We start from the raw sequence: 72,089 nt of genomic DNA on the forward strand, positions 1-72,089 counted from the left end.
GTCTTACTGCGTCCGGTGCCTGGGCTCACTCCTTGTGGGTGAGTGGAATAAAGGGGGAAACTTGGGATCTCTCAAGAGTGTTGAGGGCTCCACTGGTGACAAGACTAAATCAGTCTTTCATTAAGAAGGCTGACAGTGATCTAAAGAATGAATTGCAGAGTTTGACTGTGGAGGCTGGGAGACCAGTTGGGGGTGCTAGTCCAATGGCTTGGGTTTGATGTTGATGAGGGACCACACCAGAACAGTGGTACAGGGGCTTGGAAAGGAGTTCTCAAGCCTTAGGGAGCATCAGAATCACGAGCAGGGCTTGCTAAAACACAGATACGTGGGCCCCACTCCCAGAGTTTCTGATTCAGTAGGTCTGGGTTAGGAATTGAGATAATCCATTTCTAACATGCTCCCAAGTAATGTGGATGCTACTGGTACAGGGTCCAAGCTTTGAGAACTACCAGAAGAGCACTTTCCATGCACTAAGTAAAAAATGAAGTGTTTTCTTTTGTCCCCACTTAGAAAAGTGACATGTCCTTTGTGCTAGGGGCATTAAGATAAAACATAGAATATTAATAGTCCCTCACCAGTCAGCAAGGTTCCTAGGCACAAAAAGCTATTGTCACATTGTTATATACTGAACCTGGGTGCAAATAGTCACCCAAATCTACCAGTCCCCACGCCAAATTCTGAGACTACATTCAAAGCAACTTGAAAACAAAAGCCATCTTAAGGAAGGTTTCCAAATTTCACTGTAGGTAGTATCAGAGTCAGTGCCAGGCATAAAGCCATTAAATTTGGCTTCTTGGTGGTCAAAATTCTTATTACGACTTAGCAATTTTCACAAGTTCTTAGTAAGACTAGATAAGTAGCACTAACATACATCACTTTTCACAAGATAACTCAGCTTAAGGAATTTCTGGGTTCATTGCATGTTAAAATGGTTAATTCCAGTGACTCTCAGCATTAGGCCACGCTGTGCTCTATCCACTAAGCCAGACTCAACACAAGCAGAGGCAGCAGATGGAGTAGGTTGAAAGTATCAAATACCAAAGTATCAGCTTTACTAGGCCACCTCCCTTCATAATTTAGACCCTTCTGTTGGAGATTTGAAAATATATTCTAGACAGATGACATGTTAACAGAATCATTTCATGGTTCAGCGTCCTCTCAGCATGATTTATCTATATCTGTAGGCACTGGAGGCCCCCTATTCAAGAGATTTATGAGCTACCTATATAATTCTATTTTGTTGAAAGGAAATGTGTGCATTATTGAAAAACAAAATGATAATATTTTAAGATTATGCCATTTTCCAATTAGAAGCTTTAAAGCTAAAACATGTTCACCACTTTTATGCCCCATCCATTTCTTTACGCCATTAGCAAATACTAAAATAATACCTTGAGGAGTAAAGGAGGAAGACCTCCTCATTTCTAAACACCTGGAAAGGACTTGATGTCACGAGACTGGGTATAAATTTCAAATCTCCTACTTAGTAGCAATCTTTATGGGCTTCAGTTTCCATATCTGGAAAATAAATATAATACTTCCTTCCAGAGTCTGAGAATTAACTGAGATAAGGAGATAAATACATGTGGGGACACCTGGGTGGCTCAGTTGGTTGAGTGTCTGCCTTCGGCTCAGGTCATGATCCCAGGGTCCTGGGATCAAGACCCGTGTCGGGCTCCCTTAGTGGGGAGTCTGCTTCTCCCTCTCCCTCTGCCCCTCCCCCTGCTTATGCTGGCTTCTCTTCCTCTCTCTCAAATAAATAAAAATCTTTTAAAAATTAAAAAAAGCTTTAACAAACAAATAAATACATGTGGCTACAGCTTATAAATGCCAAAGTATTACACAACTCCACGACTGTAGAACTAGTAGTAGAAGCAGTAATGTTAGTTGGAGTAAAACACCTTTTTTTTTTCCTTTTCTCTCACATTTACTATACAAGCTCAGCTAAAGAAAGGTTGATGAAATAAAACAATTAAAGTTACCAAGTGTCTAAGTTCATGCAACAGTCATGAGTTATAGCTCCCTAGGTGAGTACCTCCTTGCCCTGACCCCCTTACCCCCACCGAGTTCTGTCCTCAGCTGACGTTGCAACAACCTTGCCACAACTGGAGGCAACACAACATGGCGGCTCTAGCAGTGGCTGTCAGGCTACGGCGGACTTCCACGCAGGGCAGGACCACAAGGACAGAGGCCTACCTTGTACAAGTGGTTGGATACTCCAGGTTAAAACAGCACTGGGCTTAAGAACAAGGAACAGAAAAGTCAAATCCCAAAATCTGAGAAAATAGGCGCAGGGAGAAATAAACAAGTACCTCGGATCTAAGCAGCCGTGAGCTCAGAGTGGATAAAAGCTGAGCAACATTTAGAGTGAAAACGTGATTTTACGGCTCCATCACCCTATCACTGTCAATCGTTCTCATCCCAACTCTAGTCCTGTTTCTCTTACAACTATTGAACAGACTTACGAGTTCTCTTTTTGTTTCTTTTCATAATTTTCTTTTTAACACAAGTAATACATAAATATACCTTCCGTGTAAAAAACTGAAATAATACAAAAGTATAGAATCAAAGTAAAAGTGCTGCCTCTCCTCAGGGGAAACCATTGCTAGCAGTTTGACGTATACCCTTTGAGCCTTTTTCCATTTCATGTCCATTCAAATATGCAGAGATTCATAGTAACTGGGACCATACTGTACATAATCTGCAACTCGATTTTTTCCATTTAGTACCGAGTTTTTGGAACATTTGTTTTCAAAGTGTGGACCCCAGACCAGCTACAACATTATCACATGAAACTTTAGAAATACAAATTCTTCTGCCCTGCCCCCAACACCAGACCTCCTGAATCAGAAACTCAGGGAATAAGCCCTGATAGCTGTCTTTAAACAAGTACTGCAGCTGATTCTAATGCACACTAAAGTTTTTTGTTTTTTTGTTTTTTTTGTTTTTTTAAGATTTTATTTATTTGAGAGAGAGAGAAAGAATGAGAGAGAGCACGAGAGAGAAGAGGATCAGAGGGAGAAGCAGACTCCCTGCTGAGCAGGGAGCCCGATGCGGGACTCGATCCCGGGACTCCAGGATCCTGACCTGAGTCGAAGGCAGTCACTAAAGTTTGAGAACCTCTATTTTTGAAATCTTTCCAGGTTGGGACATACAGATCTACACATTCTTTATAATGGATGCATATTACTCCATAGACTGTATATATCAAAGCTGTTTAGCCTTTGTCCTCCTGACAGATAGTTTCTCGTAAGACAAAAACTGTAGCAATGAACATTCGTATCATGAACTTTTGTGCTTTGTCTATAGATGGATTGCTAGGAGTGGAACTGCTGTGCCAAAGTGGTTTTTGTTTGTTTTTGTTTTTTCCAGATTTTGATACTATCAAGTTGCCCTCCAAAAGTATTTACCAGTATTCCCATCAAGGGTGGTAGTAATCGTTTCCCCACATTCTTAGCAACACTTGTTATTAGCAGTTTTTCTGTTTTACCAGTCTGATGAGTGAAACAAAAATGGCATAGTAAAATCACACGTTACCCGGGGGTTTAGGGTAAGTGCAGGTTCTAAGGCGGTAAAGTGAAAACCACGTATAGTCAAAATTACTCTGAAGATCTCTGAAGAATAGCTACTTTGGAGACCTACACACTCACTCCAAATATGGACAACTCAGCAGACTTTTTCCCAGGCTGTTTCTGGAAATCAAGATGAAATGTCTGGGGGCACTGTCATAAGAAAAGTACACATCTTTAAACACCAGACTCACACTCCATGAGGTAGAGTCTCTCACATCAAGAAGCAGCCTGTGAGATATGCAACCATGTGAGCAAATAGCAACTCCCCAGCTCACACCTTACCTGCACCCAGGCAAAACTGCCCCACCTTGAGCCCTCAATTAAGCTGGATTCAAGTAACTTATGTGCCCTTTGAAGGAGCTTGAGGGTGTTCCATTGTTTAATTTTATATTTTCTTTATTTTTATGTATAGCGATTAGAACATTATAAGCAGATTTTCAGGTTTTCAATGGCCATTTGTATTTCTTCCATAGAATGCCAAGTTCTTTTGCCTTTTTCAATTGGACCACTTTTTTTCTTACTTATTTAAAGGGTTCTTTATATATTTTGGAAATTAATTTTCTTATGTTATGTATATTGCAAGTATGTTCTTCCCATTTAAGTACTGCTCATTTGGTACTCCTTTATATACTTGCATTATTTACCTGTTTCCTATGTCTTTCCAACTAGATGACTGTAAAACTAAAGAGCAGTGAGTGTGCCTTACATTTTAAAATATTATCTCCTCATCCCCTCCAGCCCCCAAGTTTGTAGTAGAGTTACAAATAGGTCAATGTTCAATATAGGAAAGCAACGTCTTAAGCACATAACCACATATTACTCAAGATTTAATACTCTGAGAAGTTTCCATTAGGATTCCTTCTTTCAAACACTCTATCCATTGTCCACTATTTTACATTATTACCATCAGAAAAAACCTATTAGGAACCATATAAGACTGTTTAAAGCTTTATAGACCTTCCTTTAATTTCTGCATCCATGGATGAGAATCTGTCATAAACTAGGAGGAATGAACTCATTAAAGATCCCTAGTTGTTATGATGCTTCCCTAAAACTTGGGCCTGCCTTCCCTCACTTGTATCAGTCCTTCTACTCCCTTCATGACAGAAAAAAAGGACGGTAAAGCATACTTCTATACACAGAGCACTGACATTTTTAAACACAAAAACTGTTAAGAAATAGGTGAGCCATAGAAAGAATTACTTAAAAGGGACACCTGCGTGGCTCAGTCAGTTAAGTGTCCGGCTCTTGGTTTCGGCTCAGGTCATGATCTCAAGGGTCATAATCTCGTGTGTTGTGAAACCGAGTCCCGCATCAGGCCCCACATTCAGTGCGGACTCTGCTTGAGATTCTCTGTCTCTGTCTCTGCCCCACCCCCCTTACTCAGGCATGTGTGTGTGCACAGGCTCTCTCTCTCTCAAACAAAATCTTAAAAAAAATTTTTTTAAAGAATTATTTAAAAGTATTCTAAAAGCAGTGATAACTTCCTGTAGATATACTACAAAAATATAGTTAGTTTATAACTGGCAATAAACCAAACTGATCAGTTACCTAGAAATCCATTTGTTTAACTCAGGGAGTGTACCACGAAAGGGATTAAATACACTAAAGTTAGTTTAAAAATTAAAACTAAATGCTTTATTGACTTTCAATGTATTTTTATAGCCAAGGTGGGCATTCAATCTATACTCCATAAAATCCAAAAATTAATCTTGCATTAGGCCAACCCACCAGAAAGCTATATATGTGAGCTGTACTGTTTTATTAATTTTGACTGAATTTTTCCTTATAGTCATGATGTCAATCTATACTGAAAAACTGTTTTGGATTTAACATAAAGATGATAGTGAAAACACTACTATGTTACCCATCCTGAGCACAAAGCTTGTTTTTAATCTTCTGAACACTGCAAACTGTGCAACTGAATGTATTTTGCTTTTTGGCTTGGCAGCTAGGAAGCTCAGAAGCAAATGGGTAGTCCACGAATGAGTAAGAAATTAAGGTGCACATTTTGTTTATCAACCTTGCCTTGGCTTACTCTTTTCCCTATCTTTGTTTTCTATTTGTACAAGATTCCTTTCCTTACATATTTCATCTGGTTGCATAGTTTGTGTTTTTGTAAATGGTTTTAAATACTTTTGGGAATGAGCCAAATGATGGAGAGATGGATACCTAACTGAAGAGAAGAACAAAATCAAGCTGTTAGAGTGGAAGCTAAAAGTAAACCTTCAATAGAATCACAGGTTTTGTTCAAGCTACTAAGCCTAGCATTACCTGGGCCATAATCCAACCAGGGGGCTAAAGTCCTTTAACTCCCTGCCTAACTCCATCTACCTTGAAGCTCCTGGTTTTGACATTTCTCTGACTTGTCAGCTCCTTCACTTTGTCTCCTGGCCCCTACCTCACCTAATCTTGACTTCCCTCTGCTTATGAGTGCCTACATCTTGGCATGGAGACCTGGGTCCCTGTCTAATTTGCTGATTTTGGCCCCAGCCATGCTATAATTACTCCCAAATGCACATATGGTGTAGGTTTTTTTTTTTTTTTATCACATTTACCTTCCAAGCTATACAGAAAAGTGCTTTCTTTTAATATCTTTTTGGAATGCATGAATCTTTTCAGAGTGTTGGAGTCTCCAGTGGTATGATTTACAGGCAAAGAATTCATAGTTCTCTGAAATTGAGGCCAAGACTTAAAAATCTAGAGGAGCTACATATTCTTTAAGTGTCTATCTCCAACCAGAGGACGACTTTGGGAGATGAGGACAAAAGAGCCCTCTACCAGGAGGCAAAAGAGTTAAATAAAGAGATTGAGTCCTGATATGACAGTAAAACCCAATGACTTTCTGGTTTCTAATCACAGCATTCCAAATATGAATCTGTAAAATCTTAAGAAGTCTTTTAAAAACCCTGCCCTCATCAACGATCTCTTCTCACATATGTTCATTTTCTACTCCCCACTTGCCCTTCTGCCTAACCTGATTTTCCCACTTGACAGGCCCTTTCACTGCCAAGCTGTGCTCACTGCCCTCAGATCCACTTACAGCTTAACTTTTGCCCCTGGCTTTTCGTTCTCATCCTGGCACTACTCTCCTGCAAAATCAGGCTGTCACCACAGGTCTCCTAAATGTCAAATAAACAGACATCCTCTTCCCAGTTTTCATTGTATTTATCCTTGTAAGTGTATGTGACAGTAGTAATAATAATAGCTACTATTTATTGAGCACCAACTGCATGCTAGGGCTCTTTGCCACATCATGTCTTTCCCTCATAGCCCCCAATAACGTTGATACTATCTCGGCTAAGAGAATTCACATAACTTATGCCAAATCACACAACCAGCAAGTGGCAGATTAGGGATTTAAATCTGGGAATGTTGGAATGGTGGTTTCAAGGTGGCAGCAAATTCTCTGCCACCACTCTACCAGTCAATTCTCAATCTCTGTCTTACTTGACTCAGGAGCATTTGATACAGTTGATCATTCTCTTTCAACTCCTTCTTTGGCTTCTGGAATACCACCCTTTTCCAGTTGTTCTCTTGCCTCAATGGCTACTGCTTCTCAAATTCCTTTCCCGGTTTCTCTTCATCTTTTCCATTTCTAAATGTGGGACGGACCAGCCTTCAGGACCTCTTACCTTCTTCATCTACATCCACTGCCAGGGTAAAGACCACTAGACCCATAAGAATAAATATCATTACATACACTCTGATGGCTCCTACATTTATACCTCCAGTCCAGATGTCTCCATGGAACTCCAGACTCCTCTGTGTCACTGCTTACTCATTATCTCTATTTGGATGACAAATTTTCATCTCAAACTTAAGGTCTGAAACAAAAATCTTGATTCCTGCCCTATCCCCGACCACGTCATCTCCTCCTACAATCATCCTTACCTCAGAAAATGGCAACTCTTACTATCTAGTTTCTCCAGCCAACAACCCTGAAATTTTTACTATGTCCTCTTTTTCACTCATGTGCTATATCCAACTCATCAGCAATCCTATCAACTCTGCCTTCAAATTATATCCATAATCCAACTAGTTCTCAGGGCACCTGGGTGGCTCTGTCATTAAGCGTCTGCCTTCGGCCCAGGTCATGATCCCGGGGCCCTGGAATCAAGCCCCACATCGGGCTCCCTGCTTCTCCTTCTCCCACTTCCCCTGCTTGTGTTCCCTCTCTTGCCGTCTGTCTGTGTCAAATAAATAAATAAAATCTTAAAAAAAAAAATCCAACTAGTTCTCACCATCTTCACCTTGATCCAAGCTGCCATTCTGTCTTACCTGGATTATTACAGGTAAGAACCTCTTAACCTCGTGTCTCTGCCTCTACTCCTACCACCCCCCCTCCTATTCACTAGCATTCCATTCTCCATGTAGTATCCAGAAGATCTTTAAACAGAAGTCACTTCATGGCACTTCACTACTCCAAACTCATAATGGCTTTCTATCTCATTCACAGAAAAATCCAAAATCATATGGAGGACTTAAGGCCTTACACACTCTGTCCCCAGCTCTCTCTCTCTTCCATCATCTCCTACCTCTCTCCCTTTCTCTGTGTTCCAGCTGCCTTGGCCTCCTTACCATCCCTAAAATGAGCTCTCCTCCTTCCTACTTCGGGGCCTTTGCTCTTACTCCTTCCCTAGGCATGGCTTGCTCCCTCACTCCTTTTAGACTCTTCCCTTTACCTTATCAGACAGATCTTCCCTCAGCACCTTATATGATAGTAAATCCCACCCCAGGTGTCACTCTCTGTTCCTTTGATCCCACTTGACTTTCTTTAGTTCAGGCACCTATCACCACCTAGCATAGTATATACTTTATTATTTCTCTCCCCCCCTTTAAAATATAAACTCCATGAGGACAGGGAATTTGTTTTGTTCACTGCTGTGTCTGATACAGTACCTGATCACAGTATACACTTAATAAATACTTACCAAATGACTGAATAAGTTAATTCCAAGCATCAGCTCAAACCCCATTTTTAAGTAGGTCACTATTTACACAAATGCTCCTAAAGACCTGAAATAGTTTTAATTAGGAAGCTCTTACATTTTGCCAAATTCATTTGGCAAACTTTGTTACCCTAGGGTCATTCTTTCCTTACTTGTAATTTTGTGCCAGATACGTTAATTTTTTTTTCAACCACTTTACAGTTGGAGAGTATACTCTTACCAAGCCACTGAACTCTTTCCTGGTTGATATACATATGTAGTTATAGTAGGGTTTGTTTTTTTCCTTTTTAATAGACACAGAAGTGCCAACATGTGAACTTTGGGAAGGAAGTGAAAAAATGCTCAACATCATCTGGCATCAGGGAAATACAAATCAAAACCACAATGAGATACCACCTCACACCAGTCAGAAAGGTTAAAATTAACAAGCCAGGAAACAACAAATGTTGGTGAGGATGTGGAGAAAGGGGAACCCTCTTACACTGCTAGTGGGAATGTAAGCTGGTGCAGCCACTCTGGAAAACGGTATGGAGGTTCCTCAAAAAGTTAAAAATAGAGCTACCTTCCAACCCAGCAATTATACTACTAGGTATTTACCCAAGGATACAAACAGTGATCCGAAGACGCACCTGCACCACAATGTTTATAGCAGCAATGTCCACAATAGCCAAACTATAGAAAGAGCCCAGATGTCCATTGACAGATGAATGGATAAAGAAGATGTGGTATATATATATACACAATGGAAGATTACTCAGCCATCAAAAAAAAAAATCTTACCATTTACAACAATGTGGATGGAACTAGAGGGTCTTATGCTAAGCAAAATAAGTCCATCAGAGAAAGACAATTATATGATTTCACTCATATGTGGAATTTAAGAAACAAAACAGAGGATTACAGGGGAGGAGAGGGAAAAATAAAATAAGACAAAATCAGAGACGGAGACAAATCATGAGACTCTTAACTATAGAAAACAAACTGAGGGTTGCTGGAGGGGAGGTGGGTGGGGGGATGGGGGAACTGCGTGATGGGCTTTAAGGAGAGCATGTGATGTAATGAGCACTGGGTGTTATATAAGACTGATGAATCACTGACCTCTACCTCTGTAACTAATAATACATTATATGTTAATTAATTGAGTTTAAATTTTAAAAAATTCTGCAGGTAAGACTGTAGAGGTTTGATGGTGTCATACTAATAATTTCCTGCATGATATACACTAAGGAAGAAGTTCATCATTAACATAAATCCATAGTTCAGGTAGTCTTCAGGGTAATTTTGAATTTTGAACCTGAATATTACCAGGTAATATTTCCTGGTAAGTATGATTACCTTGTCATTGTTTTTAGCCTGATGTGGTTGATGGAGAGCTTGTCCTAGGAGGACAAGCTTTATCATCTCAGCCATGTTTTCTGTTGCTCCCTTGTGCTTGCATTAGAATTAGATCAATCTGAGGTTTCTTTAAAGAAATCTTTTAAAGCCACTGGTCTGCTTTGTGAAGATCTAGTTAGCTGAAACTTGAAGGCATTTGCCATATAATCACTCAACAAGGCACTTTTTACTTCAGTGCTTTCTAGGACTCTAAAACAGAACCCACAAGTGGGACCTCCTCAGCCCCTTGATGGAACTCCCTCATGATTCATCTGCAGACCAACCAGACAAAACCATCCAATGCTTAGATTGAGTGAACACACTAGTGTTGAACTTCATACATAGTAAGAGGAAAGCATAATTTGTTTCTTGTTTTTTAGATAAGAAATAAATAGAAGTCCTAGTATTTTCTCTCTGCACCCTGGTGGATTGCTTTGTATCCTCCCATGTTGGAGACCACTGGAACAATCAATATCTCTCCTTTATTCCTCTTCTCCCTCAAGTGTTTGTTGACATGAATGAGTATATAAGGAACCAATGAGGCCAAAAGGGTGAGGTCTGGGGCAGGGGAAGTGTGGAAGAAAGTGGAGGAAGTGGTATGGGTTTGTTTCCTCTCTGGCTCCTTGGACAGACTAAAGGAATGAGGACAAAAATAGAAGGAACTGCTTTTCCGGAGGGATTTGATGCTCCTCTGATAAGAGAGGAGGGTCAGAAGCCGACCAAAATGGGGAGGCTCTGGGCACAAGTAGAGTTGCTCAGGGACCCAACCGACAGAGTGTGGCTCAGAGCTGAGGAAAGGGCTTACTTTCCTTCTTCTGAGTAGAAAACAGTGCTTTGGCATCCTGAAACTGGAAGGCTATGAGTGATCAGAACCAGCAGCCCCACAAGCAGGGGTGTTCTGATGGTGACTAAGTGGACAACATACAAGGGCAAAGAAGAGCCAGATGGGAAACAAAGAAGAGGGCAGAGGTCACATAATGATGGTAACTCAAAATGGCTGTGGGCACAAATGGAGCACATCCTTGAGGATTTCTAACAATTTCTGGGCAATACTTTGGGGGTTACTGGAGGCAGAATAATGGACCCCAAAGATGTCCATGTCCTAATCCCCTGAATCTGTAAATATGTTAGGTTATATGGCAAGGGAGAGTTAAGGTTACAGATGGAATTACAGTTGCTAATCACCTGACCTTGAGGTAGAAAGATTACTGGGGATTACCTGGTTGGGACCAGCACAATCACCAGTATCCTTAAATCAGGAATAGGGAGGCAGAAGAATGAGTGAGTGTCAGATTGATGAAATGTGAGAAAGACTTGACCAGCCACTGCTGAGTTTCATGATGGAGGAAGGAGACATGAGCCAAGGAATGTGAGCAGCCTCTAGAAGCTGGACTAGGCAAGAAAATGGATTTTCCCCTAGACCCTCCAGAATGGAAGTCAGCTCTGATGACTCCTGGATTGCAGCCCAGTGAGATCCAGATCAGACCCCTGACTTTCCAAACTATAAGATAATAAATTTGTGTTGTTTTAAGACATCAAGTTTGTGATAGTTTGTTATAGTAGCAATAGGAAGTTAGCACAGGGGATGTGCAGCTCAGATCTTGCTATTTTGGAGTTGAGCCTAAGGACATTAGAAACACATAAATATAAAGCAATATTATCATGCAGATGCTGAATGGGTTCCAGAAATTTCCAAATTAGCCAGGATCCCTGTGAATTGGTGGCAAACACCTACCTCCTCAGCCCTTTAGGTATCATCCCCTCACTCTTCTGGAAGGAAGAAGGAAAGAAAATGATACTTTCATCAGAGCTAGGCATGGACTGCAGGGTAAGGTCAGCCAGAAAAGGCTATACCTATCAAGACTGATGAGTTAATGTAGCATGCATGCAGGAGCTTCCAGCCCAAGGGAAAGAGGGGGAGGAGGGATCAGCAGTCTGACTCCTGATTTCAGCTCAGGTCATGATCTCAGGGTCATGACATCAAGTCCCACAGCGGGCTCCATGCTGGGCATGGAGTCTGCTTAAGATTCTCTCCCCCATCCCATGCTGGCGCGTTCTCTCTATTGAAAGAAAGAAAGAAAGAGAGAGAGAAAGAAGAAAGAAAGAAAGAAAGAAAGAAAGAAAGAAAGAAAGAAAGAAAGAAAGAAAGAAAGAAAGAAAGAAAGAAAGAAAAAAAAATGAAAAAAGAATACAAAACCAAAGTAAGTGGGAGCTGAGGGTTCAGATACAGAAGAAGCAATAAGGTGGCAGGGCCCAAGAGGAACCCCCCTACCCCACCCCATGTGCCTCACTATTCCCTGAACTGGCCATATGTTTCTGTAAAGCTAAAGAACAAACCCTGGGTGAGGCCTGGTGGAGATCAATGCCCATCTCTCGTGCCAGTATGAAGCATAATCCTGAGATGCTCACCTGCCCTCTGTGCAAGCATGAAGGACCGTCAAGACATGAAAAGCAGATGGTACTGCTCCTTGGATCATACTCCACAGTGCCTGGCCTTGCCCAGGTGAACACCTGGATTTTCTGGGAAACCTCCCTCAACCTCACAGCACCTGTCTCAGATAGGCCACCACAGCTACTTCTGAATGCCCAAGTATTACTTGTACAACACAGTCCCCTTTGTTCTGAGATGGCAGACTGACAGTTAAGAACCATCTCATTTAATTCCACACTCCATTCCAGAAGTCCTGAGTCTGGGGGAGAACTCAGAGAAAAAAATGCAGAGCTCTCTTTCCACGCTGAACACTGTGGAAGGAAGGGAGTCTTCCCTGCCCAGGCAGGTCTAGATGAGGAAAGGAGTTCTTGGCTCAGTGGTCTAGAACAAGGGAGAAGAGGAACCTCTCATGTACCCACTTCCTATCTAGAAGCATGCAGATGCTGAATGGGTCCTGCTAGGCCCCTTATGTAAGTATGTCTTGATTCCTACAGAAATGCCACCTGGGGTTGATGGGGTGGCAGGCTGGCCAATCTAACCCTCCCCTACCCCCAGGACTCTCCCTACCCCCAGGAGCACCTTCCTTCCACCTCCAACTCCCCATCTTTAATCATGCCCTTGGCAGCGCTCCAGGAGCAAAAGACTCAAAACTACGCAAAGTCACTGTATTTGTTTCCTAGGGCTATCAGTACAAAATACCACAAACTAGAGGGCTTAAAACAACAGAAATTCATTCCCTCAGAATTCCAGAGGCTGAAAGTCCAAAATCAAAGTGTTAGTGTAGCCATACTCCCTCTGAAGCCTCTAGGAGAGGCTCTTTCCTTGTCCCTCCAGCTTCTGGTGGCCTAGGCATTCCTCAGCTTGTGGCAGCGCCACTGTCTTCCTGCGTGTCTCTGTCCTCATCCGTCTCTGTGTATGTGTCCATGTCTAAATGTCCCTCTTCGTTTAAGGATGCCAGTCCTGTTGGACGGGCCCAGTATGACCTCATTCTAACTTAATTAATTGTATCTGCAGTAACTCTATTTTCCAAGTTAGGTCATATTCTGAGGTACTGGAGGGTCAGGACTTCAAGGTACCTTTTTGTGGGGGACACACCACAATTCAGTCCAAAGCAGTCATGGTTGACTATTCTGCAAGAATTCTCTTTTCTACTTTTACATTCTTCATAATGTGCAATACAGTCTCATCCGTATCATCTGTCATTTCTCAATTCTCAACCACAGAGTGGGGATGGAAAAGGCAGGAACCAGAATTCCCAGCAGAGATTATAGCTTTGAAATATAAATAAACAAACAACAGTCTAATGGTTATTTCTGGGCAGGGTTTTTCTCAACCCTGGTTGCACCTTAGAATCATCTGGGGAGGGGCACCTGGCTGGTTCAGTTGGTGGAGCATGCGACTCTTGATCTGTGTTGTGAGTTCAAGCCCCACATTAGGTGCAGAGATTACTTAAAAATAAAATGTTAAAAAAAATTAATCTGAGAATCATCTGGGGAAACTCTGAAATATAAAACAATATGCATGTTATTACAAATATGTATCTGTTAATTATATATTTATGTAAATGCTGCTCTTAAACCCAGATCAATTACACTGGAATCTCTGGGGGGTGGTATCCAGGAGCTGGTATTGTTTAAAGCTCCCAGGGGATTCTTAACCTATAGCTAAAACTGAGGAACCCTGTCCTGGGTGAGACTCTGCTGTAGGGAACTGCTATAGAGACCACCCCTACAGTTGGGTGACTACTCACATTCCTCTGTATTGAGCCCCTTCAGAATGTAGGGAGGAAACTGAAGAAAATATATAGGCCCAGTTATCTGAGTGTAAAACATTCTGCTTAAGGGTGGTGCCATTTCTGCCCCTCTGAAGGGTGAAATGACAGACTGGTGACAGAGCAGGACCAGAAACAGCACCCAAGTGTCCATCCCAGCTTGAAATGCCAGCTTCAGGCCCATTAGACTCTGCCTGGGTAGGACTCTCTTGTAACAGTTTGAGTGTGGTACCCAGAATGAAGCCATCATTTCAAAGGGGCTTCTGACTGGGACATAGCCAATGTGGGGGTAGGGGTGGTATTTGTTTTGACTATCAAACCTTATGTTAACCATGCAGTTAACTGATTTGTCTCCTACTGGACTTACAGTCACAATTAAATTCATTTTTCCCCTGTGGGTTATGAAGCCATGGCTGTCAGCCGGTAAAGCTTACCAGAGTTTCTGAGTTGTTTGTTAGAAATCCCCATTGTTCTTGACAACTGAGATCTTTTGGGGTTCCAAGTCTGTCATCCAACATACCAGCTACCCTTCCATGAATGTGACCAATAGGCTACCAATGTCCTCCAACTCATTACAAATTTTAAAACATTCAACAGGCAGGGTGGTCAGCAGAACCCTGCCCAAGGCCTCTAGGACTTCCTTTGCCAGGTTGACACTGACACCATTATCAAGCATTCCTTAATACAATCTTTCTTGGGTATGATCCATCACTACCACCATTCTCTAGCCTATGTTTCTCCATCATGGCCACAAAGATATCACAACAGATTTTACCTAAAGGCAAAATTACAAATATGTCTAAAACACTCTCCATTTTGTACCAGTCTTGCCAAACAAGGACATTAATCTGACATGTCTTACTTTTAGTGAACCCATGCTAATTCCTAGTGATCACAACTTTTTCTCCTAAGAATTCACAAACTATTCAAGGAAAAGAAAAAAAAAATCTTAGTAATTAGTCTATAATGAAAGTCAAGCTCACCAGGTAGTAATTTGCAGAGTCTGCCTTCTGTTTTTTGAAGAATTGTAGCACATCCTCCCCTTTCCACTCCTTGAACACTGTTCCTGTTCTGCAGAATTCTTCCAAGATCACTGACAGCGGGTCAGCAGTCTTACCTGTATATTCTCTCAGTACCTGGGCTATCATTCCTCCCAGCCAAGAAACCTGAACTCATCTAAAACAACTAAGTGCTCTCCTTACAATTCCCTTGACTGGCTTGGGTTTCTATCTCCAGTTGCCAATGTTTTTAGCCATTCCAGGCTGGGCTAAAAAAAAGTCATTCTCTTTGGTGGAAAAAAATGGGAGCAAAATGGAGCCCAACCTAGACTCAGTGCTGCCTACAACTCCTACTCCTGTCCTTTTACCTGGGGACAACAGATTTCCAGAACCTGGGCAAAGTTTGTACCTATCAAGGGAGCTAAAGGGGCCCTATTGGGGGAGGCAGCCAAACCCCCATCACACAACTCATCCACCAAGCACAAAGCCACCACAAAGATGGAACTGATAGGAAAGGAAAAGCACTGTGGCCTCAGCATCTCCATTCATTGTAGACACACTGGGAGTGGAGACAAGGCCAGCTCTGCTTCCCAATGCGCAGTTCCTGTCACTACATTCACGGGTGTGTATGGGGGCAGGGGGAGAGTCCATATCTCTTAGGAGTGTGTCTATTAACAAAGGAGTTGTGACAATGGATATTCATGGCAGAGTCCTTCAGACAGGTGCAGTAGAAGTAGTAGGATTTACTGAAAATCAGTCTTCATTCTCTCTCAATTCCCCATACAATCATCAATCAATCACTTAGTTAAACTTTCAAATGACTGATCTCAGGGTGGCTCTTTTGAATAGAAGTTTTCAATTCTGGAGCTACAAGGGAAAGCAAATTCCTTACATACAACTATACCCTTGGGAATTTTTCTCTGGGAGCACCCAGCAAAAATCAAATGATTACTATGAACTGTTCTGAGCATTTTACATTAACTGCTCCTAACAATTCTATGAAGCTGATAGTATTCACATCTCCATTTTACCAAGGAGGAAGCTGAAGAACAGAGACATTAAGTAACTTGGTCAAGTTCATACGGCTTGAAGGTGGTAAAGGTGGTATTTGAACGCACATAGACTAACTGTAGAACACTTATCTATGGTAAACTGATTGCAAAAATGGGCCAATTTTCTACCCCTTCCTGCTTGGAACCCTGTCACCAATGTGAGAACAGCCCTGGCTAGCTTACTAGAGGATTAGGAACCGCATGAAGCAGAGCCTAGTCGTCCTAGCCAAGGCCATCCTGGACCAGCCAGCCCCCAGCCAAATCCCCAGTTAACCACAGATGCATGAGTAAGCCCAGCCAAGATCCACAGAACCACCCAGAGGCCTGACAGACTCATGAGAAATAATAAATGATTACTGCTTTAAGCAACTAAGTTTGGGGGTGGTTTGTTACATACCAGTAAATAACTGATACACCAATGCTTGACCAATACTCTACATTTTCTTTCTGATGACACTGGCTTCATCAGACTCTAAGATTCTCCTGGAAAGGGCAGCTTCTGCCATGAAAAGCCTTCCTCCAGACTACTCCCTTATCTCTCTTCACCCTTGTGTTGCCCCTGTCCTACCACTATGACAACCTATCAAGGCAGTTTATAAATATTCCTCACCTTTAGTCCCTAGCTTTTTCTGGAATCAAGAGGAAACTAGGGTACTTCAAAAGTTTTGGTACTATTTTGAGCTCTGTTTCCTTGTCTACCCTCTTTGCCCATCTCGCCATCATTTAGGAGCTAAGCTGGAATTAGCCATAGTCATGCCAAAATAATGAAATCAGAGTACGAGGGAGAAAGAATGGGTAGTGCTGTAAATCAATACCTCTCATTCTCGGGCCTTTCCCTTCTCTCAGGATAGGCTTCTTACTCAACATGGATAGGGACCAGCAGTCCCTGAAGGCACGCTTCTGCTTTGCCACCTGATCCCCAAAGGAAACCTTGTAGAGCTGAACTCTCCCTACCTGCCAGGATTCAGGGGGGGCAGCAAGGTGCACCTCCACAGGAACTAACAGCCCCAGCTGTTCAACTCAAATTTAAAAAGAGTTTGGAAACATGTTCCACAGAGTGGAAGCCTTCTGGGGCATTTCTTCCAGCTGCCTCCAGCTACTGTGTTCCTAAGGAAATGGACAGGAGACTCCCGGGGAGAAGGGGCACCCCTAAGGCATCCTGAGGGATAGGGACCACAATCCACTGAAAATGGGACTAGAAATCTCCCAAAGAAAGAAAAAGACTCAAAAAGACTACTGTTTTTCCACTGGATTATTTCAAAACTTTTTTTTCTGTTAGGCACTCAATAAATACTTAATGATGCTAATTCTTCTAGCTTTTCTTGCTTTATGAGTGAAGCTGAGATTGTGAGGGTTCGTTGCTCAAAAGGCCAATAGCTAAGTGAGCTGGGTTGGTGAAGAGAAACCAAAATTTCCCAGGGCAAATCTAGCCTTACTGTGCCATTAAACACCCACCCCCCTCACTCATTACACTTCAACAACAATAGTTTAGTTTTAATTTCTTTTCCTTATATTTCACAGCCCTAAGGGAAAATGTCCTGTGACAATTCTGTAATAGTAAGACAATTACTGGTGACTCAGGGCTCCCTGCTGCCTCTGCATCCTCTTGCAGCTGAGGAGCAGGCTTCCCACGTAGGAACAATTTGGCTTGTGAATTAGTAAAGTCAGAATAAAAAGAATCTTTACCTTTAAAAATGATAGAAATTCAGAGGAAATTTGATGAAAATTCAGCTCAAGGACTCTGTTTCAGAACAAGAGTCAATTGTAGGCACTGGGTCCCTGAGAAAACCTTTCAATTAAACTCACAAATATTTGAACTGGGAATTTACCTTTTCTGAGCCCACCACCCACATCATCCAGGAACCCGAAGAGTATCCTTTTTGATTTCTCCTCCTTAGTCTTCTTTTTTTGCTATCCAACTTCTGCCCTTTTCACCTTTGACAATGAATAGGAGAGAATAAGTAAAACTGTTCTTCTTGAGAGAAAAACAAACAAATAAGCCCTGCATTATAACTCAAGCACTCAACCAGAGCCTAATTCAGGGTGAACAGTTAGAGATGTCCTAGGTTAGAGGACACAGGCATCCCCAAATTCCCAGCAGATTGTGTTCCAAAACACTTTTGTGAATGGGTAGTTTAGAGCTTAGACAGATTTTTTCCCATAAGCATAAAGTTCTAGGGATAGGTTAAGTCCTCAGACTCAACCATAAAACTCTACTTGGCCACAAGAGTCTAACAATGCACCCAAAGTGAGAACTTTAGGTGTTACATTGCCTCCTCCTAAACAATCATTTAAAATAGTTTCCATGAGAGAATGCATGAGAGGCGATGCCAGAAACAGATTTCCACTTACCCCAGAACCAAAATGAGCTTTTCCTACTTAAAAAAAGTAAGAGGAAGGTGAAGGGGGAGGAGATTCTGGCTATACCAGAAGTAGCCCTGATGCGGCAGGTGCAGGTTTTCCAAGGAGGGTAGGATGGGACAGGAACTTCTGGGTCCCAATAATGATAACCTGAAATGCCTCTCTGCTTTTACATAACTTATGTTCTGCAATTCTTTAGTTCAAACACTTGTCTTAAGTGTTTCAAATTAGGAACTAGAAGGTAGTTACTTAAAAGGGAGTTTGGAGAAGGAAGGGATTTTTGGTTTGGGGGTCATAAATCAATGAGCCAAGGAAGACCTATGTTCACCTGTGATGACACTCTTGATTTCTGTTCTTCAATTTCATGGCTGACACAATCATTGATGCTAATAAAATTCTAACTCTCAGGTTTATAGTAGCAGTTTAAATTGGGAGCAGGAAGAATGATGCTGGATTATAAGCTTCTTAAAGACTAGGATGTCCCATTTATTTCTGTATACTCCAGTCCCCTTGTGCTTAACTCATAATTCATTGATAAATAAATATAACTTAAGAGAGGCTTTAACTTTTCAATGTACAGTTGATCCTTGAACAACATGGGCTTGAACTGAGTGGGTCTATTTACAGGTAGATTTTTTTTTCAGTAAACACAACAGACTGCTATAAATGTACTTTCTCTTCCTCAAGATTTTCCTAATAAAATTTTCTCTTGCTTACTTTATCATAAGACTCCAGTATATAATACATATAACATACAAAATATGTGTTAACTGACTGTTTATGTTATCTGTCAGGCTTCTGGTCAACAATGGGCTATTAGTAGTTCTGTTTTGGGAGACTCAAAAGTTAAATACAGATTTTCAACCACAGAGGGTTGGCACCACTGCTTGTCCAAGGATCGACTGTAGTTGCAAACATGTGGGCTTTGGAGTTAAAGTTCTCAGACTGAAACCATTTTCCTCCATGGGTGCACGACCAGGGACTTTCTCCCTAGGCTTCCAGTTTTCTCCTCTGGAAAAAAAAGGGTGATGATGGTATCTACCTCAACAGGGTCACTGTAGGGATTGATGCATGTATATTTGTGAAACACATAGCACTGTGCCTGCCACATAGTTAGCACTCAACAAATCTATGCTATTATTATTTTTCCATCATCATTTAGCTAGCTACCCTAGATTCTGCCCCAAATTAGTTTCTCAGGGAATTTAGAAAACGTGAAAGTTGATGGTATAGTAGGTTGAACTGTGGCCCCCAAAAGACTGTCCATTTGGGACCTGAGAATGTGACCTCATTTGAGATGAGGGCCTTTTGCAGATGTAATTAAGACAAGGGTCTTGAGATGAGATCATTCTGGATTAGGATGGGTATTTATAAACCAATAACAAGTGTCTTTCTGGGACATGACAGAAAAGAAAACAAGGAGAGACAGAGAAGAAAGCCACATGAAAATGGAGACAGAGATTGGGATCATGCTGCCACAAATCAAGGAATACCAGAAGTAACCAGAACTTGGAAGGGGCAAGGAAGGATTCTCCTCTAGAGCCTTGAGAAGGAGCATGGCTCTGCGAACATTTTGATTTTGGACCTCTGGTCTCTAGAACTGTAAGAGAATATGTTTGTGTTGTTTTAAGCCACCAAATTTGTGGTAATTTGTTGTGGCAGCCTTAGGAAAATAATGTACAGTTTGGGTACAGTTTGGAACAACCTAAATTTGGTGATGAAAACAAGCCTAAACATGAACTGGTAATTATCATGAGTTCTCCTTTCTTCAGCATACTGCAGGGAACCTTCTCTTTAGGAAGGGAAAATCACCAGCTTCAGGGACTGGAATGTTCAGGCCATTGTGTCCCATCCACTCCCAGCCAAAGATATTTCGGCTAGGAATCTTAAAAACATTCTGCATTTTCCACAAGGAAGGAAGTGGAAGTACTCGATATGTGGTAAGAGAGTGGACAGAGTCAGCCTCTATCTGGCCCTGAATAAATGGGCAGGCAACACAGCTCTTAGTCCTTGTCCAATAAACACACTCACACTGGTCCCCACTGCCTTTGTGACTCCCATCTAAGGAGGTCAAAGAGGTCATTAGCCAAAGGTTCCAAGCTAAGGAAAGATACCTGGTTGCCAAGAGAGCAACATAATTGTATTTTTTTCCCTAACTCTATGGGTTGTTGCAATTACATATTATGAAACAGATCTCCTTTTAAATGAAAAAAATATCCAGGTCTTCTGCGAGATCCTTCTAAGCCTGAGAAAGTCATCAGAGAGATGTCAAATCCACTGATACCCAGAGAAATGGTTTTCATTCCTTGCCTCTCTTCTAACTGCTAGAGAAAAATAGCAGCAGACAGAGCAGCAACCGTCAGGGAGGCGTGACTTTTTTTGGAGCAAAGGCGGTAGACAAGATGACACATGCTGACAGGTTCAGCAAATAGTGGATGCTGTCACAATCAGCAGATAACTTCTGTGCGTTTGCGATGTAGGAAAGACTGCAAGTCACGCAGTATTTCAAAGACAGGTCACGATTACTCCATGTGTCATCTTCTAACGTGAAGGTCAAAATCTAATGTGAAGGTCAAAAGAAAGGGGAAGGTGCTCCAAAAGAGATAGAGGAAGAGCAAGGAGACCTGTGTGCGAGCAAATCAACCACCTCCAGGCAGGTCTCACTTCATATTTCCCAACAGTGTCCAGGGAAGCTATGTAATTATCTGCTTTGTTGACATCTGAGGCTCTCACCTCACATGTAACCAGCACTTCATTAATTCCTAAGTCCTTTGCAGCTTGTGAAAGTCACGTCTTCCCTGACTCAGGAAAGGGTTTCTTTTCTTCCCTTATTTTGGTAATTTACTCAATTTATTTCCAGTAAAGAAGTCTGTAAAGGGAAGAGGCCAAGTGAGGAAAGGCAAAGGAGGAAGCCACATACGGTGTTCTGGAGCCCAGAATATTCTGAAATGGACCTCACTGCTTAACTGAAGGGAATTCCAGAACACCTAAAACACTCATAACCAAATCGGGGGGAGGGAATCAGAAGCCAAATGTCTTCAAAGGATTTTTGTCATTACTTGTCATTTTCTTTTCTCCATCAGGGAAGAAAATGCTGAGAGAATGAGAGAGAGAAAGAACCCCATGAAACACACAGGTACATAATCTGAGTGCCTATTTAAAATAGTAAATGCTTAATTTTTCCACTCTCCATCAAAGAGCTTTTCTGAGGAAATGTACATTTTTAGCACTCAAAATTAAAATAGTACACACACATACGTGCTTGGTCAATCCACAGTACTTCATAAGAGAACTGCATGATTCTAATTGTCAGGGTAATTTTTAAGTAAATTACTTGATGAGTATAAAAAGCTATGCAGTATATGCAATTATGCTCCATTTTAATTTTTAAACCTCTCTCCTTCCTGCCCAGGAATGTCAAGTTGGCTGTTAGGATTGGGACAACGGCAAGTGTTCAGCACATATAATCACACCAAGGATCTGCTGACTGATTATTGTTGACATTACCTAGTTCAATCTGATTCATCGCTTGGGCAAGAACCAAGAGATGGTAAAAGGGCAGGAGGTTAGATCGGAGGAGAAAAAGTTTCAACCTATGTTAGGATAAGAATTTTCTAACAATTGTCCTGTTCCTGGGGTTCACCCTGTCTGGAAGCAGCCGGTGTGGGGCTTGGTTATTTGTGTTTCAGATCTGGAAGCTTCTCCCAAGATGGAAGAAGTGAGGTGCAGAGATTACTAGAGACCAGAGACTTGGCTGGGCACAAAAGCAAGCTCAGAGGAGTCACTGAAGATGAAGTCTCTTTAAACACATGCACGCGTGCGCGCGCGCACACACACACACACACCCCTTCTAAGCTGTCTCACATTTACACCCTATGAAATTTTTGAATGGGTGGTCTGTACACAAACATATACTTAAAAAACAGAAAGAAAAAAATATGCCCAAGTAGATGATTTCTTATCAAAAGTACATATATCTTGCTAATCAGAAGCCACACCTTAATTCTGATCTTTGGGCAATTATGTGGTCCCAGTAAATAAACGATGAAAAGTAAATGATTTGTAAAAAATCAAAGCACACACACAAATCATACCAGACACCATTTCTCATTTTCTGACATATTACTGAATACAATACTGTTTTTGGTCCTGCATTCTTACATCGTTTTGAATGATCACCAGACTATTATTAATTTTAAAAGTCAGTCACTTTGTCTGTTCTTCTAATTGCCTGGACTTGTTTTTGTACCTTGGAAAAAGCAAAAAGACCAACCCTGACTTGGGTGGGAATCATTTTTGGAATAATGGTGGGTGGTTGTTCACATCTGGATTAGGTATAAAACGATAACATTATGATGATGAACACCACAGAGCCTCATCTGCATATAAATAGAGCTAATCAGAAATGCAAATTGCAATCAGGAGAAATTTTTAAAGGCTGTGTGATTGTGCAGATAAGGAAAGGTTAACACTTGCATTGTTAAAGTAGTTAAACGGCTGCAGCTCAGCTCCGGCTTGGAGCGGCCCAGTCTTCCTTTGAATGAGAAATGTCGAGGGTAAAAACCTCTTAATTTGCAACCTGGCCAGGACCGAGCTCCCTGATTGCTTCGTTTTCGGTAATTAGAGCCTTAAGCAGCCAAACAGCAGCCCGATTCCGATGAAAGACAAACAACCAAACCTCTTGTACAAACGCCTAATGAAGACATACAATAGAAAATATACTGGCATTTAAATGCCCTCCAAACAGACCTCTTTCAGCACAATGTCCCATTGAGATGGAAATCAGGGGACGGAGAGAAGGTCTTATAACTGATTCACTTTTCTGATATTTTTTCAGTGCTGCTCTGAGTGGATATGAAAGCATAATATGCAGTTTTTCATCCCCAAATTTTCCTGAATACTCGAGAAAGAGTCAAACAAACAAAATGACCAGATGTGATTATATAATTAAAAAGAAAACACCAGTATTTAGACAGATTACTTAATCCAAAATTGCATTTTTAGTCCTCTTGTGCAAAGCACAATAAACATGTATCTCAGAAAAATCAGAGTACTGAAAATATATGCAATGGTTACAACACGGTCCTATTTTTCCTTGGGACATGCTGTCTTTCGGGAACACCCATCCTCTTTCCTCCTCGACTTCCCCTATTTTCCCCCAAAACAAATACATTTTACAATCAGGCTTTCTCAGGTTTGGCCAGAAATTGTTTACACGAACTATTTATTATCCCTCTTAACCAACCTCTTTCACAAAGAACTAATGAGCCAAGAGCGCCATCTTGTGTCCTACCTTGGAATCTTAAAAAGCGTTTTCACAGGATGCATGTCAAAGAGGGGAGGGTCTCCATCCCCCAGTTCAATAGCTGTGATCCCCAAGGACCAGACGTCACACCGAGCGTCATAGGAAGAGTCATACTGCTGCTCACAAGCAATGACCTATCAGACAAAAGCAAAACACATCAACCCCACTGCCACCTCAGATGTCCTAAAAGACCCTTGGACCATCTTAGCCCCCTCTTAGTTCCCTTGGTTACAATGATAATTGAATTCCAGTGATAGTAAGGTATGTGTTATCTAGACCTTATTTGTGTGTGACTGATTTATCATCTGGGTGTTCATTAACTTTTTAAAATATGTCCTTTCAGTACAATAAACATACACTGAACCCTCTAGGTACCAAGCACAGTGCAAGGGGAGACACAAGGGTGCATACCTCACTGAGCTTGCTCTGACATCCCTTAAGGAAAGGCTTCATCTGCATCCTTCACCTCATTACCAGCTGCTGAATTCAACAGCAAGGAACAGTTGTTTGCAAAGATGTTTGTTTCCTGCACAAAATCCCCAGGAGTGTGGCCAATTAAGCAGAAAGATGTTTGAAGACTGGAACATTGATGTGGTTAACATAAAATAGGAACCACTCCCTTCCATCCCTTTTTTCTAAGAACATCTGCCCCCTCCGCCAACCCCAACAACTGGTTTGTATTTCAGTAGCAGCTGCTTCTTCTAGTACTGGCTTGACTGGGTACAAGGGCAGCAGAACCGGGTTTGGGGAACATGGAACCCTGTGGGGAAATCTCTTTCCATCAACTTTTTTTTTTTTTTAAAGATTTTATTTATTTATTTGAGAGAGAGAGAGAGAGAGAGAGAAACAGCATGAGAGGGGAGAGGGTCAGAGGGAGAAGCAGGCTCCCCACTGGGCCGGGAGCCCGATGCGGCACTCGATCCCAGGACTCCGGGATCATGACCCGAGCCGAAGGCAGTCGCTCAACCAACTGAGCCACCCAGGCGCCCCTCTTTCCATCAACTTTTTGAGTCAGACAGGAAAAGACCTTCCACTCAGACTTGTGGCTATCACAGTGGGGTTGGAAGAAGGTTGGGGTAGACCAGAGAATGTGGAAGAACCAGGTGTCCCTATTTGACCTGAAATCGGCCTCCTCGACCAAGGATGACCCATGGCTACAGGCAGGTAGGAAGCTTTGCACTGCTCCAAACAGCTATGAGGTAGACAAGCGACATCCCTGCAGAGCACTGGGGGGGGGCCAGTGACAGGCCTGCCTGCCCTGATACGCCACCAGAAGGTATTTGGCTTTGATTCTGAGTAAGATGAATCAACTGGCCATGAAGAGCAGAGTGACAGATTTGGCTTACCTGTTAGCAGGATCACTCTGGCTGGTGTGCTGAGGATACATTAAAATGGGACATGAGTAGAAGCAGCAAAACCAGTTTAAAATGCTACTACAAGAATCCAAACTGCAGTGAGAAATAATCAGACTGATTATGTAATTTTGAAGGCAGAGCCAACTAGATTTGCTGACTAGAGCTTATGAGAAAGAGGAGTTGAAGACGAGTCCACAGTTTTTGACTGAGCAATTCCAGAATGGAACTGGTATTTGATGAGATGGGGAAAACAGGAGGAGAAACAGCTTTGGGCTGAAAGGCAGGAGCTCCATTTAGGTAGGACATGTTAAGTCTGAGATGCTGGTGAGAATTCCAGATGGAGTTCATTTTAGCCAGGTGAGTCTTGTACCTGACTAAATGACCTGGAGAATAAATGTGTGTTGTTTTAAGCCTCACATGTGCAATACTATAATTTGCAGTGACAGAAAACTATTATATCTCCTCTTGGCCAGATCTACTTAATTGGACTTGCAATGACAAATATGCCTACCATCTTGCCTGAGACCTGGTGCTTTTGCTCTTATAATTGCCCTCTACCCTTATCTTCTGGTTTCCGAACTGAAGTATATCTTTTCATATTCCTACGCCCCTGGCCTGATCCTAGCCCTCTTTTCTGAATAGACTAACCTGCCATAGAATATCCTGCCATTTTACACGTGATTTTCAAACGTGGATTCATACTAAAGTTCAAATAATTCCAACTTCAGGAGCAGAAGCCATTTCATAGCCCCCCCAAGACCTCCCTTTCATACCCCAATCAGGTGAGAAACACTGCTATTTTTAAAGATCTCCAGAGAAGGCTATTCAGCACCTTCCCTTTCAGAAATGACATTTCTAAACATGTGGAACAAACATAATTTTAGACCTATCAATCAGCAAATAGTTCACCATTCTTACATGTTCCTATGAGGGAAAGAAAAATAAGACCGTCCTTCTCCAACAAAAGCTATGGCCAATTAAAATTTGAAGTGAACCTATAATAAGTAAATGACAAACCATGTCCACTCTAAATGTCCTAAGACAATGTGTACTAGCATGTCCAATAAAGGATATGGGCTCCAAATGCTTGGGATATTAGAGGGAGACCATGCCAGGGGAAGCAAGACAACAAAAAGTCTCTAGTGCCCAAAGTCCACACCTTCTGGGAAGAAATTCAAATCAACTTCTAGCCATCTTGGATGGGACACAGAAGGCAATTCCAAGAACCCATCCAAACGTGGGAATGGAGATATCCTAATGTTTCGCAAGTGCAGTCATGAAATATTCAAAACATTTATCTGGTTTCAACTTCTCTTTACAGACTTTATCTTCAGTTCTGTCTGACTAATAGAAAATTATCTTTTGGCCAAATTCTCCTCCCAAAACTTAGTTTGTAATTCGACAAAGAACTTCTTTAAGATCAGCTTTCCAAAAAAGTTTACAGAAAATTTTGCTACTAAAATAATTCACAAATAATTACTGAGTACCCATGAGTCAGGCATGGTACCAGGTCCTAGGGAGAGAAAGCTAAATTCACTCTGAATTTAATCTTCATAATCTTCTATGAGGTAGGTGCTATCATCACTTTGCATAGGGGTGGGAACTAAAGCATAGCGCAGTTAAATGGTCTTACCCATGGCCCACAGCTAGTCATTGTAAGGGTCAGAATTTGAACCCAGGCAGAGAAGAGACAAGTAAACAAATCATTATAATATGGCAAGTGTTCTACACAATAAAGGTTATGCTCAAGGAATGGCTGAATTATCAGCTTCTGCCCTCATATTTTGAATAAATTTAGCCAGGTTTCTTGAGATTTTTGTCATTTAAACTCCCATCCCCTCAGAAGGAGTCTCTTTCAGGAGCGATCTTTCACAGAAGTAAAAGACCCTTTATGTGGGCTATATGTGTGATGGGATTCATGGATGCACCCTAAGAGGATGCATCACAACTGAGGTCAACACATCCTGGATTCTTTATCTATCCAACACCAAAATCTACAACTATGTCTTTTTTTTTTTATTAACATAATGTATTATTTGTTTCAGGGGTACAGGTCTGTGATTCATCAGTCTTACACAATTAACAGTACTCACCATAGCACATACCCTCCCCAGTGTCCATCACCCAGCCACCCCATCCCTCCCACCCTCTACCACTCCAGCAACCCTCAGTTTGTTTCCTGAGATTAAGAGTCTCTTAATGGTTTCTCTTCCTCTCTGGTTTCGTCTTGTTTCATTTTTCCTTCCCTTCCCCTATGATCCTCTGTCTTGATTCTCAAATTCCTCATGTCACTGAGATCATATGATACTTGTCTTTCTCTGATTGACTTATTTCACTTAGTATAATACCCTCCAGTTCCATCCACGTTGTTGCAAATGGCAAGGTTTCAATTTTTTGATGGCTGCATAATATTCCATTGAATATATATATCACATCTTCTTTATCCACTCATCTGTTGATGGACATCATGGCTCTTTCCATAGTTTGGCTATTGTGGATATTGCTGCTATAAACATTGGGGTGCAGGTGCCCCTTCAGATCACTACATTTGTATCTTTGGGGTAAATACTCAGTAGTGCAATTGCTGGGTCATAGGGTAGCTCTATTTTCAACTTTTTGAGGAACCTCCATACTGTTTTCCAGAGTGGCTGCACCAGCTTGCATTCCCACCAACAGTATAAGAGGGTACCCCTTTCTCCACATCCTTGCCAACATCTGTCATTTCCTGACTTGTTAATTTTAGCCATTCTGACTGGTGTGAGGTGGTATCTCATTGTGGTTTTGATTTGTATTTCCCTGATGCTGAGTGATATTGAACACTTTTTCATGTGTCTATTGGCCACTTGGATGTCTTCTTTGCAGAAATGTCTGTTCATGTCTTCTGCCCATTTCTTGATTGGATTATTTGTTCTTTGGGTGTTGAATTTGTAAGTTCTTTACAGATTTTGGATACTAGCCCTTTATCTGATATGTCATTTGCATCTACAACTATTTCTTAAGGAGAAGTAATCCCATTCTCCTTAGCACAGTATTCTCCTTATTTCAAGGTAAAATAAAGCTGAGTTAAGAATGCTTAGATGGTCTATTGGTCTTTGGTTCCCTTGCCCCTAGGAGAAGGCAACCTTTCAAACAGCTCTCTGAATCAGAATGTTCTGGTACTCTCCTAAGAAAAGGAGACTGGCAATGGCAAATAAGTACACTGTGCTGAGACCAAGTTTCCCAGGTTCTGTAAGTCATGTTAAAGGGGTAGAGAGAGACAGGGTGAGATGGCATGGACTTAGGCCCAGGACCCCAAACACCTCATTGTCTCATACCTCTCCACCTCACCTCACTACCACCACACCAAGGAGGAGACATGCCCAAGGCAAGTGTATACACTCTTGACCTCAACCCTTTGCTTCAATCACAGGAGTATAAATGAGGCCGGTGGCAGTGGAATAGGGAGGATAGAAGAGGCATAAGAGAGAGCTCAAGAGAAGACCTGCAGGACTTAATATGGAGATGGATTTAATATGGGAGGTTAGGGAAAGGGACACACCCAGGAAGACTGACATTTTGATCCTGGGTGATCAGGAGAACGATGGTGCCGTCAGGGATGTCAGGAGGAGAAGTCAGTTTGGCAGGCAGTATGACAAGTTCAAACTGTGTCTGAATTCTACCCCTCACCAGACGTAGAAAAATCGCTTGTACTATTGGGAGCTCACTTTTTTTTCCACATGTAAATGCAATAAGAAAAGCAAAATTCTGTTAAGATCAGAAACAGAATATATATTAAAGGGTAACGATAAAATACATGTTTTCAGTGACAACGTACATTAAGTTTTATATTACAGTAAATATATCTTACATTTCAGAACGCTATAGATTTAAATCTTCCTATTGTTAGTTGCCAACAAAATGTGTAGTTTTAATACACAGTTAAAAATACCAGAAGCAGATACCAGGTTGTTTATCATGAACTCTAACAAATTTGTGTATCTATCTTAATCAAGTATTGTGAATTGAAAACCTGCTAATAAATGTCAATTTTATAAAGTATGGATTCTCCAAAGTTGATTTTAAAGTCCCAGAGCATGTTGGAGGTTGATATGAAGAGGATGTGCCTTCTGGAATATTCCATGAGACATGTGTATGGACTGTTACAAATGTTTAGTATACCTGGCAAAGACTAAGAGCATAGCGTTAAATGAGTCAAAACAGAGACAGGGTCCTAGTGCAGTAATTGGTAGTGGCCTAATGGCTCCAAGATTAAAATATTCTCTCTCTGAGTCTCGATGAGTTTCAGAGGTATATAAAGCCCTACATACTTCTGCATAGCCTCCTTTAACAATCCTCAAGTCTCTGGCATACCAGTGAGTGTTTATACTGTTTCTGAGTTTTAATAAATAGTTTTATCCACTTGGCGTCAATCTACTATTAACCTCATCATTTTTTTTTTTTTTTTATGTTTTAAAGGGGCCAGGGCCCTGATGATCTCGCCAAAGTTACTCCTGAAGTAAACATAAGTAACCCAGGGTAAGGATTATGTCCTATCTTTCTTCCCTCCCTGTCCACATCAATTTGTGGCACACTTCAGAGAAGCTGTGTTGAAAAATCTTCAGACTGGAATCAGAAAGTCTGAACTCCATTATTTTCCAGCTGAGTGCCTTTGAGCAAGTCCCTTGAAAACTCTGAGCTGAGGCTTCTTTAGGTACATCTATAAAATGGAAGGGTGGGAATGAATGATCTCTGCTATCCCTTCCAGCTCTTATACTCTTATGGCTTTATACTTTCCAAATAAGTGACTTTGGGGTTGATCTCAGAGAGGATAACCTCTCCATGCAAATTAGCTAGAGCAAACAGATTATTCTGGGGTGTAAACCGGAAGGCTGGAACCTTAGAGATTTTATTGCCAATATTTTGTAAAAGGTCTTAAGGTCTATGAAAAGATGCTGGTTGCTGTGGTAATGCCTCTGTTAGGGAAGATGAGCTTCAACGACAGAGCACTTGTTTGGATGCTGGTTAATGGAGCACATCCAGGTTCCTACCCTGAAATGCAAGCTTATGGCTTTTCTGGTACACTTAGATTACACCGCTGCTTATTTTAGGAAGAGGAAACGCACTAATGCTTGGATTACTAGCAATATCTATGTGTTAGCAGCCACAGTGCCCAATGGCGATAGCTATTTTACCCGGAGGTGGGCCTGAGCCTCCCAAATGTCGGTCGTTACCACCTTGGCTGCCAGAAACTTTTCTTTCTGGAAGGGCATAAGAATAAGAAATAAGTGTTCACTAACCGTTTAGCTTTACTGGTCTTTGGAGCAAAGGCTAGCGGTCAACCCTCTTTGTTAGGGCAGTTCTCCTCAGCCTTCTTCAGGCTAATGAATTCCAAAGTTCCAGACTCTAAATCTGCCTTGTCATTCCTTCCGGCCCCACAGAGGGAACATCTCCTGTCCTCTCCTGAAGGAGTTCAGGGGGTAAAACTGCACCCACAAATTGATAACACAACTTTGACACATATCATCTCCTGGTCCACCGTTGGGCATGGTCGGCTGATTTCTGTTGCAGATGGGTGACCCTTTCCTCAGTTACCAGGGAAACGGCAGAGGAAAAAACCACTTAGTAGCTCTTGGATTGTAGAAAAAGTTTGTACCTCTGGCTGGTGAAAGAAAATCCCAGAGCCAGGCATTTTCATTTTGGTTTTGCCATTCCCTTACTGGATTATTTTAGCAAATGACCTAATCTCCCTGCACCTCTTCTTCCCATGCAAACCAAGCAACCCTTTTCTCTGGACCTTGTCTGATTCACTGATTATGAAAATGCTGGTTACCCAGCTTTTTCTGTGGTATCAAAAGTTAATTGTAGATATAATTGCATCACTGATATATGGGTAATATCTATTTTATTTACTTCTTTAACCCTTTTTGCATTTTCTGAAGTGTCCAGAGGGACCGTGAATTATTTCTATAACAGAAGCAAATGTCTGTTTTTTGTCTTGAAAATGTAAATAAGTATTGAAAAGTTTGCCTTAATTTTCAAGGACGTCTTTCGTTCCTCCAGAGTATTTATTTGCTCTTGGGATTTTTCATCAACCAGTTGTCAGGTTAAAGGTAGTGTCAGTCATGAAATGAGGTACCCGTGAGATTAATACAAGAAGAATTAAAGAAATTCCCTTCCCAACAATATCCCTTTCTATTGTAAGCACAAGGCTACAGGGAGTACTTTCACTTTCTTAGGCCATCACCATCCCATGAAATGCCCCATGCTTATAGTTTCATTTCAGCCTTGACTAAGAGTAGGGCTTGCTGATAAAGCTCTGAAGATAGAGGTAAGATCCACTTTCTATCTCTTGCAAAAAGACTTGGGCTATAGGAACCTGAGGGAACAAAACAGTCTCTCCTCATCTCAAGGTCTTCACTATCTAAAAAGAACACCTCTATTAGATTAGATGTAAAGGGGATAAAAGACAGTAACATATGAGCTCCTGCATTCAGAAAACCTAGATTTCTCTGGCAAGATATTTAATTTAAACCATTTATCAAATTATATATCCAAGTGCTGCTGGGCTGAAATCTCTTTCAATAATGTGATTTTAACCAATACTTTCAAGCAAGTAGTATTATAGGAGCACCATCTAATATAAGGAAAAATATTTTTTACTCATAAAAAATAGCTTATCAAACTTAAAAAATAATAGGTGTTATTCAGACTATCTCATTTTCCCACTAATAGTTTAAAATGTCACTAAATATGCAGTTAGGTTTGCCTTATATGTTCTGATTTCTCACCTTACTATAATTGATCGTGTGATCCAAAATTATAATCAAAGCTCGAGATTAAAATTTCACTCAAGTACACAGGCAAAATGTTATTTCAAGAGCTAAATTCAGCTTTAAAATCGGCAGGGCAAATAGACCTAAAGCTATTAATCCTTGCCTGACCTTGAGCCCAAAAATGCAGTCAACACACTGGCAAATAAGATGGGCTGAGAGGTAGGCAGGCAAATAGGATTTCTAATTTTGCTTATGTAATTTATGCAGCATAATTGGTATATGTTATTGATCTTACAGATTTCTAAAACAGAACTTCTCTGGAACTGGAAGTTTCAGTTATAAATATTCCAGTGGCAAATATTATTCATCAGTTTCACATACAAGCATCTTAAAGTGTTACAAGCTGAGATACTGAATAAACATATGAAGGCTCTTCCCTTGCATGAAATATAACTTCAAGGAAGGATATATTTGAGATTTGCTTGAATATTTTTGCAAAGGGGAGGTGGACTAGAAGAACTGAAATTGATAGGGTTGGGTTTTTGGGGGGGGCTTCTTTCAGAAAACTCAAGGCTAGATTTGCGCTTACATTTTGTATACTGAGAAATTGCCAAAAATGATTTATATTATCTTTATGAAATTCAGGAAGTTCTCTAATTAAAATATAATGTTCTATAAGGCTTTTCTCAGGATTGCTAACATTCAACTTATACCTTTAGAGAAATAAAACAAGGTTCAAATTAATGCCTACACAATACCAACTTCCCACCATGGTAGTGGAGGTTAGAGGTGGACTAGTCTTGGGTTTGAGGCCAGCACACAACACTGATTTTTGCACTTAAATTCCCCAAAGCCCCAGGAATGTGTCATTTATTCTTATTTATATGATAAGCCCTGTACTCAAACTCAGGACCAATATTCACAGAACTCTTTTGTGAAAGGTAAATTAGTGTGCCCACATTTTTCTATGTGTCCTCAGTACTCAAAAGGTTCTGAATCCATGTAAGGACACTGAGAAGACAGCATCTATGAACCAGGAGGCTAGCAGGCCCCACCAGATAATGAAGCTGCTAACACGCTGATTTTGGACTTCCAGCCTTTAGAACTGTGAGAAATAAATGTTTAATTTAAAAAAGAAAAAAGGCTCTAAAGGAGCACATTTGCTTGAAAACCCAGGATAACCCCACTGCCCTCCCCTGCTGCAGCAGCTTTCCCCACTAGGAATGGATGCTAGAAGGGATCTTAGGATTCATTCAACCCCCTTGGAAACTTAAGTCCCAGAGTTGGGGGTGGGGGGTGGGGATGTGACTTGTCCAGAGTTACACAGCTGGTTTGTGGCCATACCAGGAGCAAGCTCCATGGTTCCCCCACTACCCTCCTGAGTGAGGCATCTCCTGGGAATTCTTATTAAACAGGGAATGCTAGGTCATTGCCAAAGAGATTTCATGTACCATAAGCCACAGCCACAGGAACTTCCACTCTGTGAGCATATAAGCACACCCTCCACTTAAGCAGGCAGCTTTACTGCCACGTCTCACTTCCTTGCTGCCCCTTCCCTTTACCAGCTAATGCTCCCTTTCTACCAGAGTTCAGTTAAGGAAAGAATGAGTAGCAGTTTTACAGTTCAGTTCATTTTACAGCTTGTTAGGTCAGGTTTAATTACCCCAGTGAGGAAACAGATTCAGAAAGGTTAAGAAACTTGCCCAAACTCACACAGCTAGTAGGTAATAGAATTGAAGCATGAGCCCACAATAAGAAACTAATGGCGGGGGAGGGGGGGCAGCGCGGGGCGGCGGGGGGAGTTTTCTCCTCCATAATACATCTGAAAAATAGGAAGGGAAGCAAATCAAATAGAATATCTGAATGCTCCAACATAGGCATACCTCTTTATTTGTAAGTTGTCTCTGGATTCTATCCTCTCACAGGCTGGTGTCACCATGCAAACCAGGATGCCCTTGGGAATGTCATACATTCCTACTAGATAGTCATTTCCTTTAACCTTCTAAGACTAAAGAAGGTGTGGAAAAAACCTGGGACATAATACAGCACCACAAATACTAGTCTCCCCACATCCCACCTGCTCCTGCCTCACCCTCACCCCAAGGCTCCTCTGGGATCCCATTCCGAAGGCTGAATACCCTCCTCCCTTTGCTTCCTCCTCCAGCTCAGTGACCATCAAGCAAAAGACCAAATGCAGGGTCTGGCCTAGGCAGGAACTCCCTTTCATGGGGCTGAGCCCCCAGGCCCTGGCAGGCCAGTGGAGGCACTGATGGGAGTGTAGCCACCAGGTAACTTGGGACTCAGCTCAGGAAGAGCCCAGGCTGGGTCTGACATTCCTTCAGCAAGCACTTCAGCAAACAAGAACAGTTTGGCCCTTCTCACCTCCCCAGGGGGGGGTGGGAGGACAGCCTAGAAAGCTCCAAATGTTCACAGAGGCCATTATTTTGATACTTCTTGCTCGGCACTGAGTGGGGGATGGTAAGGGTAGAGGGGATATGACGCCTCTGCTCTGGGCCTCACATGCTTCTGCACATCTGGGAGCTGAAGCCCTCAGAGGGAGTTCTATATTTAGACCCACCAGGAGGAGGGTAATGACATGTCACCACCACCTCCAGGGCCAGCCCCCCACCTCTGCACTAACGTATGACACATGACTCAACTTCCCTGCAGAGCTCCAGCTGAGGGGGGACCTCTCAGCTGAAGCTGAGGTTAAAGGCTGGGGCTGCACTCAGTCATTTCACCCTGGCCCTGGGCCCTTTACCCACCAGGGCCCCAAGTACCTGGGTTGTGCTTCAGAGCCCTTCAAGGCAGAACCACTGCGGGAATGCAGGCAGGGTCAGCCCAGAACAAGGAGGAAGGGAATCCCTCTGTTTCTTAGAAGCTGACACAGGAGTCTGGAGGGAATCCAGGAACACAAATGGCTACAGAATCTCAGGAATAAATGTCTTGGGGGAAGACACACAGGTCTTCCAGGCAGTGATCTGGGTTCTAAACCCCTCACTTGAATCTCCTGAGCAACCAAGGCCTGCATTCCTTACAGTGATATGACTGGCACATGGGATCCCAATAATCCCCAGCCATTTAAAACAAAGTCAGGTAAAAATGGACTCTAATGTTCTCACCATTTTTATCACTTCAACCTTACTGACAGCTTGGAGAGATCCTGCCTTCATTATCAGAGGAATACTAGAGCCATGGAATATGGGAGCTAGAAGAGGCTTTTCTCCCTAAAAACTGTATATGTTCTCTGAAAAACAGAAGGGAGCTTGGAGGCAGAAACTACCCAAGCCTATCTCTTCTTCTTACAGAAGAGACCAGATTAGGGAGGAGTGAGGTGCAGACACCGTGCACCACCATTTTTTAAAGTACTTACTATGCCAGGGACTGCACAAAAAATGTTCAGTGCGTCACCTAATTTTGTCCTTTGAAGCTGTTCTTTTTTTTCTTCTTCTTCTCATTTTACCTCTTTTAACTTCTCCCACCTTACTAATCACAAATATTCAAAATTTGCTCCCAGGTCTGACTCCAAAATGTGTGCTCTTTTCTACCCAAACTGAAGCCATATTAAAATAACTGAACCACAACCACTTTTTAAAAATGAGTGGCAGAGCTAAAACTAAAATCTAAATCTCCTAAATTCTCTTCTGAAGAACTTTGTCATTTTATTTTTTTTGGATCCTTCCCTTGGGTATTAATCACAATGACTTCTAGTGTCATGTTGAATGATTACATTTTCCTCAACATATTAGGAAGGATAATTCTTACCTAAAATAATTTTGAAATTGAAAAGGTTTACATCTTACCTGGTACACTGGTGGTCACAATTAAACCATTTGCGCTAGTATAGTGGTTAAGAGGAAGGATTCTGGAGCTAAATAGCTGGGTTCAAATCCTGGTGACATCATAATACTTTGTCCAAGGACAAGAACAGTATTTTCTGTGACTTACTTAATCTAAAACATTGGACTAGTAATAGCACTGACTTTATGGAGTTATTGTGAGGATTATAAATGAATTCATTCGTATAAAGCACTTAGTGCCAAAAGACGTCTACACCCCTATGTTTACTGCAGCATTATTTACAATAGTCAAGATATGAAGCAATACAAGTGTCCATCAATATGTGAATGGATAAAGAAGAACATGGTCTTTATATACAATGGAATATCACACAGCCGTAAAAAAGAATGAGATCTTGCCATCTGTGACAACACAGATGGACCCAGGGGGTATTATGCTAACAGAGAGAAAGACAAATACCATATGATTTCACTTACATGTGGAATCTAAAACACAAAAGAACAAACAAAGCAGAAACAAAACCCTAAATACAGACCACAAACTGGTGGTTGCCAGAGGGGAGAGGGATAGGGCAATGAGCAAAATAGGGGAAGGGGAGTGGGAGGTGAGGCTTCCAGTTATGAAATGAATAAGTCATGGGGATGAAAGGTACAGCATGGGGGATATATAGTCAATGGTATTTTAATAGCTTTGTATAGTGACAGATGGTAGCTATACTTATGGTAAGGACAGCATAACATATAGAGTTGTTGAATTATTATACTGTACTCCTGAAATTAAAGTAACACTGTGTGTCAACTATACTTCAATAAAAATAAATAAATAATAAAAAATCATTCCTAAAAAAAATAAAAAATAATGCACTTAGTACCTGGCACATAGTAAGCACTCAATAAATGCTAACTCTTATTTGGGGACCAAATCCATTCCTAAGCTAGAGCTTAGGAAGCAAAATGGTAATAATGACAATAATATTTCAGTTCTGTAGTGTTTTATGGCTTTCTGAGCCCTTCAACACAAAATACCTCATTCGTCATCTCTAGTCCTGGCAGTGTCCAAGGAAATAGCGTTATCGTGTCATTTAGCTAGGAAAGGCATAATTAATGAAGGCAAGAGTGGTGCAAAAAGCCTGTGATATTTCTGCATTGGTGTAAGCTTGTTGTTATGGCAACCGTCCCCTGTCAACGACCCTTTTTCAGGCAGAGAGAGACCCAGTTTTGGAGCTGTCACAGCACATCTGTTTCTCTGCTCAACTGATTAGCTCTTGTTTGCAACAACGAGCAGATGGAAGTAAAAACAAAAAAAAAATTTTTTTTTCTAAAAAGAAGCAAATGTTTACTTCATCCACAAGTCTGCTTTCTAATACAGAAACAGATCTTTAGCTGTTTTAAGAAGATGCCGAGTAAACTGCATCCTTAATATATGGGCCACTTCCCTCCCTGGTAGGACTGCAAATTGTAGTCAACTATAAATTACAGGTGACAGGTCCTTCATGTATGTCTTTTAAAATGTTTTGTCTCATGCTCTAGTTTCAGAGTATTCTTCTACTACATCTCTGTCTTTGTTTTATGAGCTCATACAACAAAGTGGGTTGGGAAACCTGAATTCTGGGACCAAGACTGCTCTGAACTAGCACAGAGAATAGCCTCTCCCTGCCTTAGTTTCTTCATCTGTCAAATGGGACTTGCATGCCCATGCTCTGAAAGGCCAAACAGTTCCTGTACTTACTAGGTATGTGGACTTGGGCATGACCTCTCCTATACATTTCTTTGAGCCTCACTTTCCTCAGTGGTAAAATGGAGAAAAAGCATCTACTACAGAGAGCTGTTGAAATGAAATGATGTGTTAAATACCCCTAACCTAGTTCCCGATACATTAATGTGTCCTCAAGCAAGTGAAAGTCCCCTTCCCACCATACACTTGCTTAGCAGGTACAATATTCAAACTATCTGACACTCAGCTGGCTCATGGCACTGGAGCTGGTCCTTGGGGTCCCTTGCTTGACAGATATTACCTGTAGTGGTTGAACCATTAGATCTGGGGTGTCCAAAGGAAAGAGACAGGCACCTCTGGTGGCCAAGGAGCACTCAAGGGGCTCTGGAGGCCAGCCACTTACATCCAGAATAGAAGTATTTCAATATTTTACCAATCAGCATGGCCACACCCATGCATACCAGTTAACTCTAAGGCATTATTCTAACATAGTCTACAAATGTCCCCAATAAAAATAACAATGATACTTTGGTCCTTTTTCTTGAGTTTCAGTCATTTACAAACATTCAGTTTAATTCTTTGCTACATGTGACGGTGGGAAGGGAAGATGAAGGATCAATTTCCCCAACCCCCCACCATCACCATCAATACACATAAAGTAGGCCTGTATCCCTTTTTGTTATAGACCAGGATATTACCAGGCATGTAAGTGATGCAAATACTAGCTGAGCAATACCAACACTGACAGTGGACATGGGTTGTATTGGAAATCTTCTAGTTCAGTGGGTCACAAAATATAGATTCTAGTCACCGTTACCCACCTACCCACTCAGTGTCCCTGAGCACTTAGCCTGGCAGAACCTTGGATTCCTTATCTATTAAGTCATGTACTCATGCCTAACTGGCATCCTCACAGATAGGTGTGACCACTTAAAAAATAATATCTGTAAAAGTTCCATGCAAATGTGAGATACTATTATGCATATTATTTATTATAAGAAATTGGCTGTCAGGAGACAGTAGAGGAGAAAAGAGACAATAAGCTACATAGCTTATAGGAAGACTTTGTTAAATATATATACATATATGTATGTATGTATATATATATATATATATGTCTAAGATACAGGCTAAAGTAAGAGGCAGGGAGACCAGAAGTTCAATGTAAACGAAGGGTTGAAGGAGGTAACCTGAGTCAAACATCTCAGGAGATAATAAAAAAAATGCTTGGCTAGAGATCAGGTAGGACAGAACAAAATTCTGAAGGTGCTGAGTACCCAGGTGGGAAGGCAATTTGTTATGCTTAGTACATCCAGAAAGAACCGTGTTTGCCTTAAACACCTGAGGCTGTGAGAGAACAGTGTGTGCGCGCGCGCGTGTGCGTGCGCGCGCGCGCGAGCGTGCGTGTGTGTGTGTGTGTGTGTGTGTGTGTGTGTGTGTGTGTGCGCGCGCGCGCAGAGAGCCAAAGCTGAGCTCTCTAAGCTAGCTCCTCTAACATGCAGACCTGTAGATCCCAAAAGACTGGCTGATTAGGGCGCCTGGGTGGTTAAGGGACTGCCTTCGGCTCGGGTCATGATCCTGGAGTCCCGGGATCGAGTCCCGCATCGGGCTCCCCGCTCAGCAGGAAGCCTGCTTCTCCCTCTAATCCTCCCCCCTCTCGTGTACTCTCTCTCTCTCTCTCTTTCTCGCTCTCTCAAATAAATAAATAAATCTTTAAAAAAAAAAAAAAGACTGACTGATTATCCTGGAAACTTGAATTATTTACTACAGAGGAGGGGTGTTAAGAATTTGGAGGGTCGTTATGGGTTGAGTTGTATCCTCCAAAAAAAAATATGTTGAAGCGCTAACCCTCAGAATCTCAGAATGAAAACTTATTTGGAAATAGGGTTGCTACAGATGTAATTAGTTGAGTTAAGGTGAGGTCATACTGGGGCAGGGTGGGCCCCCAATCCAATGTGATTGGCGTCGTGATGAGGAGATGGCCGTGTTAAGGCAGAGACACAGAGGGAGAGGGCCTTGTGACTACAAAGGCAGATCCTGGAGGCCAAAGAATACTGAAGACTGCCAGCAAACCACCAGAAGCTAGGAAGAAGTGAGAAAGGATCTTGGAGACTTCAGAGGAAGCAAAGCCCTGCTGATGCCCTGATTTTGGACTCCTAGTCTCCAGAACTGAGAGATAATAAATTTCCATTTTTTAAGCCACAGAGTTTGTACTACTTTGTTATGGCAGTCCTAGAAAACAAATATGGAGCATACAGCCTTTGATGCCAGGACGGGAGGAGAACCCTCTTTAACTTCTTCAACACAAAATCAGCCTCATGGAAGTAAAGGGGGGCATCTGTTTGTACCAAGGGTACTTTCACTGGTGGCTATTGGAATACTGGAGCCACTACTGCCCCTCAGATATTCACAGGCACGACTGCCCCCCAAGCCAGCCCGTACCTACGAAGCCACGCAGGTTGCAGCAGGCACAGCCGGGATTTTTGATGGCTTCACATAGCTGCTGAACCAACAAACTCTGCAACTCCCCACTTCTGTCCTTACACGAGAAACTTAATTTCCTATTGTTTAAGTCATTTTGCTCAGGGTAATCTGTTAAACACATAGTTTCTATGTTGAGTGTTTTTCTTTCCCTCTTGTCTTCCCTGAGTCATAGTATGAAGTACTATCACACTTAAGGGCACCCCTAGAATTCTTCTTCTTCTATTTTGCTGAGTTGATACTGCTTTTACCCAGTATTTTTCAACTTTAGTTGTATCCAGATGAGGCAGTGAGAGGAAATAAGTGGAGAGTGTTGACAATCTGAGAGTCAATGCCTGCCGCAGCTTTGAGCTACCCCAGTGAACTGTGCCTTTGGACTGCTCATCAACATCTGATTGTGGTATGGTCACATTCCATTAGCTACCTGGTTTGTAGTATAGCCTACTTGAATTAAATATTGAAGTTACTCAAGCTGGTGAAATAAAAATGGAAATAAAATTGGGAAAAGAATAATTGGGTTCCATTTCTCAAAATTAAATAGGATCAAGGATCTTTCAGCTGCATTTTCAAAATAAAAGCACTGGTCACCTGCAATGATTTCATGCCACTGGTATTGGCACTGCATGCATTGTTGTCATGTTTAATCTAAACACCGCTTATTCACACTAGAGAAGTGAAAGCATATTAAGATCAATATACTATGCAGGCTGTCACATGAAGACAATGTTCATTTGAACCACTGCTGATTATACTTTCAAGAACTGCTCTTGGGGCGCCTGGGTGGCTCAGTCGTTAAGCGTCTGCCTTCAGCTCGGGTCATGATTCCAGGTCCTGGGATCAAGCCCCACATCGGGCTCCCTGCTCCGTGGGAAGCCTGCTTCTCCCTCTCCCACTCCCACTGCTTGTGTTCCCTCTCTCGCTGTGTCTCTCTCTGTCAAATAAATAAATAAAATCTTTAAAAAAAAAAAAAGAACTGCTCTTGACCCAAAGCTTTGCTCACCAGGGAGAGTACAAATGTTTGTGGAATCAGCCGGACAAATGGAAAATTGTTCCTGTGGACATTCTTACACAGAATTATGAAGCAAAAAAGAAGCTTTGTTTGAAAGAGTAATTCGCCATTTAGAAAATAAAAACATGAGGATTGTGTAGGCTTGATTGCCAATAACTGCAGCCCAGGACTGACAGCATACCCCCAGCACAAGCAGGCATCCTGAGAGAATCTATGAGGCAGGCATGAGCCATCAGGCACTTGCTGCTGAAAGGCACTGTCAAGGTCTCCACACAGCCATCTGCCTACTCCTCAACTTAACCACTAGAGCAGGTAGGATGTCACTCTGGCTTTTCCCTGCTGAGAAGACAACCAGTTCCAGACAATATGGGCAACAGAGGCTCACCACAGATCACTATACTGCCCCTTCTAGAAACATTCCACATATTTTATTCAACCCAGCTGAAACTGAAAAGTCACAAACACTGCATGAGAAATGTAGAAAGCCAAGGGCAGGCTTCTCTTATTTACGTTTTGTGATTGTGGGAACACCAGCTTGCTGTGGAAGAAACACCATCTTCGGTGTTATGTCACCCTAAATATGAGCTGAGTGGCCTCAGTTATTCTTTAATAACAGATCAATCAAAATCTACAGAGAAATTTGTTGATACCAGTAGTTATAAAGCCTCTGCAAACTGCCCTCCAAATGCATCTTCTCCTTTGGTTTTTTTTTTTTTAACCAATGGATTCATTCATCCAACAGATGTTTACTGAGCACCTACTCTGTATCAAGCACTATGTTGAGAGTTGGACATCACAAGACCCGCTGACAATTACAATGGGATGATCAGTGTGCTAATGGAGGCTGTAAAAGCCGCAACAGAAACTTAAGGACAGGAGCCTCAGTGTCAGCCAGGGATCAGGGAAGGCTTCGTACAGGAGACAGATGCATTTGAGCTGAGCCCTGAAGACTGAGGAGGAATGGGTCAGAGTTCCGAGGGCTACTCCAAAAGACAGAACAATGCATGGAAGGGTTTAAAGGAATGCTATATCAACATGGATTTGGGGTGAACTGGTTGTTCACTACTCTTGCGGCTTAAGAACAAGTAAACTGGGAAATAGTAACCTAAGGAGAGGGTGGATAGGTAGATATGGGCTGGAATATGAAGGGCTTTGTTTACCTTCCAAAGGAGTTTTGATTCTGTCCTACAGTGTTTCTTAAAGTGGGGTTCACAAGGTCTCTATGAACATTTTTATGTTTTTGTTGCAATGATAATTTTATTAGTAATAAAATGGGAGGAACAGTGATAAAAACATATTCCAAATCATCTGGATGACCATCTGCCTCAGAATTTCAATGCCCCTATTTATGTTTACTATTAAGTTGGCATAAGCCAACAGAGATGTACCAGTTAGAGACCAAAGGAGATGCTGTTTGAACAAAGATCACCCTAGGTGAAACTGAGTAAAGTGGTGGGAGAACTGGGTCACCACATGGTACATGGTAATAAGTAGGACAAAATAACTCAAAATAATACATGCTATCATGCTCTGAAACATATTCATACTACAAAGGAAAACTGAGTTTCATAAAACAGTGTCATCTGTCTCATTAAATTAAAGGTGTTTATTTGAATGATACTGGCTCTGTAGCTTTTTCATAACACATTTTTTTCCTTTTAGTTTTATAGTTCTATAAACATAAGGCAGAAGGAGTTTATATCTAGTTTCATGTTTTTTAAATCCTATTTAAGAAACATTTAAGATTTAAGTAAACACTGGAATCTGCAGGGTTTTTCTTTTTCTCCAAAATGGGCCTGTCCATAACCCAAGTATGAAAAAGGACCATAGAGAATGGTGAGCCATTGAAAAACTTTCAGCATATTGGTGTGAACTGACTGCTGTGTTAGGAGACCACCTACTTGTGCAGTCACATAGAGTAAGAACAGCCATGGGGTCAGAATGGAGATAGAAAGACCTCTAAGGAGATGAATGCCTCAGTCCTGTTACTAAAAGCACCCATTTGCTTAATCCCAGAGACCTGCTCAGGGCACAGGCCCCAGTACTGTGGAATTAAATGCTGACAGCGCAAGCAAAGCTGTATCAATGTTTCAGGGTATGCCTTATCTAGGTGGAAAATTCCCCAAACTTCTACATGATTCATCTCATGGAGGCCTCTGTGACGATGCCAGAACTAATTTAGGACCAAATCCCAGGTTTTACTAGAGAGCCAAAAAAGCACACGAGAAGTTGCTATCTACCTGGTAACAACAACCAAAAAAAACCCCCAGGACCTCTGCATATAGTGCCGTAGTCCGGCTGGAGCTGAACTCTTTCTTTTTACCAATCCATGTGTCACTGTGCTGCACCTATCCAGGGAAGGTGACTTTTTCTAACTTACACAAAGGCTGGGTGAACTTGCCAAGCCATGACCTGTGGAAAGAGCTGCATCTTCTGGAGGGAACACCTTTTTCTAATTGCATGAAGGTAACGTATAGGCTAGCTATGACTTAATCCCTGCTTTTCTCAGATTATGTGTTATCATTATCACTCCCCAAACCAGAACTTACAGTTCTGAAAATTTGGGGAAGCATATGATTTTCTCATAAAAAGGCATAGTACCAGCACACTCAACAACATAAATAAATGCCTTCTGCTTACTTCAGGAGCCATCCAGAATGGGGTGCCAACAGATGTGTTTCTCCGTAGACGTGTACTGGTGAGTTGAGCTGAGACACCTATAAGAAAAGGGTGCCATAATTCAGCAGTGAACAGAGGGTGATGCTAAACCAGAGGCTGGCAAACTTTTTCCATAAAGGGTCAGATAGTCAGTAGGCTCTGAGAGCCATATAGTCTCTATCATAACTGCCATTAGAGAGCAAAAAGCTGCATGGACAACACAGAAACAACTGAGTGTGGTTGTGTTTCCATAAAAATTTACTTATGGGTACATATAAATTTCACATGTCATAAAATATTCTTTTGATTTTTTTCTCCCCAATCATTGAAAAATGTAGAATCCACTTTTCTTTCACAGGTCATATAACAGGAGGCAGGTCAGATTCAGCTGACCTGTAGTTTACCAAAACCGTAGTTTGTCAGTCACTGTGTAGGAGTACATAAGCGGGAGGGGCAGAGTGGTACCACTCTATCTCAATCACTAGAATATTTTTTTTCATAATGAACATTCCTACCTGTATTCCTACAAAATTGGAATCAAAAGAGAGTATCGGGGCACCTGGGTGGCTCAGTCATTAAGCGTCTGCCTTCAGCTCAGGTCATGATCCCAGGGTCCTGGGATCGAGCCCTGCATTGGGCTCTCTGCTCGGCGGGAAGCCTGCTTCTCCCTCTCCCACTCCCCCTGCTTGTGTTCCTGCTCTTGCTGTCTCTCTCTGTCAAATAAATAAATAGAATCTTAAAAAAGAAAAAGAAAATATCAAGGGGGACCTGGATGGCATAGTCAGTTAAGCCTTTGGCTCTTGGTTTTGGTTCAGGTCATGATAGGGTCATGAGATGGAGCCCTGCGTCCGGCTCCAAGCTCAATGAGGAATCTGCTTGAGATTCTCTCTCCCTCTACTCTGCCCCTCCCGCTTATGTACTCTCTCCCTAATAGATACATACATACGTACATAAATAAATCTTTAAAAAAAAAAAGAAAATATCAAGAACTAAACCCAAAATATCTCCCTATTATATTTCCAAAATATTTCAGGTGATTTCTTTCTTAAAATGGTGCTTCATTTTGTGGAGAAAGAAAATCGGCATGTATTATTTATAATAGAGGATCAGTGTAAACATAAAGAGTTTCTAGTCCCTTATCTTACCTAGAAGCCTGGAAACCTGGCAAGAAAACTATGTTTGTCAAATGGAAAAAGAAGCTGACTAAAAATATTATCATCTAGGCCTCAGTGTTGAGGACCAGAATTTTAATGTAATTCCAATGTATTTTATCTATCTTAAGTCTTCAGCTCTCTTCTTTATACAAGTGAATAAAGTAGAAGTAAAGATACACTGGATTAGGAGTCAGAAGTCCTGTTTTCCATCCCAATTATGCCTTTTCCTAATTGTATGACCTCAAGCAGACGCCCTCACTCTGAGCCTCAGTTTTCTTATCCTCAAACTGGGGATAATGATACCTGTCACACCTAACACAAAGGGTTCTTCTTAAAGATCAAATAAGAAAACGTGAAATAACTTAAAAATTGTAAAATATTTTACAAATATAAGGTATTCTTTCATGCCAAGCAGAAATCTAAGGCAGCCCTTAACAGAATGACAAGCACTGCCACTAAGGCTGTTGAGGATGAGAACTTAGAAACCTGAATCAGGCACAGTTTTGCCAAGGCCCAGGTTGTTTTGGGTGATGGTTGCTGGACACTTGCACTCTCTTTATTAGACATCCGAAGAGGGCTCTCTAAACTCTATTGGCCATGGATAATTTGTTATTTTGCCAAATTCTCTAATTTTGGTTAAAAAAAAAAAGCTTTACTTTTCTGTTTTTAATTTCTAGAAATTTCTTTTGCAGCAACTGGATATTTAGGAACCTTCTACTGGCAAGATTAGGAGACTCACTTCAAATCACAAAGCTGGTTAGTGGATAAAGCAGCATTAATCCCCATCCTCATTCTCCTAGGCTCTTCCCCTCACAATACATGGACTGCCCTTGGGACCACGTGTAAAATACATCTCTGACATTATCCACAGCATATTCATAGGGTTATACCATTTCTTATAAATAAAGAGGAGCATAAGACTTGAACAAAGTCCCCCTCTGCTATTTTTCTTTGCTTGCTCTTTTAGTAAAGAAACCAGTATACCTAAAGTAACTTCATCTATTTTTGAGTAATTTCTTCTAAGCAAATCATTCACTAATACATTTTAATACTGAATTCTTTCTTAACAATAAAACAATGAATATTCAAAATCATCAATCTTTTCTTCTACTATGTTGACATTTATAAAGAACATTTTAAAAAGTGCTTCTGTAAATGTTTTCTCATTATTTGTAACAATCAAAGTGAAGTACTAACTGTTGTGGAACATATTTAGAAGATTAAAGCATTCAATAAACTTAAAAAGGAAAACCAAACGGTTTGTTGGTTTGTGAATAGCAATACATGAATGTTGCAAAGAGATATTTAATAGGTCTCCGGCCTTACGTGATATTGCTCTGCATTTCCTCTCACACTTCCATTTCCTGTTAATGTTTCCAGTTCAACCAGCCTCACATGTAGCAGCAATAATCACAATTTAAAGGGATGTTAGCTGCCAGACCCAAAGGACTATTTTACCTTCTGCTCACTGGGAATAAGTATGCCTGAGGCTAGAAAAAGTCATTTGAAAGACCAAACTGCTTTCTCTTTTCATATGCAAAAGAAGAAATGACGAAATGTAAATTATAGACAACAGCCCTGAGATGAGAAATTCTTCCCAGAAAACCAAGTTTTTCCATCAAATTCTTCTTCTGAAACATTTTTATTTTCTATCTTTAATAAAATTGCTTCAAAGCTGAAAATAGATTAACAAACACCATCTCCTAGGGTGATCCATCTGGTAAACCCCCCACTCTCCAGTCTGTGTTTGACTGGAAAGGCCCCTCAGCCTATGGGATAGCAGAGAGGCCCCAGTCTTCTGAGATTGCAATAAATTGTTGCCTTGGGCTAAACTGCACACATCGAGAAAACAAACGACAAGCAGTCATTACCAAAGTCAACGAGCTTAACTCCTCCTTCTGTTGTCAGAAGAATGTTATTCCCCTTGACATCACGGTGGATGATTCGGTTATTGTGCAAATGCTGAAGGCCCTGCATGGTGTCCCACCACCACCAAACAACAGGAAAGAGAAAGGGGAAATTTGAATGGTTATTTTAAAACAATTACCCTACCTTTAAAAATCCAATCAATGTCCACATTTGGCTACACCTCCCTGCTGTTATACACCTTGCATATTACAGGGCCATTTCCACTTGTTAATATGCAATTGTGATCCAACTGATTACAAATTGCCCCCTCTGATGTCATCCCCAGCCTGATGGATGTTCTTACCAAGAGGGCCCCATATAAGATGTATGAGATCATTGCTTCATCCAAATGCTGGCCGCACCTGAGTAGACCTTTGACAAGTTCGGTGACTGAGCCCCCATTACACAACTGCAAGAGGAGGTGCCAAGGAGAGAGATTCAGCAGGACATACAAAAGAAAAAGAAAAAGACATTAAGAAGAAAAGCTGATTATTGACCCGATGTAGTAAATTTACAGATCACAAAACTCCAGGTCAGAATAATTAAACTTCAAATTTACATTATACCATCAAACCTAGGGTGTATGTGTGTATTTATTCAGGGTGATGATTTATAAGTGAAAGTACATGTCCAAAAAGTTGATTGTCAAGTGAAATATAAAAGCACAAATAATTTAGACATTTGAAAGAGAAAGCACATGAGTAATCATGGTGAATTATTGTATATTTTTCATTTTACATGTATATTGTCTATTTAAAAACCACACACACACACATACATGTGCATTTTAAGGATAAGAGAAGACCAGAAGATGCCGTTGATACTTGGGAGGAAATAAATTTCATTTCAAACCTTCCTGTCTCCAGGGCTAGCACTGCAGGCATCAGAAGCCCAACCAGCAGCGCTTTCTAGAGTTGCCATTTGCATGTCAAATTTATGAGGTGGAGTTGCCTCATTTGTGCATTTAACCTTCTCATATTCAACCTTGGGCATTCAGCAACTTCATGCCCTTATTTTTTTCTGTAATGAAAAACACTGTAAAAGTATATCTTGCATATTTGCTCTTTGTTATATATTATACATTACTGAAATTTGAGACTACATGAACCAGGCATACTATACTTTTGTGGAAATTTAAGGGTTTTCAAGGATAATTTTTACTAACTGTAGAAGTCAATATGCAGGTTTGGGCTTGCTACATGCTGTCTTAAATCAAGTTCTTAATTGGTTTGAGCAGGACATGTAAATACCTTGAAATTGTAGGTGGCCTGTTATATATGCATTTGCATTTTTTTCTGCTGAGAAAATTTGGAGCCTCCTTCAGATTCTCAGAACCATCCTTTCTCTTATAAGGTTAAGACCCCACTTTAGACTAGGTTTCCCCCTGGCACTTTACCTGAAATTTGGGAAAGAGTTAACTAGTGAACAGTGGGGGGCTCCCTGGGGGTGTGGCTGCTTGAATCAACTGGCTTTTCATAAACAAGGAAATATGACAGAACACAGATTAGCACCTTTCCTAAAAGAAGACAACTCTTTATCAAGATAATACAGTAGGATCTATTTCACTCTAATTATGAATATATGTAAAGTTTTATCAAAGGGTGAGTAGTACATGTTTTTATTTGATGTGTGTATCATTCCCCGTTACATAAATGGCAGATACCTTGCATACATGTTAACAATCAAAATAATCTGGAACTGAATCTGCCCATTTTTTACCATTTAAATTGCTCAAAAGTAATATGTGATTAAAAATCTAATTCAGAATTAGCAATCTTTAAAACTATGATAAAATTACTATCACGAATGATTTAGGAGGGACCCTAAAAGCAGTGAAATGCATTGAAGACTATGATGGTCCCATCAGTTTGTGATTTAAAGTGTCCTTGGAATCTACTCTCTACCAATGTCAGGTATAACTTGTAATTCAACACGGATCATTCTGATGGCCCTAATGCTGAGAAGCAGGGTAATGTCTTCCAAAGGATTCCACATTCTCTTGATTATGATTATGTTTTACATGAACCTGAAAGGGCAAATAACATTCAGTATTCAATCTAATATCCTCTTGGGCAATGAATGCATTTCCAGTGCCATGATTTGTATTAAAAGCTAAGCTTTCAACAGACAAAAATAATTTTCCAGAACTCCCCTAAATAGATTCTGTATTTCAAGGAACAAATACTTGGAGAACTGACAAGAGTCAAATGATGATCATGACATGACAGAAGGGAAGTTCTCAAGAAAAAGAAAAGCCCTCCGGAGCTAGTGGTATAGAGCTTGGAGAGCTTCAGAGAAAAAGATTGGAGTGACAATGCTCCCTCTTGAGGGGTTCTAAATAAGGGCACAATTATCATAGAAATTTCAATTTCTTATGACCCTCTTTTCATTTGTAAATCTAAGGGGAGACCTTCTCATAGAAGCCTCATGCCAACAAAGGGGTGTCCATGTTGAAGGGAAATGGCAGTAGGGTAGGGTGAGGCTGACCAAGGCTGGGATTTCAACAGTTCCCTACAGCTCCTTCATGACTTACAGAAGATTCAGAACTTCATGCTCCATTTGGGGACAAGGATAAGACTAGAGTTTTAATAACAAGGACAAGAAAGTGAGGACCTTATGATGAGAAGGAGTATCAAGGACCAAGGACATGGGAAGATACCAAAGCCAGATAGTACAGGAACTTAGGGGTCACCACAAAATTCAAGGCCTCTGTCCCCACTCCTATAGCTTTACATGAACATCTGTTGTACCTAGATCCAGATGCCACCCAGGACAAAGGGAAGAGGAAGAGCAAAGATGAGGTTCTAAAAATACTTAGTCTTTACCCCCATGATTGAGTTTGGACCTGGACTGTGAAAACGGGATATAAATAGTAGAATTTGCCCCTTTCCAAAGAAATCACTAAGTTGGACTAAGTTTAACAGAATGAATTAAGATCAGTTGTCTCCTCTAGGCAGGCTGGGGGCTCAAGAACAAAGTTGAGTTCAGTTATTGAAAAGAAAGCTACCTCTTTTTCTCAATAGTTTGTGACTGTCCAGTTTATGACCCATTACTCATTCATGAATACAACACAGTCCCTGACCTCAAAAAGCTCACCAACAGTAACAGATACATGAGTAATTAGGGCATGGCATAAGGAAGTAGGGGTGTGCCTAAGGGAGTGTGGTGGCACCAAAGAGGGAATGGTGGCCTCTGCTGAGACAGCGTGAAGAAGAGACAGTCTGTGAAATCTTCTTAGGGGATGCAACATTTACAATGGACACATGAGTTTATGGCAGATGGACAAGAAGGGGAAGGGTATCTATGAATTCTAAATAATCAGCTGCTGTTGGAACAAAGAGTGCCAGAATCCTAGGGCAGGGAGATGGGGAAGGAAGGTGGGGAACAGGAAATGACAACTGTGCCCTGCTAATGAGTCAGGCTTTATTACTACATATATATCTATTATAACACCATAATATATCATTAGATAGGAATGGTAAGCAATCAGCAGGTTTTAGGCAAGAGGTCTCTATTCAGATTTGTAGTCTAGAAAGACCAGGGCAGCAGATGGAGAGTGGACAGAATAGGAAGACAACAGAAGTTGGACACCTGCTAGGAGATGTTGAAGCAATCAAGAAAGGGAGGGTCAAAAAGTCAAGAGCCATGAGGATGAAGATTCAGGGACAGATATAGGAGGCTTTTATGAGATAGAATCTGCTATCATTTCTGACCATCTGGATGTAGATAGTGAAGAAGAAAGAGAACCTACGGATCTTGTGAGACTAAGGGAAATAGCAATAAAGTTCTTTGATCCTCTAAAGCCAAAGCGATGAGGGAGCAGAAGGCAGGCTGAGGGCAAAGCACAAGCTAACACCCCAAACCCCCCTCCCTCCGTGGTATATATGTGACATTCCTCAGGCACCCCTGGCTGCCCTGAACAAAGGAAAGGGAAAAACAAATGGTTAACTGATAGAGATCACAGTCATGCAGGATATGAGTCTCCATCAGTTTGCAACTGTCTTGATGATTTACAAGGAAAAAAGCAATCTCCAGAAACCTACAGACTCAATTTCCTGGATCCCTAATATCACCCTCCCCTCCACAGGACAGAAAATCTTATATAATCAGTCATACCCCACAACCCCAGTGCAGGTCTTTCTGCCCACGGGTCCTGTCCCCATGCTTTAATAAACCACCTTTTTGCACCAAAGACATCTCAAAAATTCTTTCTTTGCCATTGGCTCTGAAACCTACCACTTCAAACCACATCAAAGCAGTAATAGGAATGCAAGGCACTATAACACCTTCATCAGAACCTCTCCTGAGCCTGGCTCCTGTCTCCGGGTGGCACATGCTTTGCTGAACTGCAAGTGCACTATTAAAATTCTACTGAGAGAAAATTTAAATTAAATGCTGGGTGATGATCCAAGCTAACTCAACCTTGGAATTCCCCCCCCCCAACCGCCCCACGAAACATCATTTATTCTCTCCTGCCCTACTTTAACTGTGGCCACTTTTGCAACACAAGCCTATTCAGCGATATTTTATATATGTAGCCAACTTATAAACCTTCTTCATAGCTCTAGAACCTATGAAGAGATTAAGAGCAGCCATTTCTGTAGCAGAATCAAAAAAGAGCTGTGGATTTAAAAACAACAAACGGATCCTACTTGGTAGGTGCCTTTTGTTCACTAAATGTCAGAATTTAAGAGCTGTGTGACTTCCTGTGATTCAGGAAAACATGTAATTAAACTGCCCATGGCCCCTTCAGAGGAAGCTGTCCTGTGAAATTGAAAAGCCCCCCAGTATAGTTTTAAAGGGCAGCCTGTGGGGTACAGAAAAAGGACTTTGGGTACTTGGTAGGAAAAAGGAAAGCAGGGACACACTGACAATTGTCCTATCAATTTAAATGTTCAGTGAAATGAAATGAACATTTTAAAAGCATGACAAGGAATTACATTTAAATGCATCAAATAAATAATCCCCTTAGAGTTGTAAGAAGGCAACCAAGCCTCCGGCCCCACCCCTGAAGGTTGGCGCATGCAGCCCTTCATTCCCACCCACTCTGCCAGCCATCAGATTCAAAAACAGAGGTGTGTCTCCATCCCTGCTTTCTTCCCTACGCCCTCCGCATTCAGGAAATGTGGCAGCTGGATGCATCTAGAATTTAAAGAGCATTTTGCTCCAAACCAAGAAAAATTTTAGAAAAATCATTATGTACCACATCTATTTTCTGAAACACCACTGAATATTGATTCAATCACAGTATGTGCATGTGTTAAGATGGCCATAATTTCAAGCAATAAAATGTTCCTTGCTCAATAAGCCATCAACTTTCCCCTGTGTTATTAAAGAATGGCCCATGCAGTATAATCACCAAACCTTTATTCTAGTCAAAGCTCCAACTTTCAAGTAGATTCTGTACTGGCATGTTGATTTGACCTAGTCAAATTGCAGAATTAAGAGGAATTTCTTTTCGGTGCCTTTTTGTTCAGTGGATTTTATCTTTCAAGGGTGTTAGGTTCAATAGGAGACATAAAGCAAAGGTCAAGAATCATCAGAATTACTCAATAAGATGCCTTAGTGAGTAAGGAAAGGGTTAAGGTATAGGCAGGGAGAGATAGGAGGCCCCTGACCCCCCTGACTCGGCTCACAGAAGGGGCTATATGACCAGGTTCAAAGAAATCCCAAATGTGGAGAAAGGCTGAGGGATACAAAACCAGAGATGAGGGAACAAACCAGACCACCTGGCCCTGAATGTGAGGGAGTATTTTTTTTTGGCACCTACATTGTAATCGCAGAAAATGACCGGATCTCAAAGAAGAAGTAAGCCAATAAGGTAAGCCAAGTCCTTGCTCAAACCAAAATGGCACAAGAATCTTAAGGCCACAAGCTTCCCAGTCAGTTCTCAACAAAAGACTTCCACTAAAACCCCACAGTGGCAATCCATTCAGGACCTCTCTCACTCTGGAGAGCTTTCTCTTTCTGTTTCTGCTCTCACCTTCACTTAATAAACTTTCACTTTGGGGCGCCTGGCTGGCTCAGTCAGTTAAGTGTCTGCCTTTGGCTCAGGTCATGAGCTCAGGGCCCTGGGATCTAGCTCCTCCTCTGGCTCCTAGCTCAGCGGGGAGCCTGCTTTTCCCTCTCCCTCTGTGCTCCCCCTGCCTTGTTGTGCTCTCTCTCGTGGTCATTTACTCTCTCTCTCTCAAATTAAAAATAAATAAATAAGTAAATAAACTTGCACTTCACCCTTCTGTATCCACAAGATTCATTCTTTGATTCCGTGAGACGAGAACCCTGTAACCCTGTAACATTAGGAAGCACTGTGTTGGATGCTGTCCACCACTCACTAAGGCCAGAACAACATATTTTTCCTCCACACTGTTGGGGCAGATTGTGTTTATTTTCTGATAGCAGGTGAAGTCAATGGCTTGTACTAGAAGAATGAAAACTGCCCCACTTGCAACCCTAGCATTCCAGTCAGAGTGTGGAGGTAGGAAGCAGACTCCCCGCTGAGGGAAGTCCCACCTCCCATGTCATCTCTCCAGGGCACGTGCTTATTGAGGAGGGTGGTGGGTGGGCAGAGTCACTCCCACTCCTCAGTTTCTCTCGCTTTTGTTGAGCACAGACAGTGCACGTACACAGGATGCAACGCTGCTGCGTTTCAAAGTTCCTCCCTTCCTCTCCACTCCCAAGGGTTCTACACCTTCTGACCCCCAGCAATCCAGTGACTCTCCTTCTAGAACCCTGCCAGAGGCTGCCATTGGAAGCAGGGCCTGCTAACCATCTCTGGCCAACCAAAACGTACTTGTCCTATGCTCCAAACCATCAGAGCCCTGCTACAACCCTGATTTTTAACATGATAAACTTGATTCATGCCACAATATCAGCATGTGAAAATGGTTTAAAGTATAACACTTGCAAAAAAATAAAAAATTAAAAAATAAAGTATAACACTTGCAATGATAATCAGGCCCATACCAGACTTTCTAGGGCCTTAAATAAAAGCAAAAACTGGACAAAGATGTCTCCCCCCACTTCAACCCGGCTTAGTTATTGAACTTATACACAGACCTCTGATAGAAAAAACAGATTTTAAAAAAGCTAATTATTTTATCAAGTTTTATAAATATTTTACTTTACAGACTCATTTATGTGCTTTAAACTCCAAACCATTTAAGATGAACATGTGATTCATGTTGAAATTAATAGTTTCTATCTGCTTAACATTTTATGCTAAAAGGAAAAAAGAGAAAATATAGTTTATGCCTTAGCATACACTAGGTATTTTTTCTGAGTATTATGTTTTTCTTAAAGGCCTAAATTCTTATATCTCATTTAAGTGAGAGATAATAGGACTTACAGATTTTTTAAATTTAATATTTAGATTAAAACTTACAAATTTTCCAAAACATTATTATGTGTGTTTTCTCTCCACACCTTTCTAATATAGTAGGTGTCTGTCATGAAAGAGAGCTTTGGTTTATTTTCTGCTAACAATTAGTAATGAATTTCAGAAATGACATTTTTATTTGCTTTTGTTTTCAGAGTTGTGGTGATTTAAGAGGGTTATTAATAACATTTTTCTGTCCTCTAGAATTGCTCTATAGAATAGCTTCTCACTGGTCTTTTCATTTCATTCAGCAAGGAAAGAGCAGAAGTAACATAAATTTAATCTCAATATACATAAAGAGACAAACAATATTAAGCAGACCATAAATTTATTGTCTCCTAAAGCATGCCTAAAAATTGCAGGTAAAGCAAAATGGTCAGGGTGCCGTGTAGATCATCACGGTCTTCCTACTGTGTGCGTGTGGGTGTGTGTGTGTGTCCAGGAACTGCTTTGATCGCAGCCAGAGAGGCTGAGTCTGTGTCCCCCAGGACTCTATGGGCAGTGCCACAGGGAGTAGCAACACATGATAGGAGAAAAGTTCTGAAGTGTGGTTCTCCACCCAGTTCTGCCATGTAACAACTTATGTAACCACAGACAAGTCACTTCTTCCCTGGGCCTCTGTTCCTCAACTGACTACCAGGAGACTGACTTGAAGAAAAGTCAAGGTTCTGGCCAGTTCTAGGAGCCCAGGATTCCCTTTTTCTATAAGCATATAGTAGGCACTGGACACACCTGACCACCCAGCAGCCTGGCAAAGATTGCCCATTCTGGGACAAAAAAAGACTAAGGACATCTGGTTCGGCATACTACCAACTCTGGCATGGGTCAAAACAACCTGCAAAAGGCGTAAATGTCAGCATATTGTATTGCTGAGATATGAATAATTTAGTATCTCAGGGCAGCCTCATTATCTGCCTGTGGTCACCCTGAAAAAGCAAGAGATAATCTGAGAGGAGCATTTGCATGAGGCTTATTAGTTCATAGTTCTGGGCTCCTTCTCATCTTTCAAGGCCATGCCCAGCCCTTTCTGGCTGCCTTGCCCATGCCTGAGGGGCTGATGTTCAATCACTCCTTGTCAGGAAGAGCATGTATTCTCCAGGTGGCCACTGGTATGAGCAGCCACCTGCCTGCCTGGTCACATCAAGGGAGGCCCCTTTTCAGGCCTTGGAAAATTCCTGGAAATTCCAGGTCTCCATGTTTGAATAGACAGCCTTTATCAGTCAGGGGATAAAAATGAACTGAAACTATGATTTCTTGGTCACTGTACTTCCATTATGAAATTGCAACGGGGTTTAAAAGATGGAGATCTTAAAGAGCTGAAGAGGAATATAATCAGAGACCCTAGAAACAAGACTTTCCATGTCCCAAGAAAAGCAGCATTTTAAAAATTAATGTTATTCTAGAGCTCACTGGTAGGATGAAATATATATTCTCAGGGAGGGGGTAGGGAATAATAAAATCTAAAAGAAGATACTATGAGAATATGTTCTATGACAACCAGGCAACCAAATAGACAAAGATGATCTCTGAAAACCAAAACCCCTTACATATTTATAGTCTGAGGAAGGCAACTGATTTGACAGAAATGTTCAAACTGGTTTCCCTGCAGATTACCCCATTTGAATATAACAAATGAATTCCCCATACACAGTTGCCATGGCAGCCAGTAATATATCGGTCCATGCCCAGGCCCTCTCGGAGCCAGGCAAAAGATTGGGACAAGAAGCTAGAAGATGTATTGAGGCCTGACCTCTGGTTTAGTGCTTCTCTCTTAAGCTTTCACATGTGGTGCCTGTGCTCCTGGACATATATGTGGAGTCAGGCACAGAGACATCTCCGTCCGGAGGAGCGGAATCCTGAACAAATCAGGGTGGGCCTAGTGAGCATGAGGCAATCCACCTGTCCTAATATGCTAATTTCATATATTGCCATTACTATGTCTTTGCCATTTTCAGTCTCATGGGGGAATGGGAGTTGCAGGGAATTGACTCTCTTGCATCCAGATACACACATTCATTACCATTAATAAAGAAGGAAAAGGCAGGATTACAGTGGATACAGTGGCGCTCTTCTCAGGTTCTCACTTCAGAGCACATGCTGCCAGGAATCCTGGCTGCTCTCTGCTCCCAGCTCCAGGTAGTACCTCTCACTGGGAATCTCCCGCAGCTCCGGGGAACTGCTTCCCCTTAGGTCACACCCCTGCCCAAGGTGGCACCCAGCTGCGACTGGCTGATGCCGAGATACAATCCGCGACGGCTCTGCAAGAGCACCCCAGCTCTCCATCTCCTGGAGAATGGGCAGTGGCCTCTGTTGCAAGCACACTGCCGTCCCATGTCTTTCTCGCCCAATCCTGCCTTCCGTGCTTCCTCCCAGGTCTAGCTCCTGTAAGAACTCTCCGATACACCTGCCACATGTGACGCCCAGAGTCTGTTTGAAGGGAACCCAATCTAAGATGAAGATGAATGAACATGAATGGGCTAATCCAATCTTGCCAAGCCAAGTAAACCTTGGGTTAGCAATTTTTGAAAATGAGTTGCAATCAATTGGAACATGTTTTCTATGAAATGTTCCCAGTTTAAGGAAGAAAATGACCTTTTCCAAACTGTATTCCTATATTCACTCTGTATGAGAAGAAGATTATTAAACTTTTGAAAAAGAGAAACATGAATATTTTCAGCTCACAACCTACCTAGAAGAACTGTGGAGGAGAAAGTCACATCTGGTAAGGCACTTGTGACACACAGGAGGGACCAACTCCTCGTATGTGTATCTTACACTATTTAGGCAACAGTGCATCTGCTTGTCCCTGGTACTCTGTTTAAATGGATGGGTACCCAGCGGGAGCCTCTTACCTCCAGGACCAGCCACAGCTGTCCTCCCACACAGTGATCCGCTTTGTAAAACATCCCATAAAACTTTACAACATTGGGATGATTCGGAAGAAACTGCAAAATGTTGTATTCTGCTTCAATCTCTTCATCCATATCCTACACAGTGTAAAAAATGCACGTTGGATTAAGTCTAACATCTGGGGAAGGGTTCAGGTATGATATCATTAATAAAGCATATTTATTCTGTATTTTTAACGTCATCATTACTGTATCTTGAAAATACCTAACAATGGACATTCACATCCCAAATAAAACCTTCTAGTTATTACATTAATAAAATGTCATTATATCCTTTCCTCTTTAATAACACTATTACAAATAGCTATTTTATTTTAAAACATCTGATTTTTCAAAGTAGTTAAGGAGAAGTAGCTTGAAGGGACCCAACCCAGCTTAGGACACTTTATAACTTCACTGTGCAAGACAGCTTCCAGCATTATAACCTAAGTGCTCAGTGCTCTAAAAGAAGATGAATGAATACCACAAGTCTAGGACACTCTGTAACTTACAAAGAGACTAGACTCTGCATAAGGGAGTGAAATACATTACTCTTTCCAAGATAACTTTTGAAGAACCCAAAGGGTTAAAACCAAAACAACAGTAAAATGGACAAGAAACAGAAATTCAAGGAATTTTTTAACTCCAAATGGAATCCCTTCTTTCAGATGAGCTGACAAATCATGACTCATTTTGAAATTTCATGCCAGGTTTCATGAAAATCATCCCTAGAACCAGGAAAGAAGCTGAAAGCTTAATGTGCATGAATTATATTGTGGTTTCAATTTACTACCATTACTTACACTGATTGGATCCAAAATTTTCACTGCAGCCAGGCTCCCATCTCTCTTGTTAGTTACCTTATAGACCTTGCCATAGGTGCCTTTACCTATGGTCTCTATAATTTCCCAGGTATCAGTGGGATCTGGAAGTGATTCAAATCCAAGCATTGTGGGGTTGTAATGAAACAATCCATACAGATGCTTCCTGATGGGGAGAAAAGTTTGTTATGTACAACAGATCACAGGACTGGGGGCATTGGGCTTTCAAAACAAGAACATTCGTGTAAAAAAAAGATTTTATTTATTTATTTGAGAGAGAGAGCTCTATAATTTATTATAAAATAAATTTTATTTATTTATTTGAGAGAGAGAGCTCAAGGGAGCATGAGCAGAAGGAGGGGCAGAGGGAGAGAGAGAAGCAGACCCCCCACTGAGCAGGGAGCCCAACACAGGGCTAGATCCAGGACCCTGAAATCATGACCTGAGCTGAAGTCAGAAGCTCAACCCACTGAGCCACCCAAGCACCCCTCAGAACAAGAATATTCTTATTTCTTAATTAGCAATGTTATGGCACTTTTTCTTTTTATTTTCCCCCTTTAAGTAGATTAAAAAAAAAAAAAGGTATTTGAAGCCTTCTTAAGTAATGGGGGTAGAAGGTGGAAGAGCAGGCAACATGACTCTGAAATATCTTTTAATCATATGATCTCACTGATATGAGGAATTCTTAATCTCAGGAAACAAACTGAGGGTTGCTGGAGTGGTGGGGGGTGGGGGGGAAGGGTGGCTGGGTGACAGACATCAGGGAGGGTATGTGCTATGGTGAGTGCTGTGAATTGTGTAAGACTGTTGAATCACAGACCTGTACCTCTGAAACAAATAATACATTATATGTTAAAAAAAAAAAAGAAGAAGAAGAAGAGAGCAGGAGGGGAAGAATGAAGGGCGGAAATCAGAGGGGGAGATGAACCATGAGAGACGATGGACTCTGAGAAACAAACTGAGGGTTCTAGAGGGGAGGGGGGTGGGGGGATGGGTTAACCTGGTGATGGGTATTAAAGAGGGCACGTACTGAATGGAGCACTGGGTGTTATGTACAAACAATGAATCGTGGAACACTACATCAAAAACTTATGATGTAATGTACGGTGATTAACATAACATAATAAAAAAAAACATGATTCTAAAAGAGAAGATTATATAAGCACCACAGGAAGGAGCAAAAGAGCCAAAGAGATGCTGCTGGGGTACAGTCTGAAAGCTAAAGGTCTAAGACCTTCAAGCTCAGGTTGTGGTAGCCATGAGCAGGCCTCCCTGATGGTCGCTGGACACCAGTCTCCAACCTCCATGTGCAAAGTCTAGGCTACTAGGAAGGAGGATTTGGTGCCTCTACCAGGCATCAATCAACGTACAGCACCCACTGCTGACCAGGTCTTGGGTCTTGCAAGGATTAGTCAAGCTCAGACTCCATCCAAACAGCAATAGCCTAGTGTGGGAATCACAGTGAGTAGTTAACCAAGAGCTGCAAACTCACTTTGTCTATTTAATAAGAACTCAGCCCAGTGGAGTTCAAGTATTTTAAATACCAGCAGCAAGCCTGATAGGCAAATAAAGTCATCCAAGACTGATCCCATGAAAAAGCCCCTTTAAGTTCAGTTGCTCCCTGATGAAGGGTCCCAAACCCAGTCTGTTTCTAACTGCAGGGGAGGGGCCAATCCGGCTCCAACAGCAAGAGCTGTGGCATCCAAACCCCACACAGTGGCTCGGCAGCCACCCACGGTGAGCACTTCTGCCTCATCCTGAGCATTCCAATTTGCACTTCTAATTCTAAATATTTTCTATACAGCATCCTCCCAAGGTGCAGCCTTCTGACCTGGCACAAGAATCCAGTTTTTATCCCTACCCTTTGTGATGGGGGCATTTCAAAGATACTGAAAACTATTACCAAAACAAAATAAAATCCCACTGACTGTGTGGTTGATGCTGGAAAAAAACTTGTCTTTCCAGAACTCACCTGGCAGGCACATAAGGCTCCAAAGAAGCCTACAATAAGCACTCAAGAACCCAGGCAAGGTTTACCCTGGGCTAAGGAACTGACCCCAAAAGACTGGCTGGACCCCAAACAACTCCTGCCTTTCATCTGCTCATTTCAAGATTTGAATAAACTCCAGCCTTTCCTCCTGGCCAGTGTTTTACAAAATCAATCTTTCTTACCACATGCTTCACTATTTTTGCCATCTGTACATTACCTATGTTATTAGTTATTAAATATGTTTAAATTACTTGCTTTTTCATACTAATAAATGTCTTTCAAAGGCACTTTTATTTCTACCCTAAATGCAAAACCAGTACCATTTGCCATACATCAAAATTAGCTGCAAAAAGATCATTATGCTAGAAACAATAAAGAGTTATTCAAAAGTTCAGCCAGATACTGCTACCCTGTCTGTGCTCTCTCTTTCTGGGGAAAAAAAAAAAAAAAAAAGGAGATAGGGGTGCCTGGGTGGCTCAGTCATTGAGCATCTGCCTTCAGCTCAGGTCATGATCCCAGGGTCCTGGGATGGAGCCCCACATCGGGCTCCCTGCTCTGCTGGAAGCCTGCTTCTCCCTCTCCCACTCCCCCTGCTTGTGTTCCCTCTCTCTCTCTCTCTCTGTCAAATAAATAAATAAAATCTTCTAAAAAGAGGGGGGGAGAAAGATCATCAAATGATGGAGAGGAATTACAGACAAGCACTAAGTTGTCCTTAACGACATCAGAAGACCAAAAAAAGAATGAGCAAGGAAATAACTTTCTCTCTATGTGTTTCAGTGTTCTTTTTTTTTTTTTAAGATTTTATTTATTTGAGAGAGCGAGAAAGAGAGAGAGAGAGAGAGAGAGAGAGAGAGCATACGAGAGAGGGGAGGGTCAGAGGGAGAAGCAGACTCCCTGCTGAACAGGGAGCCCGATGCGGGACTCGATCCCAGGACTCCAGGATCATGACCTGAGCCGAAGGCAGTCGCTTAACCAACTGAGCCACCCAGGCGCCCGTGTTTCAGTGTTCTTTATTGTGAGATCTCCCAAACCTCTCAACACCTTGAGAACTGTTCCGGGCCTAGCTTCTACAACAGCAAAAAGTTGGATCAGCCAAGGGTACTGGTCAAGGCCAGACGGGCTTAGGGGTTGCTGGGAAGGGTATTAAGATGTGCTTCCTGGAGAGAAGAATCTGGCCCATCAGCTAGATGGAATCACTTTACATTTGCCAGTGCAGTCCCTGTTCCTCCACCAGCAGGGACATTCACATCTGGGTTCAGTGTCCTGACAGTAGTGCTCAAGTCAAACTGTCTGCATGATCCTGGCCCTTCCCTGACCAACCCTGAGATGTGAACTGGCTACTCATCTCTCTGTACCTTGGTTTCTTCATCTGAATCATGGAACTGCTGCTATTGGTGATTCAACCCACTTCACAGAGTTGCTATTAGGATTAGGAGATAGAGACAGAATAAAGTGAGCATAATGAGAGCCGAGAGAGGGCATCTGCTGTCATAAAAGCATAGTACCAAGTTCTGCTTCAGAATAGGCAAGACTTAACAGTTTCCTGTTTTGTTTTATCTCACTTTTAGCCATGAACTAAATGAGAACCAAAATAGTTTTACTCCAATCAGTTAATAGTTTCAGACAAATGCCTGGAATTTGGTGTGTGCAAATGAAATTAAATCACAAAATGTGGAATCGGGAGAGGACCCTAGAGGTCACTGAATCAAGTGATTTTCTAATGATTTTGGGCCACAAAACCCTTTTGTTAAATTCAATCTCCCTGAAGATGCTGATGTTTAAGCTGAGAGAAGCAGCTCAGGTCTGGCTGAGGCATGCTGGGGAGCCCTTTGCCCCCATGGGAGACATGTAGGGTGACTAACCATCCTGGTTTGCCTAGGACTGCCTCAGCTTTAGCCCTGAAAATCCTATGTACTGGGAAACCTCTCAGAACTGGGAAAACTGAGATAGTATCTGAGGCCCCCTCAGAGCATTATTAGAACATCACTGTTCAAGCACCCCCACTCCACCCCCCTTACTCCCTGTTATGTACTAAATTGTATCTCCCCCAAATTTAGATGTTGAAGTCCTAACCCCCAGTACCTCCAAATATGACTATATTTGGAGACAGAGCCTTTACAGAGGTAATTAAGGGAAAATGAGTTCATATGCTGGGCACTAATCCAATACGACTGCTATCCTTATAAGGGATTAGGTTACAGACATACAGATGGAAGACCATGTGAAGACCCAGAGGGAAGATGGTCATGTACAAGCCAAGGAGAGAGACAGAATCAACCTTGCCAATAACTTGATCTCAGACTTCAGCCTCCAGAACTGTGGGGAAATACAATCCTGTTGTTTGAGCCACCCAGCCTGGGGAATTTTGTCATGGCAGCCCTAGCAAACTAGTACACTCCCCATTTTACAGATGAAGAAAATAAAACCCAGACTGGTGTCACAACTGTTTACAGGCAATGCAAGAATGGGAATCCCGGCCTTCCTGGGCCTGATCCTGTGATCCTTGTTCCACAGAAGAGAATGAAGGGAGTCAGCTAGTTAACAACGGCCCTGACTGACCAACTGCATCAAATTTTTGAAAGTTCTATGGTGGGAATACTCCCAATCACATGGAGGCTAAATACCTCATGAACGTAATGGATGGCATCCCTGCTCCCCCCCAGAACAAAAATAACTCACCTAGAGGGACTCATCTACAGTTAGCACCAATGATGGGTGAACAAAGGGAGGACCAGGTTCCACCGCCATGCCCATCACGTCCATCTGGGCATCAAGAGACAAGGTTAAATAAAGGTGTAAGAGAACAGATGCACAATAACAGGGTTGCCAGTCCTTCTCTCTTTAAAATCAATACCTGACTCTATCAACACTCTGACAATTGATTAAACAGTCAGCCCAAACAGTGGCTGCTTATACAGCTCTATAGAGGTGGTGATAAACTGCTCTGGGGAGGCAGTTGGAATAGCCTTTCTGAGAGCCAAAAAGCTGCTCCTTGTCAGAATGTTAACCTTGGGGGAGACTGCTCTTCTGCCTATGTCTGGGTCTGGGGCATGACAGACAGAGCTGGACCTCATGGATATAGCCAGGATTGAGCAAAGAAGAGCCAGGGGTGGTTTGGATTGAAGAGATGAACCTGAGACCTCAGGACTCCGCAGAACCTCAGAAGTCCCTGCAGAGGCACCTGAGCTTCCTGCAATCCCTGAAATGGGACCCCCGTCATTTATTTGGACTTGAAATGAAGGGATACCTTCAGGAGGCTACAAAACTCAGGTTATACAGGCTACTCTCTGAAAGACAAACAGGACTAGTCTGTCTCAGCAGAAGAAAAGTGAACATTTGTCAGCACAGGGTAGGCTTGAACAGTTTACAAACCACTCAGAAGTCCTATTAGCCTGGATATGTCTATGTGTTCAGTTGCTCTAAAGACTCAGGGGCGCCTGGGTGACTCAGTCATTAATCATCTGCCTTCGGCTCAGGTCATGATCCCATGGTCCTGGGATCGAGCCCTGCATCAGGCTCTCTGCTCAGCAGGAAGTCTGCTTCTCCCTCTCCCATTCTCCCTGCTTGTGTTCCCTCTCTCGCTGTCTCTCTCTCTCTCTGTCAAATAAATAAATAAAATCTTAAAAATAAATTAAAAAATTAAAAAAAATTGGGCGCCTGGGTGGCTCAGTTGGTTAAGCGACTGCCTTCGGCTCAGGTCATGATCCTGGAGTCCCGGGATCGAGTACCACATCGGGCTCCCTGCTCAGCGGGGAGTCTGCTTCTCCCTCTGACCCTCCCCCCTCTCATGCTTGCTCTCTCCTCATTCTCTCTCAAATAAATAAATAAAATCTTTAAAAAAAATTAAAAAAATAAAGAACAATCTTTGTTTTTGCATTGTGTGAAAAGGGGTTATAGCATATTAAAGGAATATTTTCCTATCTTTGTCACACGATTAGCCAATTATTTAGGAGACAGCGAAACTTCTCATTATTTAAGCCGAGAGAGAGAGATTGATTGATTAATTGATTTAGTAAGAGACTTTATCCTTGTGGTAACACAGTCGCTTGGAAGTTAGGAACAATTGTTTTTTCTTGTTTTGTTTTGTTTTGAGAAGGCAAACTCCTAGAGGGCAGAAGCCACATCTCCTTACAGTGGTTGAGAATATTCCTTCTGTTGATAAGTACTAACAGACCAAACCTGACCTCTGCTTGCTGTTAACAGCAGGGGCAGGTCTCATGCCACCAGAGAGCAAGCAGCTCAGTTCCAGATCCCTCTTACCACCAGAGAGGGGTGGCTTGCCCAGGTTACACATCTCACTCTGGTGAGGTGCTTCACATATGACTGTAAACTAATAGCACAGCTGTTGTTTTATCTTATCAGGATTGAATGTTTAGACTTCCTTAGGGGCTTGGGTTTCATTCATCAGCAGACAACAAACTTTAAAAAATAAGCCACAGAATACTCCATAGTTAGGTTTTGTCAAACATGATTCCATAGATTTCTAATTTCACACACATACACAAAGTCAGGCATTAGGCTTCCTGAACGTCCCGCTACCTAAGAAATGGTATTGCCAAAAAAATTAAACCTGAATCTCATCAAGCTTCTGAATTACCAATTTACAGGAATAAAAAAGGGCAGGATAACCACATCATAATACATAGAACTGTCAATCACTATGTTGTACCTCTGAAACTAATGTAACATTATGTGTCAACTATACTTCAATAAAAAAAAGGCAGAGCACATGTTAGACAATACCATCTGTGTACAATGAGCAAAATCCAGACTCTAAATCTCTCCAAGAAACCCTCCAAGACAAATGATCCAATTTCTTCAAAAAATAAGTTGCAAATAAAAATAAATTGAGAAGGATAACCTCGAGGTTAAAAGAGGCTTAAAATACATATCAACTGTGAAATAAAGTGTGGAGTCACAAAAAAAAGACATTAAATTATAACATTTATATGACACTCAGATCACTGATTATTTAATGATTATTAAGGAAGCATTGTTAATTTTGTTTTAGTTGTTATAATTGTATTTGTGGTTATGTTTTTTAAAAGGCTCTTTATCAGAGTGCTTGGGTGGCTCAGGTGGTTAGGCATCTGCCTTCTGCTCAGGCACCAAGCCCCATCAGGCTCCCGGCTCAGTGGGGAGTCTGCTTCTCCCTCTCTCTCTGCCCCTCCCCAACTCTTGTGCCCCCCAAATAAATAAACAAAATCTTTAAAAAAAAAAAGATTCCTTATCTTTTAGCAATACACTCTGAAATATTTACAGATGCAAAAATATGAGGAAAAAATAAGAAGGGGCATACATGACAGAACATTGGCCATGAGTGGTAATTACTGAAGCTGAGTACATGGGGGGGTTCATGATTATATTGCTTACTTTTGTATGTTTTTTCAATTTCCAGAATAAAAAGTTTTTAAAATTCAGTTTAACTAATGAATGTCAGTGTAGATTCTGGAATTTATATACCCTGGTCAACCCTGTCTCCCTGAAGAGTTTCCCCACCACCACCCTTCATAATATTCTAAAAAGTCTCAAAGTCTCATGTAGGCTAACACTTTATTCATATAAGAAACAATAAACCTTTAACCAACGAAAACACACCCCAGAATTTGATAATAAAGCACCCATACTCATACTGTCAGAAAGTCACCTTCTCATTCCCCCTCTAGCTGACCAAAGCACAGTCAGTGCCCCTCTGTGGCTGATGCCCCAGCCCAAACTGCCATTAAATACAGAACTATAGTTAGGAGGAACTAATGAACCAGTGAACAGCACAGGAAAATCAATAGGCAGAAGAAGGGAAGTGACCTCCTTGTGTCCATCCAACTCCTGTTCCTTCTTCCTGAAGGAAGAAAAAAGAAGGAACATCAACTTACAGACACTGAAATGAACAAAAAGACTCATCACCACAAAGATCTATAATCTTTTTCATCATGTCCCTGAAAAAGAAACTGCCCAATGGCATAAAGTTGAACCTGCCCAGGCTAAAAACACAGAGTCACATAAAAGAAGAGAGAAATGCGTACTAACTAGCTGGGTGGGCGGCCCCTATGCAGCTGATGAAAGGCCTAGGAGGAAAATGAAGAATAGTTTAAGGTGAGCTTTGACTCTGGCAATAAAAGGAACCCATGGAACAAATTTCAAATGGTGCCCTTAAAACTGATGTGTTTACTGAAGAAGGAAAAAAAAAAAAAAACTAATCCAAAGGAGGAAAATGCTCTTGATAAATTCCCTGTTCATTCACCTGTGTCTTTTCAGAGGCTCTAAGAGCTGACATCCACATGGGGTCAAAAGCAAATATGTGAGCTCAATTCTTCCAGGGTTGAAGTGAGCACTAAACATCCTCATTCTGAAGTGTGGCCATTTCTTCCATGTCCTATGGCTCTTTCCTTTTGCTTTGCCTGTCATTTCTTTGGATTAATAAAAAACTAGACCTGGTAATTCCAAGGTGGTTGTACACCATCTCCCCTTCTTTAAATAATAAGTCATAGATTAGACAAAATTACCATAAAATTTATTGCTGTGCATTCAGTAAGTAGTTTCTAAATGCTCATTGTATGCAAGCCCTGATTAGGTTCTATGACAAATATAGGTAAGAATAACAAACTCAGCTCTGCTTTTGAGGTTCTAAACTTGTTTAGAAAACCCTTATGACTTCTGGGGCAAGATGGAACAGTGAAGTCAGGTATTGACTTGCCCTAAAACTAAGTGAATGAACAATGTTAACAACAAAAAGTTGAAATCAGGCAAACAAAACAAAAATATAGTAGCAGTAATTAAATAAGAGAAATGACAAGATTTCATGCCATAATCTTTGAAAAGGAGCATTCAGGGAAAGTGAGAGATGGAAGATCCCAGTCACTGCTGTACTCAACCAACCTCTCTCTTCTCCCAGAAACATGGTGGGTTTGGGAGATGGTGAGTAGACAAAATGCTGAAAAACCTCAGCAACACTCCCTATTTAAAAAGAAATAATCACAGAGGGAGAATTGGCAGCAGGGAAATGAATCAAGGCTCATTCACTTATATATTCAATAAGAATTTATTAAGAATCTATTGCATAATCACTCAAAACTAGGCTCCGTGGGTCATTAAAAGGAAGTAGAAGAAATAACCAGGTTCTGTTCTAAAACAAATCGCATTTCCAAAGATACGCAGGAAGATGCCTTCTGCCAGGTGAGATGACCCTAGCTCAGCCTTGAAATGATATTTCAGAAAGAAGAGCAAAATCAATATCCATCAACCATGATTGCACCTAATGCCTAACACCTCTACATCAGGGATGAATGAATATGAATGGGTCTTAGAGAGACAGATATTTCCTGATATAGTTACTGAATATCACAACAGAGAGAGAATTTTTCAGTTACAGTGAACCAATATAGACACATACACACACACCCCAAAACAAAACAAAAAGCAACAAAATAGAACAAAAGCTCAGGCTTCCCTCCACAGCAATACTCAATACTCAATACAAGAAAATACATAATCCATGTGTACAAAGTTCTGAAGGAGAAAAAAGTTTGAACAAATATTTTTTATTTAGCCACACGTTGTTCAAGTATAAAGACAACAGACATTTTCAGACACAGAACAGCTCAATGACTCCGTGAGACTTGAGCCCCAAATCCAGAAAAGCAAGAGATAAATATGGAGCTCTAGTAAAAAGTCTGATAGGGAGAAATGAACCTATACACATTTAGAAATTAGGTTAAACAACAGCATGAGGTACATTTATTTCATACTGGTAATGTTACACATTTCAACAATAAAAAGTAATAATAAACCAAATTCAACAGTTTGGGGAGAGGTAGAGGAAAAAATAAAGATAGCATTTCCTAACATTTCTTTACTTCTAAAGATGATAATTCAAGAAATTGAGACTTAAGTATACTATTTGAAATTATAAAGTTAACCAAGTAAAATAACAATATTAGCAAAAATAAGGACAAAGTGTATGTGATAATTTTCTTATCCATCTCAGTAAGTAGTCAACAGATAATTGATAAATTAATAAGTAGAGGTTAAAACCACTATGTAAATTTATAAAAGAAATCTCTAAAAGACCAAAAAATAGACTACAAATTTTTGACATTATCATAAAAAAGTACACTTATTCATATTTGACACATATACACACCATCCAAAGAAAAGACAATCCATGGGGTAAGAGATGAGTTTGGGGTAGGGATGGAGGAATCATTAAAAACAGAAAGTATAGGGGTCCTGGGTGGCTCAGTTGTTGAGCATCTGCCTTCAGCTCAGGTCATGATCCTGGGCTCCCTGCTCAGCAGGGAGCCTGCTTGTCTTTCTCCCTTTGCCCCTCCCCCCCCACAGCGCACACTCTCTCTCTCTTTCTCAAGGAAATAAATAAAATCTTTTAAAATTTTTAAAAAATAAAATAAAAACAGAAAATATAATGTAAATTAAGAAGTATTCATCTTATAATAAATATATTTCTTAATGAGGCCAAAATACAAAACAAACCAAATCTGTAGAAATCCACATCTAAAATAAACTCTCCAAAAGACTGTTTATAACTCAGAAAGGTTAAAAATAAAAAGGACATGAAAGATAAGCCAGAAAAATGGTAAGGAAAAAGAAAAAAATTCATAATCTTAATATCAGAAAAGAGCAAATCCAAGGCAAAAACTATTAAAGAACATAAAGGGTTATTTATACATTCAGTAATAATACTTAAGCAATTACTATGTACCAGGAAATATTCTATACACTATTAGAATCACTAGAGTTTAAGTCAATAATGTGCTTATATATGTTATAAATCTTTCACCACCAAAAACAAAGTGTTGAAATTCATTTAAAAAAAAAAACGGGCGCCTGGGTGGCTCAGTCGTTAGGCGTCTGCCTTCGGCTCGGGTCATGATCCCAGGATCCTGGGATCGAGCCCCGCATCGGGATCCCTGCTCAGCGGGAAGCCTGCTTCTCCCTCTCCCACTCCCCCTGCTTGTGTTCCCTCTCTCACTGTGTGTCTCTCTGTCAAATAAATAAATAAAATCTTTAAAAAAATTAAAAAATTAAAAAAAAACCCTAGAAGAAACCAACAAAACACAATAATAGTAACAGACACAGCCAACCATGACAGAACAAGAAGACAAAATAATACTAAGAAATATATATATAATACAATCAATATGGCTAACCCATCAGGTATAGAGATATAGATGTCTATGTAGGTATGGTTATAGATATACCTAACATAAAACTTCTTTTCAAGTACTTTTTCATTTTAAATTTAATTTTAATCAGAGAAGGAAATTTAGATTCATCATCTTAACAGACTAAAAAAGAAAAACCATATGATCACCTCAAGAGATACAGAAAAAGCACTTGACAAAATTCAACATCCACTCAGGATTTTTTAAAAAATGCTCAGCAAGGCAGAAATAAACATGTGCTTCTTCAACTTGATAAAGGCATCTACAAAAAACCTAGAGTTAACATCACATCTAATGGTGAAAAACTGAATGCTTTCACCTTAAGATTAAGAACAAGGCAAGAATGTCTGCTCTCACCACCTCTGTTGAACACTGTGGGGGAGCCAGTGGAATAAGACAAGAAAAAGAAATTAAGAGCATCCAGATTGGAGATTAGAAAGGAAGAAACGAATGGACTTTATTTGCAGATGACATGTTCATCTACATAAAAAATCTGATGGTATTTACAATAAGGCTACTAGAATTAGTGAATTTATCAAAATTATAAAATACAAGGTCAATATTTTAAAATCAATCATATTTCTGTATTACTAGAAAGGAAAACTTTTCAATAAACAGTGCTGAAACAATTGTACAGCCATATACAGAAAGAAAAGAGGAAACTCCACCTCTTCCTCTCATATACAAAAATTAACGTTAATTGATCATAGAACAAATATAAAAGTTTAAACTTCTACTGGATAAATATACAAGGATGTTCATTTGTAGCATTGTTTCTAATAGAAAACCAGATATAACCTTAAGGTCCATCATTATAAAAAGATCATGTAATAAATCATAATAATTACATAAAATTAAGTACTATCTAACCACATGTAACCATTTAAAGAAAGAAAGTAAATTTTGTGTCAATTAATATGGAAAAAACAAAATAAACAATTATGGTTTTTAAAAAAGGATTGAACAGTATGTAAAGATGATAACTTTTGTGTAAATAAAAAGAATATTTACATGTATAGCTATTTTATGTGTATGTTTATGTGTGTCTATCTATATATGCATATCTTTATAAATGTATTTTCCAGAAAGCTACAAAAAAAACTCTTAAACTTTAGGAAGAGGTACCAGGAGTCAGAGAAATTAGAAAAGGAAGAGATTAATATAATTTTTAGAAAATTTAGAACTTCCTATACTATTTATTCTTTTTGTTTGTTTGTTTTGGCTAGGGCAAGTATTATATTATTTTGAAAGTTAAATAATTTTTTTAAGCAAATAAGAGATCTCTATAGAGGAGGTCATTCTGGCCCAGATGCTTGCTGAGGTCATGGGAGAACAGAAACCACATGAAGCTACAGAAGCTCATCTGAGAAGCAGAGGAAAGCAAAGAAGGAAGAAACCAAAAGGACCATGCTAAAAAGAGGACTGGCAAGTGGGTTCACTACCAATTCTAAATCCAGGCCCTCTGAGGCCTGCTAAGCTTTGTCTGTCCTTGTACATCCATGAAATTTCCTACTGCAGTCTTCTAAGAAGCTGCCTCTTCTCACAAGCCAATTTAAGTCCCTCACAATCTAGTTTTAATTCCTAACAACCCCCAAAGGAGCCTGGCCTGTACACTTTTTAAATACCTTGCATTATTCCATAGTGGATGTGCTGCCTTACCGTACTGAAAATGAAGCAATCTGAAGCATGTACCCTGTGAACTCCTGCAGTCAGTCAAGCCTAGCAAGTATGATTTAAATAGAAACTTGTCCAGCAACATTTTCTACTTGTAAGAAAATTTATGTTGAAGATTTCCATCTCTGAGTATGTTATTCAGAATATTTTGTCTAAATGTTATAATAAGCTCTGTATGAATTACAAATCATAGAAGAATGCTTTTAAACCTAGAGAACAGCTTTTAAAAAGAAATCAGAAAGGTGAACAGTGAAAGTTTAGAGGAAGGGGAAATTTGCACAAATATTAAATATAATAAACACCCAGAGACACATCAAAAAAGAAAACACCATATAAGCATGAACAAACTACAGTATAATTCCAAATTAACATATAAGCAAGTGTGTGATACACTTACAGTGTACACTTTACCAGTAAAGGCTGGTAAGAGACTAGACCCATTTTTAGGAACTAACTTCTTAACAAACAGAACCTACCTGCACAAGGCTGCATAGAACCCATTCAAGTACAGCTTAGATGCTATCTCTTCTAGGAGGCCTTTCCTAATCTTCCTATTAGAGGTGACCTTTCCTTTATGGCTTCGCACTGTATCACGTACTCTTTTCTAGCAGTTACCACATTGCCTGAAATTTACTGTTCACAAGTTGGTCCTCTCTACCAGTGGGCTCCTAGAGAACAGAAGCCATGCCTTCATAATTTTTTATGCCTCATAGGCAAATGCCCATTGTATAGTAAGTGCTCAATAAATGCTTGTTGAATACAAGATTAAAAACCAGAACTTTAAGAACCAGTAAGGTTTTCCTAATTAAAAAACAACAGCTGTAGTTTCATAGAGCACTAAGAAAATGAGGAAAAAGAAAAATGCTACGACACTCAAAATCCCACCAGTCCAACTCATAGCCACTCTTAACTATAAATATCATCACAGATGAACATACACAACCATTGATTCATTCATATCACAACCTCGCTTAAACAAGCAACTTGCGATGGCTTCCTATTGCTAAATTACAGTCCAAATTCTTCAGTCAGATATTTAAGACCTCAGTAACCTAAATGCAACCTTCCTTTCCTGTCTTAAAACTCCTTTCATTTCCCTGTATCAAGCTTATGATGAATTTCAACCAAACCCCTCGTCAGTTCCTGAATCATCCTTGGATGTCTGTACCTCTGTAATTTTGTCCAAATGATTTCTACCATCAGGAGTGTTCATTCCACCATATCCATTAATCATGATTCCTACCAGTCCTTCAAGAGCCAGCTCATGTTCTCTTATCCCTCCACAAATAGGCAGCTCCTTTTCCTCTCAAACTCTATAGTGCTCATATATGATATGCTGGCCTGTGGTGTCACTCTGTGAATAAACCTCAACTGCCAAATGAGGTCCCAAGCACCTTAAAGGCAGAGACTGTCTAATTCATATGAGTTGCCTCTTTTTTTTTTTACATCAGCTGTCACTCAACAAACATTTGTGAAACAAAGGAAGAGACTGAATGTAGTTAAACAGGGAGTGTT

General features: G+C 41.0%; 1 protein-coding gene across 1 annotated transcript; it reads right to left on the reverse strand.

The window, feature by feature from the left end:
• Nucleotides 1-23,800: 23,800 nt before the first annotated feature.
• On the reverse strand, nucleotides 23,801-57,863 carry LOC141370862 (myosin-IIIb-like). Its single transcript, XM_073882708.1, has 6 exons — nucleotides 57,714-57,863; nucleotides 56,875-57,009; nucleotides 46,952-47,056; nucleotides 46,611-46,710; nucleotides 43,568-43,644; nucleotides 23,801-23,950 (listed from the first exon to the last, which is right to left on the reverse strand). The coding sequence occupies exons 1-6, from the start codon at nucleotides 57,858-57,860 to the stop codon at nucleotides 23,801-23,803; spliced, it is 714 nt and encodes a 237-aa protein (XP_073738809.1). The 5' UTR covers nucleotides 57,861-57,863.
• Nucleotides 57,864-72,089: the final 14,226 nt, after the last annotated feature.

This window comes from Callorhinus ursinus, unplaced genomic scaffold (assembly GCF_003265705.2).
Source record: "Callorhinus ursinus isolate GAN/ISIS: 27379988/994484 unplaced genomic scaffold, GSC_fseal_2.0 scaffold2, whole genome shotgun sequence".
NCBI lineage: Eukaryota > Metazoa > Chordata > Mammalia > Carnivora > Otariidae > Callorhinus > Callorhinus ursinus.

Coding starts and splice junctions, on each gene's coding strand:
- LOC141370862 (XM_073882708.1), bottom strand. CDS start 57,860: ATGCTTGGATTTGAATCACTTCCAGATCCCACTGATACCTGGGAAATT. Junction 43,645..46,610: donor AGTTAAGCTCGTTGACTTTG/GTAATGACTGCT, acceptor CTTTTCTTATAG/GTGTCTCAGCTCAACTCACC. Junction 23,951..43,567: donor CATTCTGGATGGCTCCTGAA/GTAAGCAGAAGG, acceptor TTTGTCTGATAG/GTCATTGCTTGTGAGCAGCA.